The 72,089-nt window shown below is 42.8% G+C and overlaps 1 protein-coding gene across 1 annotated transcript; it reads right to left on the bottom strand.

Moving 5' to 3' along the window:
* Positions 1-23,130: 23,130 nt before the first annotated feature.
* On the bottom strand, positions 23,131-56,573 carry SHISA2 (shisa family member 2). Its single transcript, XM_056561780.1, has 2 exons — positions 55,768-56,573; positions 23,131-24,227 (listed from the first exon to the last, which is right to left on the bottom strand). Exons 1-2 carry the CDS (start codon positions 56,078-56,080, stop codon positions 23,674-23,676), a joined length of 867 nt encoding a protein of 288 aa, XP_056417755.1. The 5' UTR covers positions 56,081-56,573; the 3' UTR covers positions 23,131-23,673.
* Positions 56,574-72,089: the final 15,516 nt, after the last annotated feature.

Below are 72,089 nucleotides of genomic sequence, written 5' to 3'. Positions count from 1 at the left end.
CAAGGTATAAGGAAATAGGAAATTAGGGGTGAACTCAAGATTATTGTACAACAACATTATCTTTTGCCAAACCAGACTTACAATTGCAATGAATCTGCACTCCTGGCAACATTTGCATAACAGAACAGGAAATAAGAGTGGGGGCTACAGGGTCATTGAAATTCTGTGCCAGCTCATTACTAGGTTTGTTGAGTTTGGAGTATCCATCGGCCATTACACCGCCACTAAAACTACTGCTCATTATACTTACCCTATGTTCAGACTGGTCTCCAAGTCTTCAGATGTAGCAATGCGAGCTCATATTTCCAATTTGTCATTCACCTCAACCTGCTACACTATATAGACAAATGTATTGGGGCACCTACACGTTACATCTACCGGAGCTTTTGGGATATACCATTCCACACTGATATATATACTTGTGATGTCCCAGTATGGGATATGCATCTCACAGTCCTATCAGCTTGAGTCCCTGCACGGCCCCAGGGCTCACCTGCACTGTACCCCTATAATCTGTATAGTTGTATATTATGTGTATAGGACCTTTGATATGGTCACATGGTTATTGATCACATGATAATGGTTGTCACATGATAAAGTTACATGTTTTGTTACCCAGACAGCACCAGGTGACCAGATGACCTGCAGCTAGCCTATGGGCTCCTTGCTAAGCCCCCCTTTATAAGAAGGGGAGGTTCTACAATCTCACTCTTACACCGCACTTTTTGCTGAGGTCAAGTCCAGCCCAGACAGCTCAGAGCCAGTGTCCAGCACATCTGGAGGTCTCAAGCCTAAATTACAGCCACAAGTCAATTTTGCGCTTTTTTGTTGTTTTTTTTTTTGCGGTGTTCACCGTGCTGGATAATTCACATTATAGCTTTATAGTGCACATTATTACGGATGTGGCAATACCTATTATATATATGATTTGTGTTTTTGATCTTTTTTGGTGATAATACAGGGCTTTTATTGGGAAAGGGACATTTTTTTTTTTTACAGTTCCTACTTTTATTGAACTTTTTATTTCATTTTTTTCACCTTTTACAGGTTATAATATGCTGCAATACATTTGTACTGCAGCACAGTATGACCTGATGAGCTGCACAAACTACAGCCTGTGGATCCAGCCTCTAGCTGGATCTCACAGGCTTCCGTAGCAGGCAGATAGGAGGTCATCATCTGACCTCCGGCTGCCATAGCAACCAACGGCGCCCCGCGAACCATATCGCGGTGCCGCCATTGGTGAACAGGGGGAGCACCCTCCTCTTGTCAACACCATAGATGCCGTGATCAGGATTGATCACGGCATCTATGGGGTTAATGCCGCTGGGACCGGCACGATCGCAGTCCCGGCAGATGCAGCGGGTCCTGGCTGTGATTGACAACTGGGTCCCACCAGCGATCTCCTGTGCTGCCCGCGGCAGAGTAGGAGATGGCGAGGACGTACGCATACGTCCCAGTGCGTGAACATGTCGGGTGCTTGGACGTATGCATACGTCCCATAGCGGGAAGGGGTTAAATGAGTTATCCAGGAATAGGAGAAAAAAACTAGCTAATTTCTTTCAAAAACTGCTTCCCATCTGTCCTCAGGTTGTGTGTGGTTCTGCAGCTCAGTTCCATTGAAGTGAATGGAGCCAAGTTGTAATATCACACAATCTGGGGACAGACGTGGAGCTGTTTTTGAACGATATATTTCTGGATAACCCCTTTAAGTCCATAGTGGAACACAATCTGGTAAGTGCAATTTTATGAACCTCAGGTAGTTCACCTTGCAAAATCACGCACAATTTTTTTTTTGTCGTTTCTTTGCACACCGAATGCTAAGCTGACCACAAGGATCACCAGCTGTCATCACTGAGCAAACCTGGCAGCAAGTGTTTATTTCCCCTATAAAGCCACTGTAGGAAAAAGCATCACATAGTGCCCATTAAAATCAATAAGTATGATAACCGGGGTCCTCCAGAGAGAGGTGTTCTTTGTAGCCTATTTTCTGGATAAAAAATAAAAACGCTGAATGGGGACTCCCTTTATAGATCCAATTTCTCTGCTAGGGTATTTGAACATGGGTTCAAACACCAGACAACCTCTTTAGGGTCTTGCCAAAAAAATCCTCGTTTGATTTAATTGGATTCGCATTACCCTGCTGGAATCACACTGGGTGAATAATAGAAGATCCATCCATTACTCCATTAGGGATTCCTCCTCATCTGGTGAATCATTGAGTGTACGGCACCTACTGAGAAGGTCACATTAAAGCCCCTTGATGAGTATCACACATAATGTGACTCCTTGCTGTCTCCTGATATCCCCTGGACACACATTGTGACATCAGGTAACTGTCCCCGATGGGACCTCCATGTCTGCAGGGTTGGATGACAATAGAAAGCCTATCATGACCATGACTGCCGGCATCTCCAAGCTGCAAATGAAAAGTGAGCTTCTGAATCCTGACATGTCCGTGCACAAGTAGGATGGATCTTAAAGGGGTTCTCTGCCCCTAGACATCTTATTCCTTATCCAAAACATAGGGGATAAGATGTCTGATAGCAGGGGTCCTGCAACTGGGGACCCCCACGATCTCTGCTGCAGCACCCCAGACATCCGGTGCACGGAGCGAACTTTGCTCTGTGATGGATGACTGGCAATGTGGGGCGGAGGCTTATGACGTCACGGCTATGCCCGGCCACGCCCCCTCAATGCAAGTTGATGGGAGGGGGCGTGATGGCCATCACGCCCCCTCCCATAGACTTGCATTGAGGGGGCTTGACTGTGACGTCACGAGCGGACATGGCCGTGATGCCATGAGCCTCCGACTCTGCACCCGGCGCTCTAAACGAATTCCAGGTGCAGCACAGAGATCTCGGGGGTCCCCAGTGGCGGAACCCCCGCGATCAGACATCTTATCCCCTATCCTTAGGATAGGGGATAAGATATCTAGGGGCAGAGTACCCCTTTAATGTCTTCTGCTTGTCCTGAGTACTGGCAATGTCTAACATAATGTAGAACAAAGTCACAAAGTCAAGCTGCTACTGGACCGCTCTGATGGCAACTTATCTCTCCAAGAATAAAAGGATTGGGAAGATAACATTCAAAATGTCCGATTCTTCTTGTTTTCTGTCTGGAAACAGTGCTCTCTGCTGACCTCTCTGCTTGTCTCGGGAACCGCCCAGTTTAGAGGTTTGCTATGGGGATTTTTGCTGGGCGGTTCCCGAGACAGGTGTCATCAGAGAGCACTTAGACAGAAAAGAACAACTCAAATTCAGCAGCTCATAAGTACTGAAAGGATTAAGATTTTTTAATAGAAGTAATTTACAAATCTGTTTAGCTTTCTGTAGCCAGTATATATATACATATATATATATATATATATATATATATATATATATATATATATATATATAGGGGAATATGCAAAGCAGCTCATTACATCACCTTTTCAGGTAATGTTCCCAGGTATCTGCTTAGCTCCTGTTAAGGAATATAAAATGCTGGTCGGGATTTTATGCCAAGCCAGACTACTCCCCAAAAGGGAAGTTTCTACCCTTCTGCAGACAGCTGTTTCGTGGTTTTTGCCACTCATCAGTACAGACCAGGGTGATCTGGCTTGGCTGGGGTAAGAGGCCTGAGAGCAGCTAAAAAGTTTTTTTCCTGGATAACCCCTTTAAGAATACATCTAAGTTAAAAAAAAAGAGTATGTACAGGCAATGGGCCCAGATTTATTAATCTGTCTAAAACAAAATATGCCTCATTGGCTTAAATTTCCATGGTGGAATTTTCTATCGTAGAAATTTTGCAGCGCACACAGTACAGCAGAATCCCATTAAAAACAATAAAAGGATGCTGCACTGGATCTTCCGAGTGGAATTTTCTAAGCTATTAGGGTCATTTTATACATGCAGATAGCTGCCTGATATCACCAATTGACTAGGTATGTTGATTGTTGCTAATTTGGCCAATAAACTCCCCATGTAGAAGGCCCTTAAAGGGGTACTTCGTCCCTAGACATCTTATCCCCTATTCAAAGGTTAAAGGGTTAACTGCTTTCACTACAAGATAATAGTGTTGCGCTTATGATACCCTTTCATAGCTAAGAAATGATGGCAATCCGTAAGCTTTCAGGACTGCTTTGGTCTCTTCCATGCCCGATAAGAACTTGCTCCTACTCCGGACAGTTCCTGAACTGTGGTCAGGCAAAAAAGAACAACTCAACTTCCTCTGGAGCATACAGCAGCTGATAAGTACTGAAAGGGTTATGTTTTTGTAATAGAAGTCATTTACAAATCTGTTTAACTTTCTGGAACCAGTTGATTTGTATAAAAAAATCATTTTCCACCGGAGTACCCCTTTAAGACCATTTTGCTGGACATTCTACATCATATTCATCTAATGTAGAACGGATTTCCTCCAGGAACTTCCCAATATTTGTCATCAGAGAAGACTAGGACCCAGCAGGTTGGATTCTTATCTATATAATCCTTAGTTCCCCGGAGATAAGCGGCACCAATGGTGTCTAGTAGCCACTTAACCAATATACTAATGGAGGAGTCAGGGGATCAGCTGGACAATCTAATGTCATATTGTCATGATGTCTTTATAGAAATTGTTCTTTTCCAATCAGTTATTGATGAGAGATATGAATGGAGATTATGTTCTTCCTAAAACTCGTGATCAGCGTTCCCTCTAAGACTAGGTTTAGAGATGAGCAAATTTACAGTAAATTCGATTCGTCACAAACTTCTCGGCTCGGCAGTTGATGACTTATCCTGCATAAATTAGTTCAGCTTTCAGGTGCTCCCGTGGGCTGGAAAAGGTGGATACAGTCCTAGGAAAGAGTCTCCTAGGACTGTATCCACCTTTTCCAGCCCACGGGAGCACCTGAAAGCTGAACTAATTTATGCAGGATAAGTCATCAACTGCCGAGCCGAGAAGTTCGTGACGAATCGAATTTACTGTAAATTCGCTCATCTCTAACTAGGTTCACACACTGCAATCTCCGAATGAGGCAGGCGCTGACTGAATAAGGACCATGCTTACATTAGGGACGGTTCACATTACGATTTATCAATACAGGAACCGTATTCGGCTGGGATACGGGAGCGCGCGTTAATGCATCTCAATGAGCCGACTGGAGGCAAACAGAGACTCTGGTTGGCACATTTTTGCCCCGTATCCGGTTTTCTGACAGGGTCACACGTATTTTGTTGCGTATTTGCTGCTGCAAATTTTCCTACCCATTTAAGTCAATGGGTAGCAAAATCAGCAGCAGAATATACGTAGCAATATACAACAAGACTCTACCCCAAAGATGTATTTACACGTACAGTATCCTGTGAAGATTTGAAGCACAGGATTTGTAGCAGCAGATTTCATGCTGCAGATTTCAATGTTAAAGGGTACCTTTCATCAAAAAAACTTTTGATATATATATTATAGTTTAATGTATGCAGAATAACTTTCCAATAGTATGTTGTTAAAAAATATTCTTCTTTCTATTTAATTTTCCACTTTGAAAAAATGAACACTAGGGGTCTCCCTACCAGTCCTTTTTTATAGATTTCAGACTCATGCTGGAGTCCTAAATCTCAGACTGCAGCCGGGACACAGACAAACTCCCTGACAAGGAGCAGTGCTGAGTTTGTCTGTGTCCTGGCTGCAGTCTCAGATTTAGGACTCCAGCATGAGTCTGAAATCTATAAAAAAAAAAGGACTGGTAGGGAGACCCCTAGTGGTCATTTTTTCAAAGTGGAAAATTAAATAGAAAGAAGCATATTTTTTAATAACATGCAATTGGAAAGTTATTCTGCATACATTAATCTATAATATATCAAAAGTTTTTTTGATGAAAGGTACCCTTTAACTAAATGGCTAAACACAGCTTCAAATCTGCAGCTTCAATTCCTGCGCATCAAATATGTGCAAGATACTGTATGTGTGAATACACCCTAAGGGTAGGGTCAAACGTAACGGATCCGCCACGTATTTTACAATGCGGAACACCTGGTGACCCGACCATAGTGTGCCTCCAGCTGTTGCCCTGCCTCGCCCGGCCCCGCCCCCTGGCCTATCGCAGTGGTAATCTTCCGCTCCAAACAGCCACACAGGGGCCTGTTCCGCAATGTCTGAGTACACTGCGAGTGCACTCAGCGACTGGCAGGCCCCTGTGTGGCTGCTCGGAGCGGCAGATTACCACTGCCAGCAGGCCTGGGGTAGGGCGGGGCGCGGGGGGGTTGTCAATAGCTGGAGGCACACTATGTAAAGTACGCTGTGGATCCGTTACGTGTGATCCTATCCTTAAGCTATAATTTTTATGAAAGTTTTCTTGTCCTCTGGCCCCTAGTAACACAAATATTCAGTCTTCTCCTGATTCTGAACATCAGTAAATATATCTGGACAGGCTCACTATGTTATCTCTTTGGCTCAGCTGCTGCACATCCTCTTCCATCATCTTCTGTTTGTTTGTATTTAATTTCAAAATCCATTTACCTCCTCCCCCCTGTCCTCATGTATCTCTTGTCCTGACTGATGTTACCCAAGGACATTCTTATAGCAATGTTTGTTTTAAGAAGACAATGGGGGGGGGGGGATAGTTTATCATTAGTGGTTGAGCGGTTTTGGTGCCTATATTAGGCACAATTTTTTGTGCAATGGCATTTTTGTGCCTTTTCACAAGGGGGTGGGGGGGGGGATTTTTAATTGGCTTTACGTTTTTGTTTTTGTTTTTGTGGTAAATTGTTGGAAGCTGTAATATTTTTGCATTAAGAGTCATTTAGACTCTTAAAGGGAGGTTCACACTACGGAATTTCCGCCTGCAATTCCGCTTTGAAATTGCAGACAGAAATTCTGCTTACTAACATGTACATGCGAGTCAATGGGTTTTCCGTTCACCTATTCACACGTCATTTTTTAAGCAGAATTTGTGAGCGGATAATTCGCTTTCAAGTTTCCGCCTGAAGAATGGTGGTGCTCATTCCTCAGGCGGATCTACTCGCGGAAAACATTGCCGTCTATTGGGTTGGCAATGTCCGCGCAGTCCTAGCGCCATCAGTCGATGCTGGCCGCACTCGCAATCTCTAGACGGAATTTTTTCGGCTGGAGATTCCGTAGTGTGAACTTAGCCTTAAAGGGGTATTCCAGGGAAAAACTTTTTTTTATATATATATCAACTGGGACCAGAAAGTTAAACAGATTTGTAAATTACTTCTATATAAAAAATCTTAATCCTTTCAATAATTATCAGCTGCTGAAGTTGAGTTGTTATTTTCTGTCTGGCAACAGTGCTCTCTGCTGACATCTCTGCTTGTCTTGGGAACTGCACAGAGTAGAAGAGGTTTGCTATGGGGATTTGCTTCTAAACTGGGCGGTTCCCCGAGACAGGTGTCATCAGAGAGCACTTAGACAGAAAAGAACAACTCAACTTCAGAAGCTCATAAGTACTGAAAGGAATAAGATTTTTTAATAGTAGTAATTTACAAATCTGTTTAACTTTCTGGAGCCAGTTGATATATAAAAAAAAATTTTTCCTGGATAACCCCTTTAAGGTCTATTCACATAGAAGGATTTCCGTTTGCGGAATTCCACCTCAAATTAAAGCCCATAGACTTCTATGGGATTCCGCACTCCCTTTCACACTTCTGAATTTCCGCTTGCGTGTGAGGTGTGAATGGGAGTGCGGGTTGGTAGAGATCCAACTCCTGACATCCCAGCCAATCAGCATTTTGAAGGGGTCAAAGCACTGGTACTCCACAACCTTTACCAGCATTCATACCTGCATCACTGCACTTAGGAGCAGTGAACAAGGTAATGCTTGCATTGTCATTACTAATAGTAGAGAAAACATTAAACATAAGCACCACCCGGGGGGGGGGGGGGGGGTATACTAAGAAATGGACCCCCCAGGATATATCAGTTTTATTAGACTGGATAATCCCTACAAAGGGAACCTCTCTCTATACAGTGGTCCCTCAAGTTACAATATTAATTGGTTCCAGGACGACCACTGTATGTTGAAACCATTGTATGTTGAGACCATTACTCTATGGAAACCTGGTAATTGGTTCTAAAGGCACCAAAATGTCATCCAAAAATAGGAAAAAGTGAGAATTAAAGAAAAATAAGAAGATAACTAATATAGATAAAGCAAATCCTTACATATAAAAGTAAGAAAGATCTGCTGGGAGCTGTAAATCACTGTCTATGTCAGTGTTTCCCAAGCAGGGAGCCTCCAGCTGTTGCAAAACTACAACTCCCAGCATGCCCGGACAGCCAAAGGCTGTCCGGTCATGCTGGGAGTTGTAGTTTTGCAACAGCTGGGGGAACCCTGCTTGGGAAATATTGGTCTATGTAGAGGACAGGAGCTTCTTTGGGGTCCTGTACAGTATACAGTGTTCTATAAAAGTAACATGGAGCCGCCCTTACCTGGTGTCCAACCCTGGCTAACCCTGGCCCAAAGAGTAGTACAGAGAATGTAATACCTCCCTGTACTGTAGGGGGCGCTACCAGACACCAGTCAGTGCATACACTTCAGTAATACAGGGGTTTTACCAGTGAATGCCCATTCTGATTGGTCAGTTCAGTGACACGTTTCACAGATCTGGACTGTCTGTACATTGTATGTTGAGTCTGGTTTCAACTTACAATGTCCAGAAAAGACCATTGTATGTTGAGACTATTGTATGTTGAGGCCATTGTAAGTTGAGGGATCACTGTATATCAATCTGCTCTATTATATGAGGCCTGCAGATTGGACTGCATTTTCAATGTACAGGTTCCCTTCAATACACAGCAAGCTTTTGGGACCAGCTAGATTTTCCCATCAGGCATTGAAGGGACCTAAGCAGTCCTGAAAGCTTTCAGTTTACCATTATTTCTTTTACTTATTAGCTATGAGAGAGTATCATAAGTGCAAGACTATTATCTTGTATTACTCTTATTGAAAGCAGTTAAAGGGAAAAAAATGTTCCTATATCAACTGGCTCCAGAAAGTTAAACAGATTTGTAAATTACTTCTATTAAAGAATCTTAATCCTTTCAGTACTTATGAGCTGCTGAAGTTGAGTTGTTCTTTTCTGTCTAAGTGCTGTCTGATGACACGTGTCTCAGGAACTGTCCAGAGTAGAAGCAAATCCCCATAGCAAACCTCTTCTACTCTGTGCAGTTCCCGAGACAAGCAGAGATGTCAGCAGAGAGCACTGTTTCCAGACAGAAAAGAAGAACTCAACTTCAGCAGCTGATAATTATTGGAAGGATTAAGATTTTTTAATAGAAGTAATTTACAAATCTGTTTAACTTTCTGGAGCCAGTTGATATAAAATAAAAAAAAATAAAAAAAAGTTTTTCCTGGAATAGCCCTTTACCTTTTTCGATTGTCAAACGCGATACCAAACTTTTTGTCTGTTAATCCACCAGTAATTGTAAGCCATGTATGCCTTGGGATAAATGTAGATCCTCGCATTTGATCTAATAGACCTCCAGCTGTTGCAAAACTTTTCATTGTATCAGGTTCCCTTTCGAGATGAGCGAACTTACAGTAAATTTGATTCGTCACAAACTTCTCAGCTCGGCAGTTGATGACTTATCCTGCGTAAATTAGTTCAGCTTTCAGGTGCTCCGGTGGGCTGGAAAAGGTGGATAAAGTCCTAGGAAAAGTCATCAACTGCCGAGCCGAGAAGTTCGTGATGAATCGAATTTACTGTAAGTTCGCTCATCTCTAGTTCCCTTCAATACACTGCAAGCTTTTGGAACCAACTAGATTTCCCCATCAGGCATGGAAGGGACCAAAGCAGTCCTGAAAGCTTGAAGGTTTGCAATCATTTCTTTCATTTCTTACAGCTATGAAAGGGTGTCATAAGTGCAACACTATTATCTTATAGCAAAAACAGTTAACCCTTTATCAACTGTCTGTTTTTTCTGTTAGGCTGGGTTCACACCACGTTTTTGCAATACAGTTCCCGTATACATTTTCAATTTGAAAACCGTACGGAACCGTACTGAAAACCGTTTGCATTGATTCTCCATTGAAAACTGTATGCCAAAGGATGCATCAGGTTGTGTCCATTTTGCATCCTGTACGCTTTTGTCAGTTTTTTTTCTCGTACCCAAAACCGCAGCCTACCACAGTTTTTGGTTCGGGTGAAAAACCGTATTGAAATGTATACTTTTTTTTTTTTTAACATGGGAGTCAATGGGAACCGTACAGAACCGTATGTGTGCCTACGGTTCCATCCGGTTTTCACCATACGGTTTTTGACTTTGCACAGTTTTTTTTCTTGGAATTTAAATCAAACAATTGAAACTTTATTCATAATGGAATGAAAAGTTAAAAACGTATACGTTTTTTTTCTTAAAAAACGGATGCAGCCGGACATTATTTTTTTAAACCCTACACGGATTAAAATTTGTACACACGTTTTGATACAGTTTAATCAGGTTTTGAGGAATCCGTTTTTTTTTTTTTTTTTTTATCAAAAACCTAATACGGGAACTGTATTGCAAAAATGTGGTGTGAACTCAGCCTTAGTCCACCAGTAAATATATCTAGAATAAAAGAGAGGCAGAGCTTCCCATAGGGCGGTATCGTTACAGGTATTGGGAGCAGGGTCGTTGAATAAAATACACTCAAAGGAACACTGCTCACCTGGTATTGTTGTGAGAGAGCCACAACAACTATATGCGCATGGATCACTCAAGACCAAGGTACTGGTGGTGCTGCTTCCCCGGCGTCGGTATGGAGGAACTCCGACCGATGGATATCAGGATGGATGAACAAGGGAAAAAAACGGTACTGGTAGCGCAAACCACTGCAGGAGCTGTTCCAGGTAGGTATACTTCTTTATTAAGCCGTGCAACAATGCGTTTCGAGGCCACAATGCCTCTTCATCAGGAAAAATGGCTTACAGCTGTGCAACAACGCGTTTCGAGGCCACAATGCCTCTTCATCAGGAAAAATGGCTTACAGCCGTGCAACAACGCGTTTCGAGGCCACAATGCCTCTTCATCAGGAAAAATGGCTTACAGCTGTGAAACAACGCGTTTCGAGGCCACAATGCCTCTTCATCAGGAAAAATGGCTTACAGCTGTGCAACAACGCGTTTCGAGGCCACAATGCCTCTTCATCCGGAAAAATGGCTTACAGCCGTGCAACAACGCGTTTGGAGGCCACAATGCCTCTTCATCAGGAAAAATGGCTTACAGCTGTGCAACAACGCGTTTCGAGGCCACAATGCCTCTTCATCAGGAAAAATGGCTTACAGCCGTGCAACAACGCGTTTGGAGGCCACAATGCCTCTTCATCAGGAAAAATGGCTTACAGCCGTGCAACAACGCGTTTCGAGGCCACAATGCCTCTTCATCAGGAAAAATGGCTTACAGCTGTGAAACAACGCTTTTCGAGGCCACAATGCCTCTTCATCAGGAAAAATGGCTTACAGCCGTGCAACAACGCGTTTGGAGGCCACAATGCATCTTCATCAGGAAAAATGGCTTACAGCTGTAAGCCATTTTTCCTGATGAAGAAGCATTGTGGCCTCGAAACGCGTTGTGGCACGGCTTAATAAAGAAGTATACCTACCTGAAACAGCTCCTGCAGTGGTTTGCGCTACCAGTACCGTTTTTTTTTTTCCTTGTTCATCCATCCTTAGTCCACCAGTAACTGTAAACCATGCATGTCTTGGAACGAATGCAGATCCTGGCATGTGATCCAACAGACCTAAAATCTCCAAACTGTGGACCTCCAGCTGTTGCAAAACTACAACTCCCAGCATGCCCAGACAGCCAACGGCTGTCTGGGCATGCAGGGAGTTGTAGTTTCGCAACAGCTGGAGGTCAACAGTTTGGAGACCACCGTTATTGACTGCAGGGACTGCAGTGCTCCCCATTTTACCTGTTGAGCCCCTGTGCTGCTATTTCGGCTGCACATACAGGATGTCCGCCCTTGCGTTAATCTCATATTCATTCAGTCAGATCAGGTTTTAGAAACAGAGCGCATATGGCCGGGACAAGAGATCATAAAGCCGGGAATGGGATGTACATTATAATATAAACTATTTGCTTTGCACAATAAGCTCTATGTCGGCTGCCTAAAATACATCTGTTTGTGCGCTCAAACGTGTCCGAAATGAAAAAAAATAAATAAAAAATTCCGAAATGCGTGAAAAATAGTCTCCAACAATAACGTTAAGTCATAGCAACAAACAGGGAGCTGCTTAATACCGCTCACACATATGGAAGGACAGTTAAGTATAGATATGTCTTCCGTACACAGACACATTCTGTTCATTTTCCAGCACTTGCCCAATTTTTCTGTCTGGTCTTCCAGCAGCCAGAATAAACAAGCTTCCTAGTGAGCTCACTTGGACTGGATAGGTCTATACTGAATATGTGCTCTCACTCCGCCACACCGAGATTTATGACCCTGGAGGTAGACTGGTCAACATTCATTTTCGGCAGACACATTTAACATTGCTCACTTCTTGCAAGTCGAGTGCTACACGCTGAGAATTAAGTTGCTGCTACTTAAATAAAGTGTATTATTTTTCTATAGTTTTTTTTTTTTTAGTTTTTATTATTATTATTTTATTTTTTTTTTTGCAGCGAGAAGCGAGTAACTTACGGAAAATAAGCAGACCCAAGACGATAGATGGAAACTGACTGATCTGCCACAGGTCGCCAAACATTGGCGCTTGATACAGTTATGGATCATGAAATGAGCAATTTTTTTTTATTATAAGGGATAAATAAGCACAGCAGGTTGTAAAATGTGCAATGTGAATACAAGTGATCCCTCAACTTACAATGGCCTCAACATACAATAGTTTCAACATACAATGGTCTTTTCTGGACCATTGTAAGTTGAAACCAGACTCGACATACAATGTACGGACGGTCCAGATCTGTGAAACTTGTCAATGGCCGGAAGAACTGACCAATCAGAATGGGCAATTTACCTGGTAAAACCCCTGTATTACTGAAGTGTATGCACTGACTGGTGTCTGGTAGTGCCCCCTACAGTACAGGGAGGTATTACATGTACTGTACTCTTTACCTGTATTACTGAAGTGTATGCACTGACTGGTGTCTGGTAGCGCCCCCTACAGTACAGGGAGGTATTACATGTTCTGTACTCTTTACCTGTACCAGGGTTAGCTGCTCCTTTGGACATCAGGTGAGGGCGGCTCCATGTTACTTTTTTAGGACATTGTGTGTACTGTACAGGATCCCGAAGAAGATCCTGTCCTTTACATAGATCAGTGTTTCCCAAGCAGGGTGCCCCCAGCTGTTGCAAAACTACAACTCCCAGCATGCCCGGACAGCCTTTGGCTGTCCGGGCATGCTGGGAGTTGTAGTTTTGCAACAGCTGGAGGCTCCCTGCTTGGAAAACACTGACACAGACAGTGATTACAGGTCCCAGCAGATCTTTCTTACTTTTATATGTAAGGATTTGCTTTATCTATATTAGTTATCTACTTATTTTTCTTTAATTCTCACTTTTTCCTATTTTTGGATGACATTTTGGATCTTTGAACCAATTACCAGGTTTCCATAGAGTTATGGTCTCAACATACAATGGTTTCAACATACAATGGTCGTCCTGGAACAGATTAATATTGTAACTTGAGGGACCACTTTTTTTATTGTAATATATATATATATATATATATATATATATATTAACTTTTGCCCGCGTTAAATTTGGGGTAACATAGATATACTTTTTATGATCCTATAGTAATGAGGCCGCTCTGGGTAAAGTCTACGGGCATCCGAACAACCCGAATTCTTTCAACTTTGATTGTCGCGTCTAAAGAGTTAATGCCGGACATCTGCCGAGCATTAGCTGCTTATAGCAGCCGGGACCGTGCGGGTATGATGCTAGTTCAGCTCCTGAGCTCGCTTCATAACCCTCCCGTGCCACAGTGCCGGGTATACCCAGCGTTCTGCGGCAAGGGGTTAATTCATACAAACTTTGAACCCCCGTTTCACCCCTTCAGGGGTGGAGTTTTAGAAAACGTTAAAACACGTGTTTCTTTATCTCTAATTGTTATCCTAAAAAGAAAGTTCCATGCTTCTAGCTTCAAAAATGACGGACTTCCATAACTTTCAACCCCTTTTTCACCCCCTTAAGGGTTGAATTACGAAAAATCCTTTCTTATTCCTCGTCCACATCTTAAAAACAACACCTGTGAAAAAATTCAGCTTTCTAGGTCCAAGGGTTTAGGCTGGACGATAAGTCAGTGAGTCAGGTCTTCTTTTTCTCTTTATATATACAGGGTGTGCCATTTATATGGATACACCTTAATAAAATGGGAATGGTTGGTGATATTAACTTCCTGTTTGTGGCACATTAGTATATGTGAGGGGGGGGGGGGGAAACTTTTCAAGATGGGTGGTGACCCTGGCGGCCATTTTGAAGTCGGCCATTTTGAATCCAACTTTTGTTTTTTCAATAGGAAGAGGGTCATGTGACACATTAAACTTATTGGGAATTTCACAAGAAAAACAATGATGTGTTTGGTTTTAACGTAACTTTATTCTTTCATGAGTTATTTACAAGTTTCTGACCACTTATATAATGTGTTCAATGTGCTGCCCATTATGTTGGATTGTCAATGCAACCCTCTTCTCCCACTCTTCACACACTGATAGTAACACCGCAGGAGAAATGCTAGCACAGGCTGCCAGTATCCATATACACTGCTATATACTACTATATACACCGCAGGAGAAATGCTAGCACAGGCTTCCGATATCCGTATACACTGCTATATACTACTGTATACACCGCAGGAGAAATGCTAGCACAGGCTTCCAGTATCTGTATACACTGCTATATACTACTATATACACCGCAGGAGAAATGCTAGCACAGGCTTCCAGTATCCATATACACTGCTATATACTACTATATACACCGCAGGAGAAATGCTAGCACAGGCTTCCAGTATCCGTATACACTGCTATATACTACTATATACACCGCAGGAGAAATGCTAGCACAGGCTTCCAGTATCCGTATACACTGCTATATACTACTATATACACCGCAGGAGAAATGCTAGCACAGGCTTCCAGTATCCGTATATACTGCTATATACTACTATATACACCGCAGGAGAAATGCTAGCACAGGCTTCCAGTATCCGTATACACTGCTATATACTACTATATACACCGCAGGAGAAATGCTAGCACAGGCTTTCAGTATCCGTATACACTGCTATATACTACTATATATACCGCAGGAGAAATGCTAGCACAGGCTTCCAGTATCCGTATACACTGCTATATACTACTATATACACCGCAGGAGAAATGCTAGCACAGGCTTCCAGAGGCCTGTGGAAAATGAAAGAAGCAATCTGATTGGTTGCTGTGGGCAACTACACCAATCTTCCTCTGCACAGGTTTGGATAAATCTCCCCAAATATCATCACATTGTTGTGTAAATACAATATAAAGGAATTTGAAGTATAAAGTTTTTACAAAAAGTGTATTTCTAAATGAGCTGCCATGTATCTAGATTACACATCTATCCATTGATTTCGACTGGCAATGCCTCAATTCTCCTGTGGGGGTGCTGCAGTAGAACTGCACAATTACAGGGGTACTTTGTCCCTAGACATTTTATCCCCTCTTCAAAGGATAGGGGATAAGATGTCTGATCACGGGGGTCCCGTCACTGGGGACCCCTGCAATCTCTGTGCAGCACTTGGCGTTTGTGTCGAAGGCTGGGAGCCGGCGGCGGGGGTCGTGATGTCCTGGCCACGCCCCTCGTGATGTCACACCATGCCCCCTCAATGCAAGTCTATGACAGGGGGTGTGGCGGCCACCACACCCCCTCTCATAGACTTGCATTGAGGGGGCCGCGGCATGACGTCACGAAAGCTGGGGCAGAGGAGTATCCCTTTAATGTCGGTGTCCACCAAAGATCGGTGTCCACCAAAGATCACAGCTGGCTGCCAGCATCAAAACACCTTTAGATCAGTATATCCGGCAGCGGGGGTCGTGATGTCATGGCCACGCCCTTCTTGATGTCACACCATGCCCCCTCAATGCAAGTCTATGAGAGGGGGCGTGGCGGCCGCCACGCCCCCTCTCATAGACTTACATTGAGGGGGCCGTGGCATGATGTCACGAGGGGGCGTGGTCGACGTCACGACCCCCGTCACCTGCTTCAAGTGTTCGGAACAAAATGTTCCGAAAGCTGGGGCAGAGGAGTACCCCTTTAATGTCGGTGTCCACCAAAGATCACAGCTGGCTGCCAGCATCAGAACACCTTTAGATCAGTTTATCTCTGGGGGACCCGTTTAATAGTAAGACTTTATCTAAAGTGGACATCCCCTTTAAAGACAAGGCTAAGGATATAATAATAGCAGCGGAGGACACATATCACACCATAAAACATTTATTAAAAATGGAGAATTTACTTCCCTTTAAGAAACACTTTAAGCGCCCTTTCCAAAAAAATGATGGCAAACATGAATATTTCTTTTACACTATTATACATTACACATAGAAATTGTGCAAAACACCACATATCGCATTTTTAAATCGATTCATTTTAAACCCAAAGAATGGAAAATATTCGTTACCCTTTAAAAATTAACTTAGTTTTATTTTTTACAGTTTACAATATACAAATAACTGAGAAGAGAGAAGCTTATCCCCAGCAGGTGTGTGCAATGGGAGCGCTTTACCATAGGATCTATAAAATGGGCTATCACTAGGGGCGCTCACTATAAAAAATACAGACATCCAGGTGAATACAAAAAAAAATTTTGGTAATTTTTTGGTTAGAATTCTTCCTACATTTTCTAGGATTTGCTGGTGATATACCGACATAGTTAAGATGTTTCTAAGAAACTTGGTAGGGAACACAACCCCAGAAGAACCTGATATTAGGTCAACTCACAGATGCCCTAATAAGTGTTATACTATATACTATATATACTATACCCACTATATATACTATACCCACTTAATGGATCCCAGAAATGCCAATCAGGGGCCCGACAAATATCTTGTCATTTGCTCCCTTGGGAGCTCTGGGAATTGTCCTATTTCTTGAGTAGTGATGAGGCTGTGTGGGTGCGGTATGGCCCGGTCTCACATTTCCACCATTGCATTGTGGTTGGGGGATGGGTATGTTAGGCCTACTGACTGCCAATCTGGTGGGGAGTGGGACTGGGACTCTGGCAAGCATAGTTTGGACAGACCGGGAGAAAACATTTGTTGGCACCAATCTCCCCTATTTAGATGTCACTCATAGTATTGGCTAGGGCACTTTAATACTAAACAGCATTTATCAGTCTGATAGGGTCACCCCAGTAAAAGACTGGAAAATCCCAAAAGCCAGGTTGGCAATATGCCTAAATATTTGCTATTGGAACCCAAATTTGGGGATTTTCTATTGATATTATACTGGCTCCACAAGTCGTCTAAGTCGCTTATATACTCTACAGTAATGTGCCTACCCCTTTCCTACTAGTGGTTTTTACTATAACTGGACTAAACAGGACCAACCATACTGATCGTTATTGGATGTTCATGAACTAGATAAGAAATCTGAATGTTTTTGCATCAGGACAAGCTGGACACAGAGGGATCACGTAGAAAGAGAACAGTGGTGGTGCCCAAAGCAACCAAAGTCTTTCCACCCAACTGATTCGATATCAAAGATGGGGGCAACACCAGTGTTCTTAATAAGAGGTTCTTATCTGTTATTTACATTTATGACCCCATGTGTAACATGACTAGTATAATTGGTGGGTCCTAAGAGTAAGACTTGATATAGTGTTTTAAAGGGAAATAGCCATTTTCCAAAGCAATTCCCTATCCACAGGATCCACATGATATGGGAAAACAAGCTGACCGGTGGAGGTTTGACCATTGGGACCACTATTGGTTATGAGAACACAGAGAAATATTAATAACATGGCATGCACCCAGTAGGCACGACCACTGCTCCACTGACTCTGTATGAGGCTTCCAAACATTGCCAAGCTCTTAGTTCGGGAGATAAGGATAACTTTGGGACATGGAATTAGGCCAAGTTTCCACTTGGTTTTTTTTTCTGGCAGTTTTTGGATATCTGCCACTGCAGTTTTTGAGCCAAAGCCAGAAGTGTATTCAAAAGGAATAGGACATATAAAGGAAGGACTTATACTTCTCCTCCCTTATAGATCCATTTTTGACTTTGTCTCAAAAACTGCAGTGGCAGATATCCAAAAACTGGCAGAAAAAAAGCCAAGTGGAAACTTAGCCTAGTACACACCTGGCATTTAATGTGTAGTCTCAATGCCATATAACAGCCTTCTACAATATGGCCAGAACTCTACAATGCTTAGTACTAATACACGACAGACAGCACTCCATAATGGGGTGTTTTGCCATCACAGATGTCCTTCAGATCACGGAACTTATTCCCAAAGGTTTTCATCCAATCCCATCCATGGAACCAAATGCATGGCCCCTTGTGCAGAGCCCTAACACATTTGTGTGCTTAAAGCTCTACGACAAAAAAAAAAAATATTGGACAGTGCTGATCTCTTGTATTGGTTCTTACCTCTTTGTTGGACCTATGTGAGTGGGTCCAGAGAGTTTCCTCCTGAACCCTAAGGCATTTTTGTATCAAGTGCTGCCTATATTTAAAGGGTTACTTCGGTGGAAAACAATTTTTTTCAAATCAACAAATCAACTGGTGCCAGAAAGATAAACAGATTAGTACATTTTTTCTATTTAAAAATCTTAATCCTTCCAGTACTTATCAGCTACTGTATGCTCCACAGGAAGTTGTATTTCTTTCTGAAATTCTTTTCCCTCTGACTACAGTGCTCTCTGCTGACACCTCTGTCCATGTCAGGAACTGTCCAGAGCAGCATATGTTTGCTATGGGGATTTGCTCCTACTCTGGACAGTTCCTGACATGGACAGAGGTGTCAGCAGTGAACACTGTGGTCAGACTGAAAAGAACTCCAGAAAGAAATACAACTTCCTGTGGAGCATACAGCAGCTAAGTACTGGAAGGATTAAGATTTTTAAATAGAAGTCATTTACAAGTCTGTTTCACTTTCTGGCACCAGTTGATTTAAAAAAAAGTTTGTTTTCCACTGGAGTACCCCTTTAATAGGATAACTCTACAAGGCAAACCTATCAAGTTTCTATTCAGATGCGTCTATATCAGTGGTCTTCAAAATGTGAACCTCCATCTGTTGCAAAACGACAACTCCCAGGATGCCCGGAGAGCCGTTGGCTGTCCGGGCATGCTGGGAGTTGTCGTTTTGCAACAGATGAAGGTCTACAGTTTGAGGACCACTTGTCTATATAATGACCTTGTTTTGCTTCATCCAATGCTTCAACCTGAATCCAGTCTATGTAGTGGTGTTAAAAACATCTTTTTTGCTGGTCCATGGTGGCATGAAATATCCCAGCACTGTGGCAATGTAAGAATTTTCTAAATTCCTAGATGGCAACAGTTTTTGGAAAGAACGTTATTTTTGGAACCAACATCAAATTTATTAAAGGAGAACTACACCCCTAGACATCTTATCCCCCTATCCAAAGGATAGGGGATAAGATGTCTTATCATGGAGATCCCGCAGCTGGGACCCCCCGTGATCTCTGTGCAGCGCCCGGCGTTCGTTTAGAATGCTGGGTGCGGGAGGCGGGGGCCGTGACGTCACGGCCACGCCCCCTTGTGACATCATGCCACACTCCCTCAATGCAAGTCTACGGGAGGGGGCATGGCCCCCTCCCATAGACTTGCATTGTGGGGGGTGTGGCGTGATGTCACGAGGGGCGTGGCCGTGACATCACGACTCCCGCTCCAAGCGTTCGAAACAAAATGTTCCGAACGTTGGGGCAGCGGTGTCCCCCTTTTAAAACTACAGGTTTTAGTTATCTTTTTTTTGGGAGGCAACAACATATGTTATGTACTGAACTACTAAGGCCGGGTTCATACTGCATTTGTGTTTACGTTCACTGGTTTCCATTTTATTTTGCTTTTATATTTACTGTGTAGAATAGCACAACAACAAAAAACATACATATTGCAATGCATTTTTTTTGTAAGTCAAAGGGAAATCTATTCTGCTGTATGGCACACAATAGAATCCATTTTTAGCATCTGTTTAATATATATTTTTACTTTTCTCAAGAGTATACCTTATACTTAAACACAAACGCAGTGTGAACATCGTCTTATGGTGGCATTTAGTAGCAGCTTGCACCCTGCCAATATACTGTTACTGTATAGAACATCTCCCTTGGGCTGTCAGATACATTCGTCCTACGACTTGATGGAATCCAATTTGTTCAAAGAGACTTAAACAGGGCAGTAAAATTCGGCATTATGCCAATTCCTAGACTTTGCAAGTGGGGGTGCGCTCGGAGAGAAAATTCCCTAGTTGGAATGGGCTGGCATACACGGCATAATGTTTAGACTTGATCGTAAAAATTATTCAGTAATGTAGAAGGTAATAGCGAAATTCTTTCTTAATCTAAACAATTCCAACATGGTAGATCTTCTCCACGCTCCATGGTTCCCTCTGCTCCAACTAGAGATGAGCGAACTTACAGTAAATTCGATTCGTCGCAAACTTCTCGGCTCGGCAGTTGATGACTTATCCTGCATAAATTAGTTCAGCTTTCCAGGGCTCCCGTGAGCTGGAAAAGGTGGATACAGTCCTGGGAGACTCTTTCCTAGGACTGTATCCACCTTTTCCAGCCCACCGGAGCACCGGAAAGCTGAACTAATTTATGCAGGATAAGTCTTCAACTGCCGAGCCGAGAAGTTCGTGACGAATCGAATTTACTGTAAGTTTGCTCATCTCTAGCTCCAACATAGAGTGGACCTGGAGCTGGGTAGATATTAAAGGGGTATTCCAGGAAAAAAACTTTTTTTTATATATCAACTGGCTCCAGAAAGTTAAACAGATTTGTAAATTACTTCTATTAAAAAACGTAATCCTTCCAATAATTATCAGCTGCTGAAGTTGAGTTGCTCTTTTCTGTCTGGCAACAGTGCTCTCTGCTGACATCTCTGCTTGTCTCGGGAACATCAGAGAGCACTTAGACAGAAAAGAACAACTCAACTTCGGCAGCTAAAAAGTACTGAAAGGATTAAGATTTTTTAATAGAAGTAATTTACAAATCTGTTTAATTTTCTGGAGCCAGTTGATATATATAAAAAAAAGTTTTTTCCTGAATAACCCCTTTAAACCAGCTGTTGATGTGGCAAGACATTTGGCCATCAGTGGCCACCTGAACAAATTGTGATATGGAGGAAAATCCCTTTCTAGTTAAAGGGTTACTCCGTTGGAAAACCCTTTTTTTTTCTTTAAATCAACTGGTGCCAGACAGTTAACCAGATTTGTAAATGATTTCTATATAAAAAAAAAAGTCTTAATCCTTCCAGTACTTATTAGCGGCTGTATACTTGACAGGAAGTTCTTTTCTGTCTGACCACAGTGCTCACTGCTGACACCTCTGTTCATGTCAGGAACTGTCCAGAGCAGGAACAAATCCCCAGAGTAAACCTCTCCTGCTCTGGACAGTCCCTGACATGGACAGAGGTGTCAGCAGAGAGCACTGTGGTCAGACAGAAAAGAAATTCAAAAAGAAAAGAACTTCCTGTGGAGCATACAGCAGCTGATAAGTACTGGAAGGATTAAGATTTTTTTTATTGAAGTCATTTACAAATTTGTTTTACTTTCGGGCACCAGTTGATTTAACCTTTTAACCAGTTACATAACCCCTTTAACTCGGATTATGTTACCAACCTGGGCACTAGGTAAAGTTCTCGAGTCTGAAGGCCTTGTAAAAATACTCAACTAGTGCACTTCTAATTAGAGGACTACAAAAATAATCTGTATGGTTGGGCCTTTGACTAAAGTGGGAGAGGACTGGCTGACACATGAGACCCCATCCTTAGAAGATGAGGGTTATTTGCCTTTGCAGGTCAGACTATCTAGACCTCCAGACAGGACATGCTTCATCCATAAGTGAAGGGGCCTAAATTAAATCTCCCTAATGCAAAATCTGTGACAGCCCCCCACCTACTATGTAACATTAAGAATACTGGGGTCTACTTATGCTCCCCTATGGCTACACCCCCGAAGTGCTCCACAGTAACAGATTCTCTTCAAAGTAAATGGCACGTCTATTGAAACTATAGCCATGGCTTGTATCACATTTATTTCCTTTTACCCTTAATTATAAAAATTAATACATTTATATATTTTTCTTTTTTTTTTATTCAGGCCTGAAATGGGTCATTGCACTTGTCTTAAAGGGAATCTGTTCGCGCTTGGACATGATATAGCTCAGTGTTTCCCAACTAGGGTGCCTACGGCTGTTGCAAAAGTACAACTCCCAGCATGCCCGGACAGCCAACGGCTGTCCGGGCATGCTGGGAGTTGTAGTTTTGCAACAGCTGGAGGCACCCTGGTTGGGAAACACTGATATAGCTGCTTGTACAACAGTGAAAAATACCTTTGTGGTACTAGATGTGTTGTCAAAACAGAGAAAATTGCATTTTATATAATCTATGAAGGGTCAAAGAGGCGTTCACCAGCTGCGTCAGCCTCGGCCTGGCACGCCTCACCGCTCCCTCCCTTCCCTCCTTGATCAATATTCATTGCTCAGCCTCCTGCGGCGAGCACCACATCCAAGTCTTGCACCTGCACTGCAGATTCCAACGCTGTCAAACTCACCGCTGCGTGCCGCCTTTTGAATCAATGGCGCAAAACTTGGTTGAGGAGCTTAGTGCAGGAGTCATACATATTAATCAAGGAAAGAGAGGGAGGGGGAGGGAGCAGTGAGGTGTGCCAGACCGCAGCACTGATGCGGTTGGCAAATGCCCCTTTGATTCTTCGTAGAAGACATAAAGTCCCATTTTCATTATATTGACTAGAGATGAGCGAACTTACAGTAAATTTGATTCGTCACGAACTTCTCGGCTTGGCAGTTGATGCCTTATCCTGCGTAAATTGGTTCAGCCTTCAGGTGCTCCGGTGGGCTGGAAAAGGTGGATACAGTCCTAGGAAAGAGTCTCCTATGACTGTATCCACCTTTTCCAGCCCACTGGAGCACCTGAAAGCTGAACTCATTTATGCAGGAAAAGTCATCAACTGCCGAGCCGAGAAGTTTGTGACGAATCGAATTTACTGTAAGTTCGCTCACCTCTAATATTGACAACACAGACAGCTACTACAAAGGTATAATTCACTTTATTGCACGAGCAGCCACATGACACTGTCAGTAGGTCGGATCATGACCAAGCGCTGACCGATTCCCTTGATTGTCTGAATGATTGTCTTTTTGCTATAAATATTAACATGTTAATTTCACCTTATTTTATACACTTCAAATAAAATAAAAAATATTCCCCGTACCTGCTATACCAGAATATACTAAACCTGCTCCCTGCTGAAGCTACACAATGCGGTTCAGCAGAAAGCAGGTTATTGGCTCAGGCAATTTAATGTAATACGCTTCCCCTTGAAAAATAAAATAAAAAGCATATGCACAACTTTAAAAAAAAAACAAAAAAAAAAACTTTAGTCACCATCATGCATTTTACAATAATCTTGAGTGTCTCTCTCCCGACCTAAGTAGTCTGTAAGCCCTGTAAAATGCATCATTCCCCACAGAGTCCATTTTTGTGACCTATGGCTCCTCTTAAACAGTCACTGCCGGGTACATCATCTGTTCGGGGTTACTGTGAGGGTACGGGGATTGCATGTGTCTGTAGCCACCTTGAAGTCCATCTAAAAAAGGTGGCACTGGGGTCATGGGGACAGAGTCATGAGGTACAGCATATCCTACAAACTGAGGGTGAAGATATTGTCCTTGGTGCGGGACCATTTGGGTCGCTTGTTGACAGTTTAACACTGAGTAGTTGGTGGGCATGTTCACATACACGTTGTTCATGGCTCCTTCGGGCAGACAGCAGTTGGTTTGGGATCGAGTTGGAGGAGCCCTTGCCCCTGAATTGGCACTTGAGCTGGAGCTGGTGGCTGTGCTGGACTGCCGAGAAGAAGAGCCACGTGAGGTGCTGGCGCTTGATATCATAGGGATAGTTTCCATAAGGCGATTGTTTCCTGGAGCTCTGCTCTGCTGGGGTTCCTGCTTCGGCCTCAGGCAGCGACAACAACAAATGGCGACCAAGGAGCCCAAGATGATAAACGCCACGAATACTGATCCAACAATCAGGAATGGAACGTAGATGGGAACTGGAAGAAAAACACAACAGGTTTAGAGTAAAGAATCAAAATGTTTTTTTTGCAACAATAAGTGTGAGTGGTCAGGGTCCCAAAAACAGGGGAATCTGGCTGCTTCCATACCTCCGCTACATTCACTGGGCATAGGTGGCCACACATCTGTTTGGGATTGGGTACCACTAATCATGGGACTGGGTCACAGTAATCGGACCACCACCAAACATTATTATTCAGAAAACCTCTTAACATAATGAGCCTCATTTACTAAGGCTTTTCTGAGTAGATTTTGTATTGTTTTTGAGTCACATGCGTTGTGTGCCACCAGAATTTCCTACAAAAAATGTAAAAAAAAAAAACCCTACTTACTCTCCACTTTATTCAGAATTATGAATTATAACTTAAAGGGGTACTCTGCCCCTAGACATCTTATCCCATATCCAAGGGATAGGGCATAAGATGTGTGATTGCGGGAGTCCCGCCGCTGGGGACCCCTGCAATCTCGGCTGTGGCACCCCAGACATTCGGTGCATGGAGCAAACTTTGCTCCGTACCGGATGACTGGCGATGCGGGGCGGAGGCTCAAGATGCCCCGCTCATGAGGTCACGGCCATGACCCCTCAATGCAAGTCTTTGGGGGGGGGTTTAGGGGGTATGGCCATGACGTCATGAGCGGGGTGCGGCCGTGACATCACGAGCCTTCGACGCTGAACCCTATGCTCTAAACGAATGCCGGGTGCAGCACAGAGATCGCGGGGGTCCCCTAGGGGCAGAGTACCCCTTTAATGACATACTCCAGTTTAGAAATATATCCTGGTTACTGAGGGGGTTAAATTTCTCTTTGAGGTGTGTGGACATCTATAGGCCAAGCATTGTTCTACTGGAAAAAAAAATATGCAAGGTATTTCTCCTTCAGAAGGAAGAGCTTTGTCTCTGGTGCCACCATGAACATGACATGAAACATGACTGAGGATTATTAGCCAAGCTAAACGGCAACTCTACCTTCCGGAGGAGATTGTGGCTTGCCTAATATTCCACAAGTTTCTCTCTTCCTTCGGGAGGGGGACCAGCTACTAAACAATGGAGAAGATTTATCAAGACCTGTCCAGATGAAAAGTTGCCGAGTTGCCCATAGCAACCAATCAGATTGCTTCTTTCATTTTTGACAAGGTTTCTGCAAAATGAAAGAAGCGATCTGATTGGTTGCTATGGGCAACTCAGCAACTTTTCATCTGGACATGTCTTGATAAATCTTCTCCATTGTGCTTAGACCTGACAACAAGCGAGCAAGGGAAAGATCCTATGATACATGGTCTTCAGTGATGTGACCAATGACAAGATGGTAGAAGCATTGGACATATGTTACTTATCTTGTGAGTAAATACAATCTCAGTACGAATGGCTGCACTAAATAAGCCACAAGAAATAGTTATTAAATATACATAATGAACGAAGCACTGACTGTAATCGCAGCTAACATCTGCTCAGTCCATATAAATTGGTGTGGGAATGTGGCTACTCGGGGTGAGAGATAACAGCGGCACCTGGGCCCGGGTCTCTGAGGGGACTCACAAGCCCTTCTGCTACATGAGGCTGCAGAATCATAAATGGCCATGGTAGGTGGGGGCCTTGGTAGGTGGGGGCCATGGTAGGTGGGGGCCATGGTAGGTGGGGGCCTTGGTACACTGTGTATAGAGGTCAGATGCTTCCATTTTTACGTGAAGCTGGGCTGAAGCTTCTTTTGGTGGAAAACAGATTAAAAATGTAAATATTTGTGGCACTAATGGTCCCGTTCATTTGTCTGTATGGAGAAAGCACTGGGGTTAAATACTGTGTGGGAGCCCAACAGGGGGGTCACCATGGTGGTCTGGGCCAAAAGGGGAAGATGACATGGAATTTATGACATAGAGAGGTGTGTACAGCATGTGCCGTATTTTCACTCTTCACGAAAATATCTAAATCAAGGGTGAATGTATTAGGCTTAGTTCACACTGTCATTTCTGGGAAGAATTTCTGCCAGAGATCAAGTCGGCGGCACTAGGACCGCGCGGACTGCATTGCTGTCCCCATAGATGTCAATGCATTTCTGAGCAGATCTTCCAAAAGATCCACCCAGAAATGCATTGCCGTCTATGGGGACGGCAATGCAGTCCGTGCGGTCTTAGTGCCACTGGCTAAATCTCTGGCAGAAATTCTGCCCAGAAATTCCGTAGTGTGAAGTTAGCCTTATAGACTAAGGTACCTCAGGAGACTGGAGGGGATCTATGCAGGACCTCCTTATCCTCCTGACCGAAAAGGGAGGGGATTGGGACCATGAAAGGAGATGGAAATTACATCCAGGCCTTTTATTACTGGCTGACATTATATCATTGTCCAGGTTAAATCCTCCCTATAGGTCCCCTCTCTTCTGGGTTTTATCACTTATCTTCAGAGAATTTTAACAATCTGATGCTAAATTAGTATAATAGCATCTTCTTTAAGTTCCAGAATGACTGGAATCCATTAGACAACCAATATGTAGCAACAAAATGTAAACGTGTATGGGCCTAAGGTTTTAGCTTAAAGGGGTACTCCAGTGGAAAAAAAAAAATTCTAATCAACTGGTGCCAGAAAGTTAAACAGATTTGTAAATTACTTCAATTTAAAATGTTTTCTCTTTTCAGTACTTATCAGCTGCTGTATGCTCCAAAGGAAGTTGTGTAGTTCTTTTCTGTCTGACCACAGTGCTCTCTGCTGACACCTCTGTCCATGTCAGGAACTGTCCAGAGCAGGAGAGGTTTTCTATGGGGATTTGCTCCTGCTCTGGACAGTTCCTGACATAGACTGAGGTGTCAGCAGAGAGCACTATGGTCAGACTTGAAAGAACTACACAACTTCCTCTGTAGTATACAGCAGTTGAAAAATACTGGAAGAATTAAGATTTTAAAATAGAAATAATTTACAAATCTGTTTAACTTTCTGGCACCAGTTGATTTGATAATATTTGTTTTCCACCGGAGTACCCCTTTAAAGGGGTATTCTCATCTAGACATTTATGGTATATCCACAGGATATGCCATAAATGTCTAATATATGCAGGTCCCACAACTATATTATGATCGAGGGTCCCCCGACCCCTTCCAGCTTGCTTTCGGCTTCTCAACCACCCACAGGTGGGACCAGCATCTGTTAGGTATATTTAGAATATCCTGGGGATATACCATAAATGTCCAAATAGCAGTACCCCTATAAGGCCATGTTCAAGCGCCGGAAAATGTGCGAAATGTCCGCCTGGAAAACATGGACGAACATTCGGCACATTTGCTTGTAAACCTGTTAATTTTTTCTGTGGATACCGGAATATGGATTTCTGCAGAAGATGTTTCTGTCACGGAAATCCTGCCATGTGCGAGGTGCAGCAGAATCCCATTAAAAGCAATGATACTCTGTTGCGGCGGGATTTCCGTACAGAATTTTTTCAGAGGATTTCGCTTGGAAATTCTGCAGTGTGAACATGGCCTAAGGGTTCATGAACATGCCAAACCCTGGAGCGTGGGCCCTGTATGGCGACATCCAGTCTCCCTATGCAAATGAATGGGCCTGATGGCACTTTTTATGGTCCACCATAGGGTTCCTCACAGTATTCTCCCCTAGAGGCAATGCTTCTAGGACAGATCAGCTCATAGGCCCAACGTATAGGCCCTTATGGGGGAGATTTATCAAAACCTGTGTAAAGGAAATGTTGCCCAGTTGCCCATAGCAACCAATCAGCTCGCTTCTTTCATTTTTAACAAGGCCTCTGCAAAATGAAAGCTGCAATCTGATTGGTTGCTATGGGCAACTTTGCAACTTTCCTTTGCACAGGTTTTGATAAATCTCCCCCAATTATGTCTATAATTACTACGGATCCGTGATACTATGTACATTAGGATTTGTTTTGGGGGTACTATATTTGCCATGCACCTATTAAATATATTGGATCCTATAAACCTTTTATCAAAAATAATGACCCCCTATGGGAAGCTTTACCAATCTAAAGAAACCTACTATTATCTATCTATATAAGTATAATAGATATATATGCTCTGCTTACATAGTAAATCACTGCTTTCGTTCGTCTCGCAGTTACTAGTAATTGTGGAGGGCCATGAGGTAAATGCAGCCTGCGGAACCAGAGGCGTAATTATAGGATTAGGGGATTGGGTACATTAGATGGTGGGATCATTTCACTAAGTGAACCGTGTCCTTCATTAAAAAGTCCCCACAGGAAAGGCAAGTAACAGGAAGGAGAATGGCTACCAAGAAAATCATACCAAACACCAGGAATGTGAAACCTGTGTGTGTTGTAAGACTACAACTCCCAGCATGCCCTAATTGACTCATTAGTAGCCGTATCGGTGTTTTCCAACCAGTGTGCCTCCAGCTGTTGTAAAACTACAACTGCCAGCATGCCCGGACAGCCTTCGGCTGTCCGGGCATGCTGACAGTTGTAGTTTTGCAACAGCTGGAGGCGCACCAGTTGGGAAACATTCCTGTAGCTTCTATACAGCACAAGTAAGTATGAGGCAAAATCTATATAACTAGTACACAGTGGTCTGCAGCAGTGTACTCCCAACTTGTTGCTGTCAGGCCATGCTGGGAGTTGTAGTTTCACGAAATCTATAGAGGCACGCTGCAGATCACTGCAGGTCTGGCTGTCTTCTCCACCTAATGCCATCTGACAGCAGGGGGATTTATTTTAGAAAAATTACCCAGACATCTGCTTTCCTCTGCCTATGGAATTAGGCTCCATATATATTAGTATTTAATATTACACCATGTATTTTAATCCCTATAATACTCCATTCGGGATGTGCATAGAATAACAGGCTCAAACTAAAATCACTTCCACAATTCTCTACTTTTCCAGCCAATGTTTTGTGGGAGCACGTGTGTGTTCAGGAGCTTTATATGGGGGGATGTGAATAATTATAAGCAATGGAGATAGATACAAAGAGTGATACAGATAGATAGATAAATAGATATACAGCAACAGAAGAATGCAGCAGCACACTGCCAGCACAAAGATATAGATGAAACATGAATATGCAGTTAAAACATGGAGAGCTATACAGCTATGGTGTGATAGATGCAAATATGAAACTATGAAATAGTGAGGCACTTAGCTCGCAAATTTGTCTCCGCCGGCGGTCAAATAGCTTGGACCGTCCCACCGCGATAAGGTGGCCTCATTGGGACGGACCCTACACTGTGAATATGCCTCTGTGTGAACAGTTCAGTAAGCATGGCAGGGTCTGGAACATCCAAGACACCTTATATACACACCTGATAGAGGTGAGTGGGGTGCAAGGCCGTCCCATGAGGCCACCTTATCGCGGTGGGACGGTCCAAGCTATTTGACCGCCGGCGGAGACAAATTTGCGAGCTAAGTGCCTCACTATTTCATAGTTTCACATTTGCATCTATTACACCATAGCTGTATAGCTCTCCATGTTTTAACTGCATATTCATGTTTCATCTATATCCTTGTGCTGGCAGTGTGCTGCTGCATTCTTCTGTTGCTGTATATCTAGCCTAGTAGCGTACACCTGTAGGCCAGGTCCATATAATAGTTTGGTATCAACTAAAGTGCTGGCTGACTTATTCTTTGTCTAGATAAATAGATAGATAGATGATAGATAGATACAGAGAGTGATACAGATAGATAGGGAGATAGATAGATATGAGATAGATAGATAGATATGAGATAGATAGATAGATATGAGATAGATAGATAGATAGATAGATAGATAGATAGATAGATATGAGATAGATAGATAGATATGAGATAGATAGATAGATATGAGATAGATAGATAGATATGAGATAGATAGATAGATATGAGATAGATAGATAGATAGATAGATAGATATGAGATAGATAGATTATACAGTCATGGCGTAAATGTTGGCACCCCTGAACCTTTTCAAGAAAATGAAGTATATCTCACAGAAAAGGATTGCAGTGACACATGTTTTGCTATACACATGTTTATTCCCTTTGTGTGTATTGGAACTAAACCATAAAAGGGAGGAAAAAAAGAAAATTGGACATAATGTCACACCAAACTCCAAAAATGGGATGGACAAAATTATTGGCACCCTTTCAAAATTGTGGAAAAATAAGATTGTTTCAAGCATGTGATGCTCCTTTTAACTCACCTGGGATAAGCAGCCCCAAACAAGTTCCAAAGATATTCAACCTGTCCTGCAGGCTCAGGGAGCATCAGTGTCAGCGCAAACTATCCGTCGGCATTTAACCCCTTAAGGACTCAGGGTTTTTCCGTTTTTGCACTTTCGTTTTTTCCTCCTTACCTTTTAAAAATCATAACCTTTTCAATTTTCCACCTAAAAATCCATATTATGGCTTATTTTTTGCGTCACCAATTCTACTTTGCAGTGACATTAGTCAATTTACCCAAAAATGCACGGCGAAACAGAAAAAAAAATCATTGTGCGACAAAATCGAAAAAAAACGCCATTTTGTAACTTTTGGGGGCTTTCGTTTCTACGCAGTGCATATTTCGGTAAAAATGACACCTTATCATTATTCTGTAGGTCCATACAGTTAAAATGATACCCTACTTATATAGGTTTGATTTTGTCGCACTTCTGGAAAAAATCATAACTACATGCAGGAAAATGTATACGTTTAAAAATGTCATCTTCTGACCCCTATAACTTTTTTATTTTTCCACGTATGGGGTGGTATGAGGACTAATTTTTTGCGCCGTGATCTGAAGTTTTTATCGGTATGATTTTTGCTTTGATCGGACTTTTTGATCACTTTTTATTCATTTTTTAATGGTATAAAAAGTGACCAAAATACGCTTTTTTGGACTTTGGAATTTTTTTGCGCATACGCCATTGACCGTACGGCTTAATTAATGATATATTTTTATAGTTCGGACATTTACGCACGCGGCGATACCACATATGTTTATTTTTTATTTTTTTTACACTGTTTTATTTTTTTTATGGGAAAAGGGGGGTGATTCAAACTTTTATTAGGGAAGGGGTTAAATTTTTTTAAATTTTTTTTTGCAGTGTTATAGGTCCCATAGGGACCTATAACACTGCACACACTGATCTCCTATGCTGATCACTGGCGTGCTTTAACACGCCTGTGATCAGCATTATCGGCGCTTGACTGCTCCTGCCTGGATCTCAGGCACGGAGCAGTCATTCGTCGATCGGACACCGGGGAGGCAGGTAAGAGCCCTCCCGGTGTCCGATCAGCTGTTCGGGACGCCGTGATTTCACCGCGGCGTTCCCGAACAGCCCGACTGAGCAGCCAGGTTACTTTCACTTTCACTTTAGAAGCGGCGGTCAGCTTTGACCGCCGCTTCTAAAGGGTTAATACCGCACATCGCCGCGATCGGCGATGTGTGGTATTAGCCGCGGGTCCCGGCCGTTGATTACCGCCGGGACCGGCGCGATATGATGCGGGATCGCTGCGCGATCCCGCTTCATATCGCGGGAGCCGGCGCAGGACGTAAATATATGTCCTGCGTCGTTAAGGGGTTAAATGAAATGAAATGCTATGGCAAGAGACCAAGGAGGACCCCACTGGTGACACAGAGACATAAAAAAGCAAGACTACACTTTGCCAAAATGAACTTGAGTAAGCCAAAAATCCTTCTGGGAAAACGTCTTGTGGACAGATGAGACCAAGATAGAGCTTTATGGCAAAGCACATCATTCTACTGTTTACTGAAAACTGAATGAGGCCTACAAAGAAAAGAACACAGTACCTACAGTGAAATATGGTGGAGGTTCAATGAAGTTTTGGGGTTGTTTTGCCGCCTCTGGCACGGGGTGCCTTGAATGTGTGCAAGGCATCATGAGTGAGGAGCTTATTGATGGTTATAGGAAGCCACTGATTTCTGTTATTTTTTCCAAAGGGTGTGCAACCAAATATTAAGTTAAGGGTGCCAATAATTTTGTCCAGACCATTTTTGGAGTTTGGTGTGACGTTATGTTCAATTAGCTTTTTTTCCTACCTTTTTTGGTTTAGTTCCAATACACACAAAGGGAATAAACATGTGAATAGCAAAAAATGTGTTACTGCAATCCTTTTGTGTGAGAAATACTTCATTTTCTTGAAAAATTTCAGGGGTGCCAACAATTACGGCCATGACTGTAGATAAATAGATAGATGATAGATAGATAGATATGAGATAGATATGAGATAGATAAATAGATAGATAGATAGATAGATAGGAGATGATAGAATGTGGCGCCGACATATGCAAATATTTTTGTGGCTGGTCTTGAGGAAAACCTGTTCTATGTTTCCCACCACTTTAGCCATGTGCTGGGGCGGTGGAGATATATTGATGACATCTTTCTTGCATGGTCAGGTACCCAAGACCAGATACATGGCTTCCACTTTTACCAAAACTCTATCAATCCAAACATCTCTTTCACCCTAACATCCTCTTGTAAGAGTGTAGAATTCTTGGACACGATGGTACAGATCAGTGGTAATTGTCTCACCACAAATCTATACACAAAGGCCACTGACTGTAACTCAATTTTAAAGTACGATAGCAGCCACCCGAAACCCACCATACAATCCCTTCCAGTCACTCAGATGCTAAGGGCCAAAAAAATCATCAGTACACCCAATTATGTGGAACCAGCACTTGAAAAAAATGGCAAAAAGCTTCATTCAAAAGAGGGATCCAACTAAGCTAATTTTACAAATGTAAAGCGCAAGCTATGTCAACTAAAAGACAGGACCTCTTACATTCCCCTAACAAAGAGAAATCTTCATCACAGAGGATAGCGTTTGTTTCCACTTACTCTACAAAGTGGCTAACATTTTGAGAAAGTATTGAGGAATCCTTAGTAAAGAATATCCCAAAGTGGGTGAATTTCATACTCCCTCATTGATGGCATATAGACGGCCTAAGAATTTGAAAGACCAGTTAGTGAAGGCTGATGTGTCCATAAAAAACGCACAGAAAACTTCCTATCTGTTGGCAACACTGGCTCTTACCCCTGCAGATTATGTGTGAATTGCACCTATATGGAGAAGGGAAAGTACTTCCGCCATCTGGAGACAGGTGTAGAGTATAAAATCCCTTTCTACCTTACTTGCACAAGTGATTATGTCATCTACATACTTTGGTGCCCATGCCACAAACTATATGTGGGTGAGACTACCTGCGATTTCAAAATGTGCATAAACCATCACCGTTACACAATACGCAAACAAAGGCAGGATCTCCCACTACCAAGGCATTTCTCTGAGGCTGGACACAGCGAAAGGGACCTCCGATTTATGCTTGTGGACCATGTCCTTCCATTAAAAAGAGGAGACAGGATCAGTATTTTAAGGGTATGTTCACACTACAGAGTGTGAACGGAATCTCCGCTCACTGGCAGCCTGGTAGCCGGCGGAAGGACCACGCCATCACCATTGACGGCTATGCAGTGCTTGCGGATTTCCGAGCAAAGAATGAACATGCTCTTTCTTTGCGCGGAACAATTTCAGCAGAATTTGGCAGAATTGTCCGCCGCTGAAATTCCGCAGTGTGAATGGGTCTCGCGGAGACCCATTCACACTTAATGTTAAGTTTACACCGCGTAATTCTGCCCGCGGGAATTCCGTAGTGTAGACATACCCTAAAGAGGAAATAATTAAGCTGGATTTTCAAACTTCAGTCCTTGAAACCGAGAGACCTCAACGTAGACTTCAAGGTTACACATGACATTTGTAATGCCTGATATGTATATATATAAGTTCTGCCCGATTTGTGTTTTTGTTCATTTATATATTATTTATATTTTTATTTTGCTGGAGAGATCCCCGACTACCATTTGAAATGGATAACGAATTATGTAGATCCAGATGAGCACAGCGTAGAAGCAATCATTTCTTTTTTCTTTATTTATTTCTATTTATACTTTTATTTTTCAATTTTGATATCCATGGATGCTGATCCAAAAGGCTCAACACTGCAACAGTTTTTATGCAGCACGTACTTCCATATCAGGGACTTGTACCCATCTAGGTTCATCACCCCTCTGTTGTGGAGGATGGATGGCCAGGATTGTTATACCCTAGTGCTAATCCCGAAAAGCTAAGGAAAGACACTTAGGGTTTGGTACTCTAAGTCCGCTGGGAAGAGGTGTTAGGTATACATATATGCACATTGGCATTTAATAGCCCAGGTTCCAGCACTAAAGATGGCACCGCTGCCACCCAGGACAGTACATAAGCGCGCATCACAAGAATGGATTGCACTCACTAAGGGTATGTGCACACTGAGGAATTGGAGAGGAATTTACTTGAGTAAGGCTGGGTTCACACTACGTTTTTGCCATACTGTTTTCAATCCGTTTTTCTAAAGAAAACCGTATGGCAAAAAAACGGATGGAACAGTAAGGGAAAAAGTAAGTATACTGTTTTTAAAAGTGCATACAGTTCCGTCAGTTTTTATAGAAAAAAAAACCATACGTTTTAGAAAATTTTGTCCATTTTTAATGGGAGGGGTCTTGGGTGGGGACTTTAGGATTCAAATGCGCATGTGCAAAGTAAAAACGTATACGTTTTTCCCATATGGAACCGTATACGTGTGTGTTTCTCATTGACGTCCATGTTAAAAAAACGTATGCGGTTGCAGTACGGTTTTTAAACCAGAGTCAAGACCGTAGTTGACCACGATTTTGTCTCCGGTTTAAAAACCGTGCTGCAACCGCATACGTTTTTTTAACATGGACGTCAATGGGTAACGCACATGTATACGGTTCCATACGGGAAAAACGTATACGTTTTTACTTTGCACATGCGCATTTGAATCCTAAAGTCCCCACCCAAGACCCCTCCCATTAAAAATGGACAAAATTTTCAAAAACTTATGTTTTTTTTTTTCTATAAAAACTGACGGAACTGTATGCACTTTTAAAAACAGTATACTGTTTAAAAATGCATACGGTTTACTTTTTTCCATACTGTTCCATCCGTTTTTTTGCCATACGGTTTTCTTTAGAAAAACGGATTGAAAACAGTATGGCAAAAACGTGATGTGAACCCAGCCTAATTCCGCTCGCTTATTCCTCTCCAATTCAGTCAGCAATGAAAAACCCAATAGAGTTTTACTGTATTTCCGCTCCTCAGTTCACACTGAGGCTCAGTTCACACTGAGGAATTTCCGCAAGCGGAATTCCGTCGCTGAATTCTTTTCCGCATGAAGAGTGAACATGTTCTTGTTACGCCGAGCGCTCCGGGTCCCCGCTCCTCCCCGGAGCGCTCGCTTCACCTCCTCCGCTGCAGCGCCCCGGTCACGTCCTCTGACCCGGGGCGCTGCGATCCTGCTGCTAGCCGGGATGCGATTCGCGATGCGGGTAGCGCCCGCTCGCGATGCGCACCCCGGCTCTCCTACCTGACTCGCTCCCCGTCTGTTCTGTCCCGGCGCGCGCGGCCCCGCTCCCTAGGGCGCGCGCGCGCCGGGTCTCTGCGATTTAAAGGGCCACTGCGCCGCTGATTGGCGCAGTGGTTCCAATTAGAGTTATCACCTGTGCACTCCCTATATTACCTCACTTCCCTTGCACTCCCTTGCCGGATCTTGTTGCCTTAGTGCCAGTGAAAGCGTTCCTTGTGTGTCCCTTGCCAGTGTTTCCAGACCTTCTGCCGTTGCCCCTGACTACGATCCTTGCTGCCTGCCCCGACCTTCTGCTACGTCCGACCTTGCTTCTGCCTACTCCCTTGTACCGCGCCTATCTTCAGCAGCCAGAGAGGTGAGCCGTTGCTAGTGGATACGACCTGGTCACTACCGCCGCAGCAAGACCATCCCGCTTTGCGGCGGGCTCTGGTGAAAACCAGTAGTGGCTTAGAACCGGTCCACTAGCACGGTCCACGCCAATCCCTCTCTGGCACAGAGGGTCCACTACCTGCCAGCCGGCATCGTGACAGTAGATCCGGCCATGGATCCCGCTGAAGTTCCTCTGCCAGTTGTCGCTGACCTCACCACGGTGGTCGCCCAGCAGTCACAACAGATTGCGCAACAAGGCCAACAGCTGTCTCAACTGACCGTTATGCTACAACAGTTGCTACCACAGCTTCAGCAGTCATCTCCTCCGCCAGCTCCTGCACCTCCTCCGCAGCGAGTGGCCGCTCCTGGGATACGCTTATCCTTGCCGGATAAGTTTGATGGGGACTCTAAGTTTTGCCGTGGCTTCCTTTCCCAATGTTCCCTGCATCTGGAGATGATGTCGGACCTGTTTCCCACTGAAAGGTCTAAGGTGGCTTTCGTAGTCAGTCTTCTGTCCGGAAAAGCCCTGTCATGGGCCACACCGCTCTGGGACCGCAATGACCCCGTCACTGCCTCAGTACACTCCTTCTTCTCGGAAATCCGAAGTGTCTTTGAGGAACCTGCCCGAGCCTCTTCTGCTGAGACTGCCCTGTTGAACCTGGTCCAGGGTAATTCTTCCGTTGGCGAGTATGCCGTACAATTCCGTACACTTGCTTCAGAATTGTCCTGGAATAATGAGGCCCTCTGCGCGACCTTCAAAAAAGGCCTATCCAGCAACATTAAAGATGTTCTGGCCGCACGAGAAATTCCTGCTAATCTACATGAACTTATTCACCTAGCCACTCGCATTGACATGCGTTTTTCTGAAAGGCGTCTGGAACTCCGCCAAGATATGGACTCTGTTCGCACGAGGCGTTTCGTCTCCTCGGCTCCTCTCTCCTCTGGTCCCCTGCAATCTGTTCCTGTGCCTCCCGCCGTGGAGGCTATGCAGGTCGACCGGTCTCGCCTGACACCTCAAGAGAGGACACGACGCCGTATGGAGAACCTCTGCCTGTACTGTGCTAGTACCGAACACTTCCTGAGGGATTGTCCTATCCGTCCTCCCCGCCTGGAAAGACGTACGCTGACTCCGCACAAAGGTGAGACAGTCCTTGATGTCTACTCCGCTTCTCCACGTCTTACTGTGCCTGTGCGGATGTCTGCTTCTGCCTTCTCCTTCTCTACAGTGGCCTTCTTGGACTCTGGTTCTGCAGGAAATTTTATTTTGGCCTCCCTCGTCAACAGGTTCAACATCCCAGTGACCAGTCTCGCCAGACCCCTCTACATCAATTGTGTAAATAATGAAAGATTGGACTGTACCATACGTTTCCGCACGGAGCCCCTTCTTATGAGCATCGGATCTCATCATGAGAGGATTGAACTTTTGGTCCTCCCCAATTGCACCTCGGAGATTCTCCTTGGACTTCCCTGGCTTCAACTTCATTCCCCAACCCTGGATTGGTCCACTGGGGAGATCAAGAGTTGGGGGTCCTCTTGTTCCAAGAACTGTCTAAAACCGGTTCCCAGTAACCCTTGCCGTAACTCTGTGGTTCCTCCAGTAACCGGTCTCCCCAAGGCCTATATGGACTTCGCGGATGTTTTCTGCAAAAAACAAGCTGAGACTCTACCTCCTCACAGGCCTTATGATTGCCCTATCGACCTCCTCCCGGGTACTACTCCACCCCGGGGCAGAATTTATCCTCTCTCTGCCCCAGAGACTCTTGCCATGTCCGAATACGTCCAGGAGAATCTAAAAAGGGGCTTTATCCGTAAATCCTCCTCTCCTGCCGGAGCCGGATTTTTCTTTGTCTCCAAAAAAGATGGCTCCCTACGTCCTTGCATTGACTACCGCGGTCTTAATAAAATCACGGTTAAGAACCGCTACCCCTTACCCCTCATCTCTGAACTCTTTGATCGCCTCCAAGGTGCCCACATCTTCACTAAATTGGACTTAAGAGGCGCCTATAACCTCATCCGCATCAGAGAGGGGGACGAGTGGAAAACGGCATTTAACACCAGAGATGGACACTTTGAGTATCTGGTCATGCCCTTTGGACTGTGCAATGCCCCTGCCGTCTTCCAAGACTTTGTCAATGAAATTTTTCGTGATCTATTATACTCCTGTGTTGTGGTATATCTGGACGATATCCTAATTTTTTCTGCCAATCTAGAGGAACACCGCCGGCATGTCCGTATGGTTCTTCAGAGACTTCGTGACAACCAACTCTATGCCAAAATTGAGAAATGTCTGTTTGAATGCCAATCTCTTCCTTTTCTAGGATATTTGGTCTCTGGCCAGGGACTACAGATGGATCCAGACAAACTCTCTGCCGTCTTAAATTGGCCACGCCCCTCCGGACTCCGTGCTATCCAACGCTTTTTGGGGTTCGCCAATTATTACAGGCAATTTATTCCACATTTTTCTACCATTGTGGCTCCTATCGTGGCTTTAACCAAGAAAAATGCTGATCCCAAGTCCTGGCCTCCTCAAGCAGAAGACTCCTTTAAACAACTCAAGTCTGCCTTTTCTTCGGCTCCCGTGCTCTCCAGACCTGACCCTTCCAAACCCTTCCTATTGGAGGTTGATGCCTCCTCAGTAGGAGCTGGAGCTGTTCTTCTACAAAAAAATCCTTCCGGGCATGCTGTCACTTGTGGTTTTTTCTCTAGGACCTTCTCTCCAGCGGAGAGGAACTACTCCATCGGGGATCGAGAACTTCTAGCCATTAAATTAGCACTTGAGGAATGGAGGCATCTGCTGGAGGGATCAAGATTTCCTGTTATTATCTACACCGACCACAAGAACCTCTCCTACCTCCAGTCGGCCCAACGGCTGAATCCTCGCCAGGCCCGGTGGTCTCTGTTCTTTGCCCGATTTAATTTTGAGATTCACTTTCGTCCTGCCGATAAGAACATTAGAGCCGATGCTCTCTCTCGTTCCTCGGATGCCTCAGAAGTTGATCTCCCTCCGCAACACATCATTCCACCTGACTGCCTGATCTCCACTTCTCCTGCCTCCATCAGACAGACTCCTCCAGGAAAGACCTTTGTTTCTCCACGCCAACGCCTCGGAATCCTCAAATGGGGTCACTCCTCCCATCTCGCAGGTCATGTGGGCATCAAGAAATCTGTGCAACTCATCTCCCGCTTCTATTGGTGGCCAACTCTGGAGACGGATGTTGGGGACTTTGTGCGAGCCTGCACTATCTGTGCCCGGGATAAGACTCCTCGCCAGAAGCCCGCTGGTTTTCTTCATCCTCTGCCTGTCCCCGAACAGCCTTGGTCTCAGATTGGTATGGATTTTATTACTGATTTACCCCCTTCCCGTGGCAACACCGTTATTTGGGTGGTCGTTGATCGATTCTCCAAAATGGCACATTTCATTCCTCTTCCTGGTCTTCCTTCTGCGCCTCAGTTGGCTAAACAATTTTTTGTACACATTTTTCGTCTTCACGGGTTGCCTACGCAGATTGTCTCGGATAGAGGGGTCCAATTCGTGTCTAAATTCTGGAGAGCTCTCTGTAAACAACTCAAGATTAAATTAAATTTTTCCTCTGCATATCATCCCCAGTCCAATGGACAAGTAGAAAGAATTAACCAGATCCTGGGTGATTATTTGCGACATTTTGTTTCCTCCCGCCAGGATGACTGGGCAGATCTCCTTCCATGGGCCGAATTCTCGTATAACTTCAGGGTCTCTGAATCTTCCTCCAAATCCCCATTTTTCGTGGTGTACGGCCGTCACCCTCTTCCCCCCCTCCCTACCCCCTTGCCCTCTGGTCTGCCCGCTGTGGATGAAATTTCTCGTGACCTTTCCATTATATGGAGAGAGACCCAAAATTCTCTCTTACAGGCTTCTTCACGCATGAAGAGGTTCGCGGATAAGAAAAGAAGAGCTCCCCCCGTTTTTTCCCCTGGAGACAAGGTATGGCTCTCCGCTAAATATGTCCGCTTCCGTGTCCCTAGCTACAAGTTGGGACCACGCTATCTTGGTCCTTTCAAAATTCTGTGTCAAATTAATCCTGTCTCTTATAAACTTCTTCTTCCTCCTTCTCTTCGTATCCCTAATGCCTTTCACGTCTCTCTTCTCAAACCACTCATCCTCAACCGTTTTTCTCCCAAATCTGTTCCTCCCACTCCTGTTTCCGGCTCCTCGGACGTCTTCTCGGTCAAGGAGATTTTGGCTGCCAAAAAGGTCAGAGGAAAAAATTTTTTTTTAGTAGACTGGGAGGGTTGTGGTCCTGAAGAGAGATCCTGGGAACCTGAGGACAACATCCTTGACAAAAGTCTGCTCCTCAGGTTCTCAGGCTCCAAGAAGAGGGGGAGACCCAAGGGGGGGGGTACTGTTACGCCGAGCGCTCCGGGTCCCCGCTCCTCCCCGGAGCGCTCGCTTCACCTCCTCCGCTGCAGCGCCCCGGTCACGTCCTCTGACCCGGGGCGCTGCGATCCTGCTGCTAGCCGGGATGCGATTCGCGATGCGGGTAGCGCCCGCTCGCGATGCGCACCCCGGCTCTCCTACCTGACTCGCTCCCCGTCTGTTCTGTCCCGGCGCGCGCGGCCCCGCTCCCTAGGGCGCGCGCGCGCCGGGTCTCTGCGATTTAAAGGGCCACTGCGCCGCTGATTGGCGCAGTGGTTCCAATTAGAGTTATCACCTGTGCACTCCCTATATTACCTCACTTCCCTTGCACTCCCTTGCCGGATCTTGTTGCCTTAGTGCCAGTGAAAGCGTTCCTTGTGTGTCCCTTGCCAGTGTTTCCAGACCTTCTGCCGTTGCCCCTGACTACGATCCTTGCTGCCTGCCCCGACCTTCTGCTACGTCCGACCTTGCTTCTGCCTACTCCCTTGTACCGCGCCTATCTTCAGCAGCCAGAGAGGTGAGCCGTTGCTAGTGGATACGACCTGGTCACTACCGCCGCAGCAAGACCATCCCGCTTTGCGGCGGGCTCTGGTGAAAACCAGTAGTGGCTTAGAACCGGTCCACTAGCACGGTCCACGCCAATCCCTCTCTGGCACAGAGGGTCCACTACCTGCCAGCCGGCATCGTGACAGTTCTTTCTTCATGCCGAATCTGCGTCTTTGTCCCATAGAAATCCATGAAATTTTTTTATTTCAGCCCGACCCCGTTCAGCGCAAAAAAAAAAAAAAATTAGCTAAATTCTAATTGGTGGTTGTCGTCCAGCAAAAAAAAAAAAAAAAAACAGTTTAAATTTATATTTACATGCAGAATTCTACATGGAATTCCGCGCAGAAAAAAAAATAGAAATTTTTAAGTGAGAATTCCTCGCCAATTCCTCAGTGTGAACATACCCTAAAGATGACACAGAGTTCTACAATCAGCCAGTGAGCATGCGCGAGCATCCCGCGTCACTTCCGCCGGCTTCGGAAGCCTCCATTTACTTTTGTTTTGTGGTCTTTGCTATTCTCTGATTACTTGCTGCTCAACATGGGATCTAAGAGAACTCCACCTCCTGACCCGATCTGAAGGTATCGCCCACTACTGCTTTACTCCAGATGCACTGTATATGGGATTGTTGTAATTATTATATGCACGGTGTGGAGTTTCACATATTTTTATTTTACAGCAAGGTTGGTCTCCTTAAATGTATTCTGTATTGAGTACCGCTGCTGTACTCCTAGTCACTATGTTTGTTTACATATTATAATTAAGTTGACACCCAACAGAATGGGATGCCACTACTTAAACCTCTCACTTGTGTTGCTTGATGAAGGCCACGAGAGGTGTCCGAAACGTCGCTGTAACACTTTGGTGATTCAATAAAGCCACTATTTGATCACTACTATGGGAGTGCTGCCGTGTATCTATTTGCTGTATGAAGCGGGGCTCGTGACCAGAGCCTAACCACAGCCTGCACCCACCTTCTGCTCCACTTGCTAGATGTAGATAGATAGATATATAGATAGATATGAGATAGATAGATAGACAGATTTGAGATAGATAGATAGATAGATAGATATGAAGAAAAAGCAGGTGGAGCAGCACTCAATTAGGCGTGTTGTAGAGGGTGCAGGCTGTGGATGTGCCCTGGTCCTCGAGCCCCAATTAGATACAGCAAACAGGGAAACGCAGCAGCACTCCAGTGTAGTGAAAAATAGTGACTTTATTTATCACCAAAATACATTGCGACGTTTCAACCACCTCTCATGGCCGTCCTCCTCAAGCCTTGAGGACGGCCACGAGAGGTGGTTGAAACGTCGCAATGTATTTTGGTGATAAATAAAGTCACTATTTTTCACTACGCTGGAGTGCTGCTGCGTTTACCTGTTTGCTAGATATATAAGAGATAGATAGATATGGGATAGATAGATATGAGATAGACAGATAGATGGATAGATAGATAGATATGAGATAGATAGATGGATATGAGATAGATATGAGATAGATAGATAGATAGATAGATAGATAGATATGAGATAGATAGATGGATAGATAGATAGATAGATAGATATGAGATAGATAGATATGAGATAGACAGATAGATGGAGAGATGGATATGAGATAGATAGATATGAGATAGATAGATAGATATGAGATAGATAGATAGATGGATATGAGATAGATAGATATGAGATAGATAGATAGATAGATATGAGATAGATAGATAGATGGATATGAGATAGATAGATAGATATGAGATAGATAGATAGATATGAGATAGATAGATAGATGGATATGAGATAGATAGATATGAGATAGATAGATGGATAGATAGATAGATATGAGATAGATATGAGATAGATAGATATGACATAGATAGATTTGAGATCAATAAATTGATCTGATTGGTTGCTATGGGCACCACTATTCCTTTGCATATATTTTTTAAATCCTCCAGAATTTAAAGAGGTTGTCCAGTACTAGAAAAACTCCACTTTTATTTTTTTTTTGCTAAAACAGCACCACTCCTGTCCACAGGATGTGTCTGGTACTGCAGCTCAGCTCCATTAAAGTGAATGGGACCAAAAAGCATTGTTTTTCTAATACTGGACAACCCCTTTAAATATTAGAAGAGCTCAGTAGATTCCCTCTCTCTTAATGCACTTATAGGATATATGGCAAAGGGCTATCGGAGAAATCACCATGGGTTTTAGTCTTAGTAAATATGATAGTTTTCTGTTCTCTTCTAATCTTTGGAATGGACCCCCCATGAAGGAGAACGACGTTCCTAGCCGAGCTCTAACCATACAAGTGACTTGTGTTGTAGGTTTATAACCCAGATTACTATGAATATTTATTCTGTTCCAGGTCGCTCATCCCAGGCAGATTCTTTTCTGTCTTGGACGTTTTCTGAAGAATGTTCTAAGACCGGAATACATTGTGAGATGTTGAAAGTGTTGATCCTACAAAAGTGCTGGGTGTTAGTGTGATGGCTGCTCGGGGATCCCGCATGGGAGTCTGCTCACCGCTCCTGCTGATCTATGTAGGTGTGACAGGCATTCTTTCTGCTGACTACCACATGCTTGGCCGATTTTCGGTAGACGCAGATGTCTTTCCTTTACTTTCTGCACAAAAGGTCCAGGCTGGAAGGCCAGGATTTCATGTCATGTAACTTTTTGGACTTGAGAATGAGATTTAATGTTTTATATATATACATATATATATATATATACATATATATATATATATATATACACATACTGGCAGACATACATTTTGACAGTTTTTCCGTACCAGGGTGCCTCCAGCTGTTGCAAAACTACAACTCCCAGCATGCCCGGAAAGCCAGCGCCTGTCCGGGCATGCTGGGAGTTGTAGTTTTGCAACATCTGGTTGGGAAAATTGCATTAAAGGGGTATTGCAGAATTTACAGGGGCTGTAAAGTTAGTGTAGTTCATAATATAGTGTCTGTACCATTCTCATGTGATCTTTGCCCCGATGTTCATTTTTAACAGCATACAAAATGAGCGTCGTCCCGAGACATTACATCACTAATCAGGTGTTGAAAGGGAGCCTGTCTGTTTCAATGAGTAGAGCGACCGCTGGGTGGGAGAAGAGATCATTCTCCATAAGGCCGCAGTAATTTTTTCCCAGGTGTGTTTCAATGGATGGGGTGACTGATATGTGGGAGGGAGAAAAGTGACCTCACACTTACAAACAGGGGGACCTGGGACTTGTAGTTGGAGGGAGACAACTCCAACAGAAAATAGCCATTTCACAAAAAGAAAGTAGCAGCATTATAGTGGTATCACAATATATGGCGGAACCTCAACTCTCCCCATCAAATGATGTTGGGAGAGAGAAGGATTGGGCATGTTTTAACTGTCTGAACCTTTTCCCCTTGGGAAATAAGTCATTGTCAGGCCGGGTTCACACAGCCAAAAATGTGAGGAATGGCTGCTCAAAAACACTGGCGGACATTCTGCACATTTGAATAATCTGGCAGGCACTAGTACTGCTCGGAAATGCGCTGTCTCATAGAAGGCAACGCCTTTCCGAGCAGAATCCACAGAAAAAATAGACAGGTCTATTTCTGCGGACACTGGAATTGGGAAACATTTGCCATGGACATTCCGCTATGTAACTATAGCCTCAGAGTTGTCTGGGAGCAGCTTACCCCCTCTTTTTACTGAGAGCACACGAACGATCAGCTGAGCCAAGCGTTCATGTGTATAAGGGGATCTGGAGAGGTAATAGTCAGTCGAGTGTATATCCAGTGTACGGCTTTTGTTCTGTTCACATCACATTTAGGTTCTACGACAACCAGGGCAATATCCCAGCGTACACTACTGTACACCAAATGTCGTGTGAACAAACCCTTTTCATTTCTCTAGGGTTTCCCGCTGTCCATTCTGGAAAGATCTGGGATAGTACTCTTAGTGTAGATAACACTTTCACATAGGGGGAGATTTATCAAAACCTGTGCAGAGGAAAACTTGCCCAGTTGCCCATAGCAACCAATCAGATCGCTTCTTTCATTTTTATGAAGGCCTGTGCAAAATGAAAGAAGTGATCTGATTGGTTGCTATGGGCAACTGGGTAAGTTTTCCTCAGCACAGGTTTTGATAAATCTCCCCCATAGTGTATACATAACAATGTGTGTACAGTGGTGGTCGCTCACATAAGAATTAAAGTGTTTGCTACAAAACCCAAGGCTACAATAAGTGTAACTAGTGCACCAATATGATATTGGACTTAAGGGATAAATTATACTCCGGTGGAAAACAATTTTTTTTTTTTTTAAATCAACTGGTGCCAGAAATTTATACAGATCTGTAAATTACTTCTATTTAAAAATCTTAATCCTTCCAGTACTTATCAGCTGCTATATGCTCCAGAGGAATTTGTGTAGTTCTTTCCAGTCTGACCACAGTGCTCTCTGCTGACACTTCTGTCCATGTCAGGAACTGACATAGCAAATCTCTCCTGCTCTGGACAGTTCCTGACACGGACAAAGAGAGCACTGTGGTCAGACTGGAAAAAACTACACAACTTCCTCTGTAGTATACAGCAACTGATAAGTACTGGAAGGATTAAGGTTTTTAAATAGAAGTAATTTACAATTCTGATTAAAAAAAAATAAATGCTGTCCACCGGAGTACCCCTTTAAATGGCATCCTACTGACCTGACCATCTTGATGTTTTCCATACACTGAGGCTGAGTTCACACCACATTTTGGATATATTATAGATTAATGTATGCAGAATAACTTTCCAATAGCATGTTATTAAAAAATATGCTTCTTTCTATTTAATTTTCCACTTTGAAAAAATGACCATTAGGGGTCTCCCTACCAGTCCTTTTTTATAGATTTCAGACTCATGCTGGAGTCCTAAATCTCAGACTGCAGCCGGGACACAGACAAACTCAGCACTGCTCCCTGCCAGGGAGTTTGTCTGTGTCCCGGCTGCAGTCTGAGATTTAGGACTCCAGCATGAGTCTGAAATCTATAAAAAAGGACTGGTAGGGAGACCCCTAGTGGTCATTTTTTCAAAGTGGAAAATCAAATAGAAAGAAGCATATTTTTTAATAACATGGTATTGGAAATTTATTCTGCATACATTAATCTATAATATATCAAAAGTTTTTTTGATGAAAGGTACCCTTTAAAAAAAAAATAAAAGCATACGTTTCAATACGGTTTTTCACCCGGACCAAAAACCGTGGTAGACGGTTTTGGGAACAGGAAAAAAACTGGCAAAACCGTACATGATGCAAAACGGACACAACCGGACACATCTTTTGGCATACGGTTTTCAATGGAGAGTCAATGCATATGGTTTTCAATACGGTTCCGTACGGTTTTCAAATTAAAAACATATACGGGAACTGTATTGCAAAAACGTGGTGTAAACCCAGCCTAACCCAGAGCTGCACTGGCATGTATGTCCCCACTTTTGCTGGGTTGCTGGACGGGACATGTATCTGTATATACCCCTATACTTTTTTGACAAAGACGGGGGGGCTTATTATGTTGTGTTCTGCAGTCCTGGATAATATGTGTATGATCTAATGCAGTGTTTCCCAAACAGGGTGCCTCCAGCTGTTGCAAAACTACAACGCCCAGCATGCCCGGACAGCCAACGGCTGTCCGGGCATGCTGGGAGTTGTAGTTTTGCAACATCTGGTTGGGAAACACTGCAATAAAGGGGTATTGCAGGATTTATAGGGGCTGTAAAGTTAGTGTAGTTCGTAATATCGTGTCTGTACCTGTGTTTGATGGCTGGTCTTGCAATTCTCATGTGATCTTTGCCCCAATGTTCATTTTTAACAGCATACAAAATGAGCGTCGTCCCGAGATATTAAATCACTAATCAGGTGTTGAAAGGGAGCCTGTCTGTTTCAATGAGTAGTGGGAGGAAAGATCATTCTCCACAAGGTCGTAGTGATTTGTCCCAGGTGTGTTTCAATGGATGTGGTGACTGATGTTTGGGAGGGAGAAAGGGGACCTCACACTTACAAACAGGGGGTCCAGGGAGTTGAAGTTTTGCAACATCTGGAGGACCACAGTTTGAGACCACTGATCTAATGGGAGACATCATTTAGCGAGAGGATGACAGCATAAAACACCATACTCATTACTATGATAATCCTCCCGTTTCTCAACATCTACAGCCCCTTCATCACCTTGGAGGGTAGAAGAACGTTCAATTTGCCGGCTGGCAGTATTATAATGCCTGGTAAGACTGTCATAATCCCAGCGATTCATCAAACACATTCCTAAAAATTCCCCGGTTTGTAGCGTTGATTTTTCTAATAAGCTTTTGTAGCGTACAAGATTAAGGGTGCCCATACACATTAGACAGACGTCGTCCGAAAGGCTGTTTATCTATCGGTTTATGGCTCCCGACCACCCAATACACACGCACGCTCAGCGTGGCTGAATGTGATAGTAATTCAAAGAGGAGAGGGGAGTAAGATGCTGCCAGACACCTCTGACAGTGATTTATCTCCCCAAGAGCAAAAGGATCAAATATAAAAATGATAAAGAAATAAATAAATAATTAATTAGTTCACATATAACCGCCCCAATCCTTATTGCCCCTGACATCAGGGGAGAGCTGGGAGGTCCCCATACACATTAGATGGTTGACCGGTCTGGCCAAAATTGGTGGGTTCACAGACCCTTTTTTGATGTTTCTTGTAAGCTTAAAGGGGTACTCTGGAGGGAAAAAAAATTCTTCAAATCAACTGGTGCCGGAAAGTTAAACAGATTTGTAAATTACTTCTATTAAAAAATCTTAATCCTTCCAGTACTTATCAGCTGCTGTATGCTCCACAGGAAGTTGTGTAGTTCTTTTCAGTCTGACCACAGTGCTCTCACCTCTGTCCATGTCAGGAACTGTCCAGAGCAGGAACAAATCCCCATAGCAAACCTTTCCTGCTCTGGACAGTTCCTGACACGGACAGAGGTGTCAGCACTGCCAATTCAGTAATGCCTATTTGGCTAGTCTTAAATAGGATTTCCCATCCATATTTTGGTGTACCTTAGGTAAGTTTTTTGTCAAATGCTAACAGGATCTGTCACCGTATTAGGTTGTTTTTTCCATGGATGTAACTATAGCCACGGCTGCTCCCGAAAGTTGAGGAGGCCCACTTAGGTGCATTAACATTGTAACTATTTGTAGGGAATAACAAGTTGGTGGCTTTTTGTTTTCTAGCACTCCTACTGATATATGGCAGTATTATTTGTCCTTATGATTGTTATTTATTATTGTTAGTGTTATTTATTATTGTTATTTATTATTGTTAGTGTTATTTATTATTGTTATTTATTATTGTTAGTGTTATTTATTATTGTTATTTATTATTGTTATTTATTATTGTTAGTGTTATTTATTATTGTTATTTATTGTTAGTGTTATGTATTATTGTTATTGTTATTTATTATTGTTATATATTATTATGCCACTGTTGTAGTTTCCCCTTATTAGGCTGCGTTCACACGGCCGTCTAGACCCGTCCCGTTCTTCTCCCGTCAAAAATGAAAACAGACTTTCAAAAAAAACAGACAATAACAGAAGCAAATGGATGTTATCCGTTTGTATCCATTATGGTTTAGTTAATAAACAAAAAAATATATCTTTTTTTTTTTGTTCTGAGCATGCTCAGAAGTAAAAACGGATAAAAAAAAACGGATGCAAACGGATGACATTAAAGGCTCATCCGTTTTCCATAGACTTCAATGTTTTAAATTGACTGTATCCGTTTTATTGACGAAAGAAAAATACAGCATGTGCATTTTTTTTCTGCCCTAAAAAAAACCGGAAATGAGCGCAGACGAGTACAAACGTATGTAAACGGATTGTAAAAAAATATCATTGACACGAATGGGAATTTTAAAACAGTTTTTAATCCGTTTACAGTCTGCAAGAACGGAAACAAAACGGTAATAAAAAAACAAAACCGGGGACAGACGGCCGTGTGAACGCACCCTTAGATATTGGAGCCCCATTTCATTTTGCTATGGGGCCCTAGCCAATTAATTATATTTTGAACCTGAAATTTGTATTTAGTAGCACAGTGACAGCTGACTATAGACAGGGTTCTAAAACTGACCCCTTTTAGGCAGGTGTTTCCCAACCAGGGTGCCACCAGCTGTTGCAAAACTACAACTCCCAGCATGCCCGGATAGGTGTTTCCCAACCAGTTTGCCACCAGCTGTTGCAAAACTACAACTCCCAGCATGCCCGGACAGGTGTTTCCCAACCAGCGTGCCGCCAGCTGTTGCAAAACTACAACTCCCAGCATGCCCAGACAGGTGTTTCCCAACCAGGATGCCATCAGCTGTTGCAAAACTACAACTCCCAGCATGCCCTGACAGGTGTTTCCCAACCAGAGTGCCGCCAGTGGTTGCAAAACTACAACTCCCAGCATGCCCGGACAGGTGTTTCCCAACCAGAGTGCCGTCAGTGGTTGCAAAACTACAACTCCCAGCATGCCCGGACAGGTGTTTCCCAACCAGGGTGCCACCAGCTGTTGCAAAACTACAACTCCCAGCATGCCCTGACAGGTGTTTCCCAACGAGAGTGCCGCCAGTGGTTGCAAAACTACAACTCCCAGCATGCCCGGACAGGTGTTTCCCAACCAGAGTGCCGCCAGTGGTTGCAAAACTACAACTCCCAGCATGCCCGGACAGGTGTTTCTCAACCAGGGTGCCACCAGCTGTTGCAAAACTACAACTCCCAGCATGCTGGGAGTTGTAGTTTTGCAACCGCTGGAGGCACCCTGGTTGGGAAAAACGGGCTTAGGCAGTACATTGGAGGTTCAGTCGTGTAAATAGATGGTAACATGGTTGGACACCTGGGCTCTAGAGGAGCGTTTCCGAGCCAGTTCGCCTCCAGCTGTTGCAAAACTACAACTCCCAGCATGCCAAATGTTTTAAAGACATGCTGGGAGTTGTAGCATTGCAACAGCTGGAGGCCCACTGGTTGGGGAACACTGTTCTATAGGAACGTACTGCAAATAAATATCCAAAATAACAGGTCAGTGCGATGACCCCAACATCACTGTTTGACCTCTTGGACTTTGACCCCATTGGGCACAGGGACCAAGTTGAGTGAACAGTGTACAGCGCTACGGAATCTGTGTGCGCTATATACATTTTAAAAAATAATTTTAATGTGGATTTATGACTGTTTAACCCTGAAACATCAAGCTTCCTCACAACTATCTGTTATGGGTGTTATCTAGTGCTTTGCGAGGACCCAGTGAACTCAATGGCGCCTCCGATCAGTTGCGTTATTGATCGTCAGTGCGCACACACATTAGTTGCCAGGTTACCAAAGACTTCTATTCCATAGTAAATACCAGGATTATACCAGTCAGTTACAGGTAAAACTACCTATCAGACTGTGACTCAGTGGGAAAAAGTGCAAAACATCTTCACCCCCTCCCCCTCCATGCCTTAACATTAAAGGGGTACTCCACTGGAAAATATTTTCTTTTAAATCAACTGGCTCCAGAAAGTTAAACAGATATGTAAATGACTTCTATTTAAAAAAAAATCTTAATCCTTCCAGTACTTATCAGCTGCTGTTATGATCCACAGGAAGTTCTTTTCTTTTTGAATTTCCTTTCTCCCTGACCACAGTGCTCTCTGCTGACACCTCTGTCTATTTTAGGAACTGTCCAGAGCAGGATAGGTTTTTTATGGTTATTTGCTCCTACTCTGGACAGTTCCTAAAATGGACAGAGGTGTCAGCAGAGAGCACTGTGGTCAGGGAGAAAGGAAATTCAAAAAGAAAAGAACTTTCTGTGGATCGTAACAGCAGCTGATAAGTACTGGAAGGATTAAGATTTTTTAAATAGAAGTAATTGGCAAATCTGTTTAACTTTCTGGCACCAGTTGATTTACAAGAAAATGTTTTCCACTGGAGTACCCCTTTAAACGTAACATTTGTTCTTCTATGGTGAATCATCACAGGATGTTTTAACCCTGTGGTCTCCAAATTGTGGACCTCTAGATGTTGCAAAACTACAACTCCCAGCATGCCCGGACAGCCAACGGCTGTCCGGGCATGCTGGGAGTTGTAGTTTTGCAACATCTGGAGATCCACAGTTTGGAGACCACTGACCTTATGGGAGACATCATTTAGCGAGAGGAGATCCCCAATGAGGTGAATGAATAAGTATTTCTGCAAAAGAGAAAAAAAGAAGAAAAAAAAATCAGCAGTGGCCCCCAACTAAAATAGTCTTTTTTTATTTATTTATTTATTTTTTATTTAAGTGAAGATAAACCTCTCTCTAAAGACAATTACCCCTGGAGAGATTAATTTTCACAATAATTTACACCCCAAAAAATTACAAAAAAATTTATAATAAAAAAGACCTAAAAAGTAAAATTAAAACCTGACTTTTTGTGATTTCTTTCAGATTTGTTTTGCCCCTGAGCATGTACACTAAGTGGAGTAGAGATAAGTGGCGATGCACTATGGAGTTCAGCTTTCACACCTCCTCATGCTCTGCACCCATTTCAGCCACCCAGTGTACTGTACAGGAGCAGGGACTCCTGTCTTTGACAAGAGTCTCTGCTTCTCTACATACTTGGCAATTGGGGTCACTTCCGATTCGGGATTTATATCCAACAGCTTCGCCGAATCAGATCCAAAACAAATCTCGGAAGATTTGTTGTATTGGCCATACATTTTGCCTGGGGAACTGTAGTTCTGTCTATAGCAATTTAAATGTCCCCCTGACCGTATAATACATAGGTCGGCAGGGTCCACCGCAGCAGATGTTGCTCTTACTTAGTACTTTCTATGATTTCTATAATCCTTACCAGAGAAAATGGACAGGCGTCTTTATGAGACAACCTCTTCATTGGTGTAATTCTTTTTTTTTTTTTTTCATTTTACATTCTCAGAAAAACATTTTTTTTTTTTACATTTCTCAACAATAACAAACTGTAGCAACCCGACCCCCCCCCCCCCAACACCACCACCAACGCTCCCCCTCCCCGTCACACCTAGGGCATTTAGAGTCATTTCTCTTCCCCATTCTAAATAACGACAAGGGGGTATAACATAATCTATGAACTATTTTTTATTTGGGACACCCTATGACTAGCATTTAGGGATGAAGATTTATGGGTGTAATTCTTATAAGAGGACTGACAGTGGAAAAGTGATGTTTTGTAATGCAAAGCATCCAATAAATGCAAATGAGGACTTGGTCTTCTATGGGTTAATGTTTCATGCCATTTGAAGTCAATTCGCAAAGCTAAAGTTATACTAACTCCTATGAGAGATGACCATACAATGCTCCGCACTGGCACCCTACCACCCCACAATGAATGGGCTCATTCGGAAGTAATCTGGGTCGCCCCATGCCAGTGTAGACGCCCAAGTGTTCTGAGCTGAGAACTTCCATTCCGGAAAAAAAAAGTTCCAAAACAACATGCTCCCGACACCTTTCACCAGCAAACAGCTCAGAAACACCATGTGTAACCCCGTCCAAGTCACATCCAGTGACACCGGCAGCTGCCGCAGATACTTTCCTGCAATCCCCAGAAACTATTTCCATCAAATCTCAGTCCCCAAACTTCCTTCCAGCCTCAGTCATCGCCCTCCCCTGCACAGATTATGTATTGATCTTGGAATCCCCCGGAGAAATGCTTTATGTATTAAGAAGTGGAAAAATCTGCCAGTTTTCTCCCATGAAGACACTGACACCTTTGAAATACATTCTGAGCCTGAACTGACTCTTAGCAGTCAAATATTCACACATTACTTTCTACTAGGAATAAGAGAATAATCTACACCCCAAAGTCTGGGCACCTAGATGGGTCACAGCGCGCCCCTGCCCGGGTTCACCCCTAGTTTCCACAACTTCATTTGAAACCAAAAACAATTAATTCATTTCAATCTCAAGAGCCCCAGAAATGGGTGAGTGTCCAATAGTCAGTGTATTTAATGGACCTCAGCAGATCCCGTACTGGACATGACACCACTAAGAGGGAACACACATACAAGTCTAATGAGACTAGAAGAAGACTAGAAGAAGACTAGAAGAAGACTAGAAGAAGACTAGAAGAAGACTAGAAGGACATCTTATTCCTTACTCCAAGAGCTCAGTATGAGACATTATTATGTATTATGTCTAACCCTTTAAATAATCAACTCAGAAATTTGGAAATGAAAAAAGATGATAAATCAATAGATACATGGATAAATGATTGACAGATAGATATAAGAGATAGAAAGATAGATAGATATGAGATAGATAGATATGAGATAGATAGGAGATAGGAGATAGATATTAGATAGATAGATAAATGATAAATATGAGATAGATATGAGATAGATAGAAAGATAGATAGACACATAGATAGATATGAGATAGATAGATATGAGATAGATACATATGGGATAGATACATATGGGATAGATATGAGATAGATATGAGATAGATATTAGATAGATAGATAGATAGATAGATATGAGATAGATACATATGGGATAGATATGAGATAGATATGAGATAGATATTAGATAGATAGATAGATAGATAGATATGAGATAGATAGATAGATATGAGATAGATAGATTGATAGATAGATAGATAGATAGATAGATATGAGATAGATAGATAGATAGATAGATATGAGATAGATAGATAGATATAGATAGATAGATATGAGAGATGGACAAGAGAAGATAACAGATAGCCAGGAAACATAATACCTAGATAGATACAGTATATAGATAGTCAATAGATAAAAAGGAAACAGAATACATAGATAACCACAGTATGTATATAGTTAATAGATAGATGAGATAGATAGATGTGAGATAGATAGATATGAGATAGATAGAAAGATATGATATAGATAGATATTAGATAGATATGAGATAGATAGATAGGAGATAGATAGATAGATAGATAGATATGAGATAGATAGATATGAGATAGATAGATAGATAGATAGATATGAGATAGAGAGATATTAGATAGATATGAGATAGATAGATAGATAGATAGATAGATATGAGATAGATAGATATGAGATAGATAGATAGACAATGTAGATAGATATGAGATAGATAGATAAATATGAGATAGAGAGATAGATAGTATATTTTCACCTGAGCTCCAGTCTATGAAATGTCCTAGGAATATATATAAGGAATGTATTTAAGGAATATATATAAGGAATGTATATAAGGAATGTATATAAGGAATATATATATATATATATATATATATATATATATATATGGAATGTATTTAAGGAATGTATAAAGGAATATATATAAGGAATATAGATAAGGAATGTATATAAGGAATATAGATAAGGAATGTATATAAGGAATATAGATAAGGAATGTATATAAGGAATATATATATAAAGAATGTATATAAGGAATATATATATATATATATATATATATATAAAAGGAATATAGATAAGGAATGTATATAAGGGATATATATATATATATATATATATATATATATGGAATGTATTTAAGGAATGTATAAAGGAATATATATAAGGAATATAGATAAGGAATGTATATAAGGAATATATATAAGGAATGTATATAAGGAATATATATATATATATAAGGAATATAGATAAGGAATGTATATAAGGGATATATATATAAGGAATGTATATAAGGAATATATATAAGGAATATATATATAAGGAATGTATATAAGGAATTTATATAAGGAATATAGATAAGGAATATATATAAGGAATGTATATAAGGAATGTATATAAGGAATATATACAAGTAATATATATAAGGAATGTATATACGGGATATATATAAGGGATATATATAAGGAATGTATATAAGGGATATATATAAGGAATATATATAAGGAATATATATAAGGAATGTATATAAGGGATATATATAAGGAATTATATAAGGGATATATATAAGGGATATATATGAGGGATATATATAAGGAATATATATAAGGAATGTATATAAGGAATATATATAAGGAATGTATATAAGGGATATATATAAGGAATTTATATAAGGGATATATATAAGGGATATATATGAGGGATATATATAAGGAATGTATATAAGGAATATATATAAGGGATATATATAAGGAATATACATAAGGAATATATATAAGGAATGTATATAAGGAATATATATAAGGAATGTATATAAGGAATATATATAAGGAATGTATATAAGGAATATATATAAGGAATGTATATAAGGAATATATATAAGGAATGTATATAAGGAATATATATAAGGAATATATATATGGAATTTATATAAGGAATGTATATAAGGAATGTATATAAGGAATATATATATAAGGAATGTATATAAGGAATATATATAAGGAATGTATATCAGGAATGTATATAAGGAATATATATAAGGAATATATATAAGGAATGTATATAAGGAATATATATAAGGAATGTATATAAGGAATATATATAAGGAATGTATATAAGGAATATATATAAGGAGAGCCTTCCTGCTGCGCTATGGCCTATGTTGGTGTAAATATAACAATGTATTCACTATAGAGTAGATACAAGTCTTCTCCGGGAGTCACATCTATTGCTGTTACATACAGTAAGTGAAGCCTGTGCTCCAGTCCAGTGTTTCCCAACCAGGGTGCCTCCAGCTGCTGCAAAACTACAACTGCCAGCATGCCCGGACAGCCGAAGGCTGTCCGGGCATGCTGGGAGTTGTAGTTTTGCAACAGCTGGAGGCACTATAGTTGGAAAGCACTGCTCCTGTCCGTGCCACCCACTTCACCCCAGAAGCTGGCACTCCACTCCTACCTGCCGCGGAGTCCGGGCTATCCTTATCGGTTCTGCCGTGCTCTGGCGCCCCCTGCTGTCTGTCGTTATTACACAAGCCCTGTTCCAGCCTGGCCTCGGCGCTGTTGCAGCAGTAGCGCAGTACACAGGTCCCGCAGCAGATGGTAGAGTCCTCCCCGTCGAACCTCTCCGGACACTGGAATCCGTCTCTCCACACGTCCTGCGCGTCCGTCCAGCCGTGACAGTACTCCCCAGTGCCCCGGGCCGCTGCCAGCACGGCCAGCAGGAAGGAGGCGGCAGTGAGCAGTGCCAGGGGGGAAGCCTCAGCCCACATGATGGGCACAGTCACCACTTATCTCTCCACACGAGTCCTGGCCCTGGTTCACACGGCGCGGTAGGAAATGAAATCCCGCAGGCAAAGAAAAAAAAGTTCTCCCAACTCTTCGGAGTGATGGCTGTGTCCTCCAGTGACCACCACAGCCTGGCAGGAGCTGCCCAGCCTACCCTGTGCCAACCATGTACCTGCGACTATCCTGCGCTATCGCGACACAGAGACTGGCAGCGACTCAGGGCAAGAAGTGGGCACCCGGCGTCCTACTGCTGCCCAGAGAGGAGAGCTCCGCGCCCCTGCCAGCATCCTCGCCCAGAAAATGCCACCACAATCCCATTCACATTGCTTGGGGAGGAAAGAGAGAGAAAACCCCGGGATGTAGAGGAGAAGGAGGAGAGGGGTGAGCACCGGGCGGCTGCCAGTTGTCAGTGGGCAGTGAGGAGAGGAGGCAGTAGTATCTGAGCCCTGTCCTCCCTCCTCCTCCTCCTCCTCCCCCTCATCCTTCAGCCCGGGCACGCATGAGCATTCCCACCACTGACCTGCAGGGAACATGCTGCTCACATCAGCTGCCAGGGCTCTCTGGAATTTGTAGTTCCACAGCAGCTGTGGAGTCTGGGAAATCACTGGGAACTTCTACTTAAGTTTTAAAGAAGAAATATTGGATATAAACTACATTATCACTTGTTCCTACAAAAATACTACTAATAATAATGCATGAATCTCGTGAATAAATAATAATAATAATAACAAATGTGAATAATAGTGGCAGTAATAATGATTTTAATAATACGTAGAAAGAAGAGAATGTCCAGAGCCAGACTCGTGCAAGGAACTTCTTTATTAGGTTGCCATGGGAAACGACAGGAACTCAAGTAATGCAGACTCGTGCAAGGAACTTCTTTATTAGGTTGCCATGGGAAATGACAGTAACTAAGGTAACTCATTACTTGAGTTCCTGTCGTTTCCCATGGCAACTAATAAAGAAGTTCCTTGTACGAGTCTGGCGCTGGACATTCTCTTCTTCGTATTACTTGAGTTCCTGTTGTTTCCCATGGCAACCTAATAAAGAAGTTCCTTGCACGAGTCTGCATTACTTGAGTTCCTGTCATTTCCCATGGCAACCTAATAAAGAAGTTCCTTGCACGAGTCTACATTACTTGAGTTCCTGTCGTTTCCCTTGGCAACCTAATAAAGAAGTTCCTTGCACGAGTCTACATTACTTGAGTTCCTGTCGTTTCCCATGGCAACCTAATAAAGAAGTTCCTTGCACGAGTCTGCATTACTTGAGTTCCTGTTGTTTCCCATGGCAACCTAATAAAGAAGTTCCTTGCACGAGTCTGGCGCTGGACATTCTCTTCTTTCTATGTGCTAAGTGGACTAGTCCTGGTCCAGTCCGAGCGCAATCCCAAGGGTGAGATGGATATAACTCTTTTGCTCTTTTAATAATACTATTACTACTGCTACTACTACTAATAATAATACTAATAATAAATCCAATGAGGAACCGGAAGAAGCGTCTCAGACGAGAAACGGTGCTGTAGTTCCTTAACACTTCGGCCGCAGAGCCGCTAGCTGCTCCCCCTCCCTGCTCACCTGGGTGTATTTTTTGGATTTTCTATGGACATTGCTACTACGCTGAATAAAGTCAAAATTTCTTTCAAAGTCAATTGGTGAGTGCAGACATTTTTCTTCTTGCATAAGATATCGATATACATGCTTGCATCTACTGTCTAGCACCCCAAGGCTTTTTACTACCCCTAGGTATTATTTATCTCAGTTCATAGGTGTTTGCAGTGCCCATCCGACTCTTGTGTGGATCTATAAATCCAATGGTCCAATGGTGTATGCGCTCACCCTCTCTGCTGGCGCTCACCCCACCTGTGCTGCGGACCAGCCAGTCCCACCTCCGGCTCAATCAAGGAACACTGTGTAAGGCTGCGTTCACACCACGTTTTTGCAATGCGGTTCCTGTATCCGGTTTCAGTGTAAAAACCATATGGAACCGTATTGCAAACCGTTTGTATAGACATGTCATTGAAAACTGTTTGCCAAACGTAGCATCCGGTTCTGTACATTTTGCACCATTTACAGTTTTATCTGTTTTTTTCCTGTACACAAAACCGTAGTCTACAACGGTTTTATGTCCGGGTGAAAAACCAGTTACAACCCGTATAGTTTTTTTTTTTTATTAATGGTGGTCAATGGGAACCGTACAGAACCGTATGTACGTACGGTTCCATCCAGTTTGCACAAACAGAATTGGTTAGATATAGCTGGAAACTGGAGGTGTGGCCACACTAAATGTATAACATGCGGTTTCATTGATCTCACCAAAAATGTAGTTTCATGCCACACAGGGAAAAGCTACCCCATAAGAGTATACTTGACTTGTAATACTAAATCATTAGTGTACGTGGCTACCTGTGTGACATGTGATGTGCAGTATACAGGTTGCACAAGTAATTCTCTCAAAACCCGCTCCAGAAAACACCTTGCGGATGTCAAGGGTAACGGAGTGGGCATATCTATGTCTATGAGACAACCATGCGGGAGACACAAGTTCCTTAAAGGAGTACTCCGGCGCGCACTTTTTTCCTTTTATCCCGTCCGGGCTGCAAAATAAAAGAAAACACACTTTCTCTTACCTGCCAACGAGCCCCCGGAGCTCCGGTACACTCCGGTACAGGTGTTCGGTCCCCGGGCTGTATTCTTCTTACTTCCTGTTAGTCCGGCACGTCACACGGAGCTTCAGCCTATCACCGGCCGCAGCGATGTCCCGCCTCACCTGGTGATAGGCTGAAGCTCCGTGTGACGTGCCGGGCTAACCGGAAGTAAGATGAATACAGCCCGGAGACCGAACACCTGTACCGGAGTGTACCTGAGCTCCGGGGGCTCGTTGGCAGGTAAGAGAAAGTGTGTTTTCTTTTATTTTGCAGCCCGGACGGGATAAAAGGAAAAAAGTGCACGCCGGAGTACTCTTTTAAAGGGGTACTCCGGCGCTAAGACTTCTTATCCCCTATCCAAAGGATAGGGGATAAGATGCCTGATCGCAGGGGTCCCACTGCTGAGGACCCCCGTGATCTTCCACACCGTAAAAATAGTATCACACATAGTCCATCTAATTTAGTCAGTCTATATAATGTATATATGAGTTAGTCAAAATGTCTAGTCAGGACTGTATCTAACGTGTCCATTACCAGTCCATGTTGTCGAAATGTGGATATGTATCTAACTTTTTTCCTGTCTCCGTATACAGGGTTCTCTCCTGGCCAGAGGGTCCCCCTGAAACTTAAGTAAAGCACGTAGAGTGACGGAAATGCTGTATATAGAGGTAGCAATGGTGTGTTGCATTATGGGGTAACTCTCATTAAAATTAATTTTTGCTATTGCACTCCTTAAAGGGGTATTCCAGGAAAAAACTTTTTTTTATATATCAACTGGCTCCAGAAAGTTAAATAGATTTGTAAATTACTTCTATTAAAAAATCTTAATCCTTTCAGTACTTATGAGCTTCTGAAGTTAAGGTTGTTCTTTTCTGTCTCAATCCTCTCTGATGACACGTGTCTCGGGAAACGCCCAGTTTAGAAGAGGTTTGCTATAGGGATTTGCTTCTAAACTGGGCGTTTCCCGAGACAGGTGTCATCAGAGAGGATTTAGACAGAAAAGAGCAACCTTAACTTCAGAAGCTCATAAGTACTGAAAGGATTAAGATTGTTTAATAGAAGTAATTTACAAATCTGTTTAACTTTCTGGAGCCAATTGATATATATATAAAAAAAAGTTTTTTCCTGGACAACCCCTTTAACCCCTTAAGGACCGGAGGTTTTTCCGTTTTTGCATTTTCGTTTTTTGCTCCTTGCCTTTAAAAAATCATAACTCTTTCAAATTTACACCTAAAAATCCATATGATTGCTTATTTTTTGCGCCACCAATTCTACTTTGTAATGACGTCAGTCATTTTGCCCAAAAATCAATGGTGAAGCGGGAAAAAAAATCATTGTGCGACAAAATTGAAAAAAACCCGCTGTTTTGTAACTTTTGGGGGCTTCCGTTTCTACGTAGTACATTTTTCGGTAAAAATGACACCTGATATGTATTCTGTAGATCCATACGATTAAAATGATATCCTACTTATATAGGTTTGATTTTGTCGGACTTCTGGAAAAAATCATAACTACATGCAGGAAAATTAATACGTTTAAAATTGTCATCTTCTGACCCCTATAACTTTTTTATTTTTCCGTGTATGGGGCGGTATGAGCGCTCATTTTTTGCGCCGTGATCTGAAGTTTTTAACGGTCCCATTTTTGCATTGATAGGACTTATTGATCATTAAATGATATAAAAAGTGACCAAAAATGCACTATTTTGGACTTTGGAATTTTTTTGCGCGCACGCCATTGACCGAGCGGTTTAATTAATGATATATTTTTATAATTCGGACATTTCCGCACGCGGTGATACCACATATGTTTATTTTTATTTTTATTTACACTGTGTTTTTTTTTTTATTGGAAAAGGGGGGTGATTCAAACTTTTAATAGGGGAGGAGTTAAATGATCTTTATTCACTTTTTTTTTTCACTTTTTTTTGCAGTGTTATAGGTCCCAAAACCTATGTTGATCACTGGTTTCTCATAAGAAACCAGTGATCAACGATTCTGCCGGATGACTGCTCATGCCTGGATCTCAGGCACTGAGCAGTCATTCGGCGATCGGACAGCGAGGAGGCAGGAAGGGGCCCTCCCGCTGTCCTGTCAGCTGTTCGGGATGCCGCGATTAGCCGCGGCTATCCCGAACAGCCCGACTGAGCTAGCCGGGAACTTTCACTTTCACTTTCAGCCGCGCGGCTCAGCTTTGAGCGCGCGGCTAAAGGGTTAATAGCGCGCGGCGCCGCGATCGGCGCTGCGCGCTATTAGAGGCGGGTCCCGGCTTCACTATGACGCCGGGCCCGCCATGATATGACGCAGGGTTACTGTGTAACCCCGCGTTATATCAGTAGAGCAGGACCAAGGACGTACCGGTACGTCCTTGGTCCTTAAGGGGTTAACCCCTTAAGGACTCAGGGTTTTTCCGTTTTTGCACTTTCGTTTTTTCCTCCTTACCTTTTAAAAATCATAACCCTTTCAATTTTCCACCTAAAAATCCATATTATGGCTTATTTTTTGCGTCGCCAATTCTACTTTGCAGTGACATTAGACATTTTACCCAAAAATGTACGGCGAAACGGAAAAAAAAATCATTGTGCGACAAAATAAAAAAAAAATGCCATTTTGTAACTTTTGGGGGCTTCCGTTTCTACGCAGTGCATATTTCGGTAAAAATTACACCTTATCATTATTCTGTAGGTCCATACGGTTAAAATGATACCCTACTTATATAGGTTCGATTTTGTCGCACTTCTGGAAAAAATCATAACTACATGCAGGAAAATGTATACGTTTAAAAATGTCATCTTCTGACCCCTATAACTTTTTTATTTTTCCACGTATGGGGCGGTATGAGGACTAATTTTTTGCGCCGTGATCTGAAGTTTTTATCGGTATGATTTTTGTTTTGATCGGACGTTTTGATCACTTTTTATTCATTTTGTAATGTTATAAAAAATGACCAAAATACGCTTTTTTGGACTTTGGAATTTTTTTGCGCGTACGTCATTGACCGTACGGCTTAATTAATGATATATTTTTATAGTTCGGACATTTACGCACGCGGCGATACCACATATGTTTATTTATTTATTTTTTTACACTGTTTTATTTTTTTTATGGGAAAAGGGGGGTGATTCAAACTTTTATTAGGGAAGGGGTTAAATGACCTTTATTAACACTTTTTTTTGCAGTGTTATAGGTCCCATAGGGACCTATAACACTGCACACACTGATCTCTCATCCTGATCACAGGCGTGTATTAACACGCCTGTGATCAGCATTATCGGCGCTTGACTGCTCCTGCCTGGATCTCAGGCACGGAGCAGTCATTCGTCGATCGGACACCGAGGAGGCAGGTAAGAGCCCTCCCGGTGTCCGATCAGCTGTTCGGGACGCCGCGATTTCACCGCGGCGGTCCCGAACAGCCCGACTGAGCAGCCGGGATACTTTCAGTTTCACTTTAGAAGCGGCGGTCAGCTTTGACCGCTGCTTCTAAAGGGTTAATACCGCACATCGCCGCGATCGGCGATGTGTGGTATTAGCCGCGGGTCCCGGCCGTTGATTAGCGCCGGGACCGACGCGATATGATGCGGGATCGCGGCGCGATCCCGCTTCATATCGCGGGAGCCGGCGCAGGACGTAAATATACGTCCTGCGTCGTTAAGGGGTTAAATCAAAATATTTCTACTATACTTTGTTTAAAAAAAATTAAGTTTTCTATGTTTTATTTGTGCTTAAAAAAGCTCAAGGGCACATTTTCCCCCCATCTCATACACAGACTTAGAACCAAGGTCCAAACACAGAAAGTGCAGCCTGGAGTGCTGAGGGGGATGTGTCCAGCCTCATCCAATCATAGCTCCTCTCACACTTAACTGCCATATGCTGTTGGTTGGACACACACCCCTGCAATAGCAAAAATTAGTTTTAATGAGAGAGCCCATTTAAACAATGTATGTTGAGTTCTGGGGAGAAGTGTTTTAGTACTGAAGGGCCCCAGTAGCTAAGGCATTTGGTAAATAGCCTCTGGCAGCCCAATCTCACCATGCTCGGAGTTGTAGTTTTACAACAGCTGGAGAGCTGCAGGTTGGACAGCTAGGCTCTAGAGCAGTGTTTCCCAACCAGTGTGCCTCCAGTTGTTGCAAAACTACAACTCCCAGCATGCTGTTCAGGCATGATGAGTGTTGTAGTTTTGCAACCCCTGAAAGGCCGCATGTTGGCTACCTTAGCTTTAGAGCAGTGTTTTCCAACCAGTGCGCCTCCAGCAGTTGCAAAACTACAACACCCAGCATGCCCGGACAGCCGTTGGCTGTCCGGGCATGCTGGGAGTTGTAGTTTTGCAACAGCTGTAGGCACACTGGTTGGAAAACACTGCTCTAGAGCCTAGATGTCCAACCTGCAGCTCTCCAGCTGTTGTTAAACTACAACTCCGAGCATGATGAGAGTTTTAGTGTTACAACAGCTGAACGCACACTGGTTGGGAAATACTGCCCTAAGACATAATACAGCATATCTGTTTAACCTGGAGAGCTATCATTTAAAATAACCAAATGTATAACTGATAAATAGATGAGCCCCTGGTGGATGCATCTGTCCATATATTACTATCTACTTGTCAATAACCGACCGTATACTCTACTGGCGATTGCTGGTGCCGCTAACCGCCACGAGACAGCCCCTTAAATAAGACAATACACAAAAATCATTCCTCCAAGAGAACTTCATGATACCTGGTTAAATAATGAAAATAATTATAACAATAATATTTTTACAATCATTATTATTATCAGTATTATTATATATACTAAATATAATTTTTACAATCATTATTATTATGATGATTATTATTTATAATAATAATTATTATTTTTGCAATCATTATTATATTATTAGTATTACTATTATTATTATTATTATTATTATTTATACTAAATATTTATTTACAATTATTATTTGTAATAATTATTATTTTTGCAATCATTATTATTTTATAGTATTATGATTAATATTTATACTAAATATTTTTTTTACAATTAATATTATTAATAATTATTATTATTACAATAATTATTATATTATTATTATTTACACTAATTTGTTTTTACAATTATTATTACTAATAATTATTATTTTTACAATCATTATTATTATTCTTATTTATAATAATAATTATTTTTACTACTGTTATTATTATTATCGTTAGCGGTTTCTTATGGTCATTACAGTTGCAGCGCGTTTGCAGGATCTGTCATGGTGGACATAATGTTTATTAATGTATCATGTCCCCTGTGACCCAGGAGTTCTAGGTTGGAGAAAACAATCTGTGAACTGTTTGGTGCCAAATATACAAATGAGCCTCATCTTTCATCGTTCCTGAGAGGTGGTGTGGTGCTCTCTATATACAGGCGCGTAGATTTGTGAGCAGGCATTGAACCATGTGAGGAATACAATATAGCACTGGTGTAATACGCAGGTCACCTGCATACAGTGTGGGACATTGTCAGGACCAGGTCAGTGGGAGTAATAGGGAAGAGTAATTCTTCTATTAATCCTTATTTACCTCAGATGTTTAAGCTGGGTTCACATATGTCCGGAGCCCCAGAACCATCCCGGATGGGAAAACTGGATGCAACAAGCTGGCAATTTTTTATTCGCCATCCCATCTGTTGCCCCGTAGGTTGTCATGTGGCCAAGCGATGGACCCGTGGACCATCCAGCATAGTTACCTTCCATTCTGTATTTTCTGATAATAGAAAGACAAAACATCTCTTATCTCTCTCTGTCTTTGTGACATTATTTGTACATTATCTCTATACTCTGACATCACTGTGTGTATTATCCCTGTACTGTTGTGACATCACTGTGTGTATTATCCCTGTACTATGACATCACAGTGTATATTATCCCTGTACTATGACATCACTGTGTGTATTATCCCTGTACCATGACATCACAGTGTATATTATCCCTGTACCATGACATCACAGTGTATATCATCCCTGTACCATGACATCACTGTGTATATTATCCCTGTACCATGACATCACAGTGTATATTATCCCTGTACTATGACATCACTGTGTATTATCCCTGTACTGTGACGTCACTGTCTGTATTATCCCTGTACTGTGACATCACTGTGTGTGTTATCCCTGTACTGTGACATCACTGTATGTATTATCCCTGTACTATGACATCACTGTGTATTATCCCTGTACTGTGTAATCACTGTGTGTATTATCCCTATACTGTGACATCACTGTGTATATTATCCCTGTACTATGACATCACTGTGTATTATCCCTGTACTGTGTAATCACTGTGTGTATTATCCCTGTACTGTGACATCACTGTGTATTATCCCTATACTGTGACATCACTGTGTGTATTATCCCTGTACTGTGACATCACTGTGTGTATTATCCCTATACTGTGACATCACTGTGTGTATTATCCCTGTACTGTGACATCACTGTGTGTATTATCCCTGTACCATGACATCACTGTATTTATTATCCCTGTACTATGACATTACTGTGTATTATCCCTATACTGTGACATCACTGTGTGTATTATCTCTGTACTGTGACATCACTGTGTGTATTATCCCTGTACTGTGACATCACTGTGTGTATTATCGCTGTACTGTGACATCACTGTATGTATTATCCCTGTACTGTGACATTACTGTGTGTATTATCCCTGTACTATGACATCACTGTGTGTATTATCCCTGTACTGTGACATCACTGTGTGTATTATGCCTGTTCTGTAACATAACTGTGTGTATTATCCATGTACTGTGACATCACTGTGTATATTATAACTGTTCTGTAACATCACAGTGTGCATTTTCCTTGTGCTGTGACATCACTGTGTGTATTATTGTCTGTACAGTAACACCACTGTGTACATTATCCCTGGACTGTGACATCACTGTGTGTATTATACCTGTTCTGTGACATCACTATGTGCATTATTCCTGTTCTGTGACATCAATGTGTGTATTATATCTGTACAGCAACACCACTGTGTGCATTATCCCTGTACTGTGACATCACTGCATATTATCCCTGTACTGTAACATCACTGTGTGTATTATCCCTGTACTGTGACATCACTGTGTATTATCTATGTGCTGTGACATTGCTGTGTGCCCTATCCCTGTGCTGTGACATAACTGTGTGCATTATCTCTGTACAGTAACACCACTGTGTACAGTATCCCATTTCTGTGACATCACCATGTGTATTATCCCTTTACTGTGGTGTCACTGTGTGCATTATCCCTGTTCTGTGACATTGCTGTGTGCATTATCCCTGTGCTGTATTACACACATATCAGGGTAGCGGTTATATAGTTAAGTATTTTTCAGAGTTTGAGCTAGGTTCACAGCTGGGATTGTGTAAGACAGTGTTTCCAAACCAGTGTGCCTCCAGCTGTTTCAAAACTACAACTCTCAGCATGCCTGGACAGTTTTTCAACAGCTGGAGGTACACTGGTTGGGAAACATTGGTGGAAGGTTTAAAGTCAATAGCCTTATCTGGATCCTAGAAGTTGTGGTGTTTTCTTTTTTTTCTTTGCAAACAACCGCCCAGCTCCTCTGTGTTCCCGTGAAATGTAATAGTGTGCTGGTGGTGTACTCCAATCTGTTTGGCCCCTCACCGAACAGCTTATGATTATGTCAATCATTAGGGGGTTTTAACAAGTCATTACCATTAGCAGCTGTGGGGCGGGGGGGGGGGGGGGGCAGGGACAGGGGGGCAGATGACCCCAGAGAGATATGTCACCAACCCTGGTGCAATATACTGTGTGACTGATCTGCAAGGAAATTCACAAGCTGATCACATTCCTCTTCCAAGTCTTCTCGTATAGAGAATGCTGGAATGTCTGGGCCAACACATAATGGCGAAACATTCACACCGCAGAATTTCCGCTTGCGGAATTACGCTCAAATTAAATCCCATAGACTTCTATATTAATTCGCACTCCCATTCACACTTCTGAATTTCCGCATGCGGAAATTCAGAAGTGTGAATGGGAGTGCGGAATCCCGTAGAAGTCTACGAGCTTTAATTTGAGGCGGAATTCCGCAAGCGTAAATTTTGCCGTGTGAATAGACTCTAATGGTGCTAAAAGAAAAAGCAACAAGATAAAATATAAAATAACATAAAAATAAAATAAAAATGAAGCATATTTGTCCTACAAAGAAAAGTTCTTCAATTTGCTAATATATATTCTCTATTAATTATTATTTCTCAAATGCTTGTGAAAGGGTGAGCGCACACTTGCCGGCCAAGTTGCAATAAAAAATAAATTAAGAAAGAAAGAAAAGAAAAAGAAAACTTCTGTGAAAACTCACAGCATGAGCTGACAATTGATAAGCCACATAATTAGAAAATGCTAGATCAGATCCCAGATGGACTAACTGATACTGTACCATAGATCAGATGGATAAATAAATCTGACCCCACACCAATCCCCTAAATTATTCAGACCCTAGACCCCTAAGTTAAAGGGGTACTCCCGTGGAAAACTTTTTATTTTTTTTTAAATCAACTGGTGCCAGAAAGTTAAACAGATTTGTAAATCACTTCTATTAAAAAATCTTAATCCTTCCAGTACTTTTTAGGGGATATATACTACAGAGGAAATGCTTATCTTTTTAGATTTCTCTGATGTCATGACCACAGTGCTCTCTGCTGACCTCTGCTGTCCATTTATGTTTGCTATGGGGATTTTCTCCTGCTCTTGACAGTTCCTAAAATGGACAGCAGAGGTCAGCAGAGAGCACTGTGGTCATGACATCAGAGAAATCTAAAAAGATAAGCATTTCCTCTGTAGTATATATCCCCTAAAAAGTACTGGAAGGATTAAGATTTTTTAATAGAAGTGATTTACAAATCTGTTTAACTTTCTAGCACCAGTTGATTTAAAAAAAAAAAAAAAAGTTTTTCCACGGGAGTACCCCTTTAAACACACCTCAGACCAGTTCCCTAAATTAATCAGACCCCCGTTTAGTTCCCTAAGTTAATCAGACCCCAGAGCAGTTCTCTAAAGTAGGTGGGTCCTAGATAAGACCCAAAAATTTATCAGACCCAGACCTGTTTGGTAAACAAAGAATACCCACAGACCAGTTCCCTAAATTAATCAGACCCCAGACCAGTTATCTAAAGTGGGCACGTCCTAGATAAGACCGCCAAATTAATCAGACCCCAGACCAGTTCTCTTAAGTGGGCGGGTCCTAGATAACACCCCCAAATCAATCAGACCCAGACCTGTTTTGTAAACAAATTATACCCCCAGACCAGTTCTCTAAAGTGGGCGGGTCCTAGATAAGACCGCCAAATTAAGCAGACCCCAGACCAGTTCTCTAAAGTGGGCGGGTCCTAGATAAGACCCCTAAATTAATCAGACCCAGACCTGTTTTGTAAACAAATAATACCCCAGACCAGTTCCCTAAATTAATCGGACCCCAGACTAGTCCCATAGATAAATTCCGTATATTAATTGGACCCCATGTCAGTACACTAAATTAATCAGACCCCAGACCAAGCCCCTACAATAATCAGACTCTAAATCAGACCCCAAAATGAATCAGTCCCCAGAACACACCTATAGATCAATGAGACCCAGATTAGACCTCAAAATAAACTCACCCCCAGATCAGATGCAAACATGAATCCGAGCCATAAATTATTCAGACCCCTCTAGTTACTTAACTCTTCTCACTCCCGTTTTCTCTTCTGCCATCAGGACCTTGTGTGTAGGGTTCTGTGTGGTGGTGCTGGTGGTGGCGGGGGCATATCAAGCCATTCAAAGCTCAACACACACATTTACTTTCTGATCTCGGACTTTACATATCACTATCGTGCTGCTCCCTCATATCTTATGCAGTTAACACATGGTGCAAAAATCCTGGTCACTCGGAGGACAATATACGTGAACATTGCATCATTTTATGTACACAATAAATGCACTTCATTTTTTTTAAAGAGTACCTGTCATATCCCACAAACCCCCAAAATTGTATATGTTGCTCAGTACCTAAGCCTCATCATATACAGTGATCCCTCAACTTACAATGGCCTCAACATACAATAGTTTCAGCATACAATGGTCTTTTCTGGACCATTGTAACTTGAAACCAGACTCAACATACAATGCTATGGAATCTGCGAAACGTGTCAATGGCTGGAAGAACCGACCAATCAGAATGGATATTTCACTGGTAAAACCTGTGTATTCCTAAAGTGCATGCACTGGCTGGTGTCTGGTAGCGCCCCCTACAGTACAGGGAGGTATTACATGTTCTGTACTCTTTACCTGTACCAGGGTTAGCTGTCCCTTTGGGCATCAGGTGAGGGCGGCTCCATTTTACTTTTTTTTAGGACACTGAAGAAACTTCTGTCCTCTACATAGACCAGTGTTTCCCAAAGAGGGTGCCTCCAGCTGTTGCAAAACTACAACTCCCAGCACCCTGGTTAGAAAACACTGAAATAGACAGTGATTTACAGCTCCCAGCAGATCTTTCTTACTTTTATATATAAGGATTTGCTTTATCTGTATCAGTTATCTACTTATTTTTCTTTAATCCTCACTTTTTCCTATTTTTGGATGACATTTTGGTGGCTTTAGAACCAATTACCAGGTTTCCATAGAGTTATGGTTTCAACATACAATGGTTTCAACATACAATGGTCGTCCTGAAACCAATTAATATTGTAACTTGAGGGACCACTGTACATATAATTGTATGTGTCTATATCTCTCCCAAATACCTTCCTTCTCTTGCTCACTTGGTTTGTTATGCTATGCTTTGGAGGGGGTGTGTCCTCACTCTGCATGACTGATCTTCCTCCCTGAGTCTGCTGTGCTGGGTAACTTCATCCAATCACAGCAGGCTGCTCTCTGTTTCCATACTGCAGTCTGATAGGACAGGAGTGAGCACAGAGGAGTGCTAGTTCCAACCTCACTTACTGGACTTTGTCCGAGCCTGAGCTTCATCTCGGACAAAGATGATGCTGCAGCTGGACAGGGTTATGTTCTGGATGGTATGGGGACCCCTAGTGGTCTTTTTTTATAAGGCATGATTTCTAGAAACAAAAAATAAAATTGTCTTATGAAGTATATTAGAAAAGTTAATGTTTTGCCAAGATGTGCAACATATAAAAAGTTTATGAATCTGACACACACAATCTGGCACATTTAAACATAAATCTTCCTTTAGATGGGTCTTTTTCAACATTCAGCCATGGTTACTGGACTAAATGGCTAAAAACATAAAATGTAATTTATTTACTATTATAAACGCCTGTGCAGCAATGTGTTTCCCTGATCTTTCTTACTGGCTAGGTATCACAATTCCCCTTCTATATGAATACTGTGCCCTAGTAGAGATTGATGGCTCCTATGTTTTATGCCCATTACTGAATGCATGTAGTGGGTTCAATCAATAACTAACATCCTCCGTCTTATGATCTGCACCAATGCTTCCACGTATGTAATGCAGACTACATTCCAAAGTACTTTACCCCACGCAAGTCATATTCATTGACTAAAGCAGTGACAGCGCCAGAGCAGATGCCAACAAGCCACCCTTACTATGCCGGGGTGTTTACATTTAGGACAAGACGGTTAAGTGTGTTTGGTGAAGAAAAGCCTTTCTATACTGCTCCGCAATGGTTCTATAACATACCTGGCCTCCTGTCTTTAGAATTTTATATGGGGGAAGGGATTTAAACATCACATTTGATTGATAAATGCAAAGTTCTTATCCATAGAAAACATTGTCCGTACTGAGTATAGGAGGTGCCGGCGAGCTTCATTGTAACAATACTGAAAATGCTACCTACCTAATATTTATATAAGTCGACTGAGCCGGCTAATTTTGTCAGGATTCGCCAATGACCTAATGTGTATGACGGCCTCCCAACACTCTCTCTGTACTATTTCACTAATTAAGAATATAATTTGCCTTAACAAGTAAGGAAATGTTCACATGTGTAAAAAGAAGCTTCCTTAAAGGGTACCTTTAAAGGGGTACTCCACCCCTAGACATCTTATCCCCTATCCAAAGCATAGGGGATAAGATGTCTGATCACAGGGGTCCCTCAGCTGGGACCCCTGCGATCTCGGCTGTGGCACCCGGCGTTCATTCAGAACGCTGGGTACGGGTGGTGGGGGTCGTGATAGTATGGCCACGCCCCCTTGTAACATCACGTCACGCCCCCTCAATGCAGGTCTGTGGGAAGGAGCGTGGCGAATGTCACATCCCCTCACATAGACTTGCATTGAGGGGGCATGGCGTGACATCACGAGGGGCGTGGCCATGGTGTCACGACCCTCGCTGCTCTCTCCAAGATCTTTCAGGACACAGGGATGTCCCGGTTTGCCCCGCCTGGCGAACAATGGCCGCGTGCCCACAGAGGGGGCTTGGCATGCCACCTGTGGCACCCGTGCCATAGGTTTCGCCATAATTGCCCTAGGGGCAGATGGCATTAACCCCTGTATTTGTGACACCAGGGCGTGGTTTAGCCTATAACCACCCGAAGGTATACCGCTGGATTCTGGGCTGGGCACGGGGGCAATGAAGACTCCGACGCCAAGTTACGGATAACAGTAGCTTTACTGAGGGTAGACAGATGGTAAAGTCTATACAGTTCACAGGACCCAAGGAGGTGACCAGTGACTCAGAGACCTTAAGGGCTTGTTGGGACTTGTAGTAGGACTGGACAAATGAATGCAGACCATGCTGACTTGACAGATGACAGGGACTGACTTGACTTGACTCATAAAGCTGTGACTTTAGCTTACTTGACTTGATGGTGGCTGCAGGACTTGACTTTGTGGTCTCCAACACTCTGGACACACACACTAGGCGACTGCACTGGACCTCAGCTTAGCAGAAGAGCAGAGCTCAAAGAGAGAGAAGCTAGCGCCACCCAGGGCTTATATGGGGAAGACTAGCAGGGAGCTCATAGGTCACTCTTGGGATCACCTGGTCACTGGTACCTCCTGGGTAACAATCACATGACATATCACATGATATAACTCTTAAAGCAACATTACATTTTATAACACTTTACATGGTAAAATCTATTTACAATGGGGAAACAAGTGCAGGGTGTCTTGGGGACACTGAAGGAGGCTGCCTGACAGGACAGCAGGAGCATGGGGTAACACCTCCCGTACTTGGCCACCACAGTGTCAAAATGATCACAAAAACGTTGAGCAAAAATCCCAGAACAACATGGGGGGACCTAGTGATTGACCTGCAGAGAGCTGGGACCAAAGTAACAGAGGCTACCATCAGTAACACACCAGGCCACCAGGGACTCAAATCATGGAGTGCCAGACATGTCT

The sequence above is a fragment of the Hyla sarda genome, chromosome 2, assembly GCF_029499605.1.
Source record: "Hyla sarda isolate aHylSar1 chromosome 2, aHylSar1.hap1, whole genome shotgun sequence".
NCBI lineage: Eukaryota > Metazoa > Chordata > Amphibia > Anura > Hylidae > Hyla > Hyla sarda.
The sequence above is the reverse complement of the archived record's forward strand: the minus strand, read 5'-3'. Positions and strand labels throughout refer to the sequence as shown.

Excerpts from the sequence above, each read along its gene's own strand:
- SHISA2 (XM_056561780.1), bottom strand. The coding sequence starts at position 56,080 with ATGTGGGCTGAGGCTTCCCCCCTGGCACTGCTCACTGCCGCCTCCTTC. Across the intron at positions 24,228-55,767 it reads TAGCCCGGACTCCGCGGCAG|TTCCCATCTACGTTCCATTC; the intron begins GTAGGAGTGGAG and ends TTTTTCTTCCAG.